This window comes from Saimiri boliviensis, chromosome 1 (genome assembly GCF_048565385.1).
Source record: "Saimiri boliviensis isolate mSaiBol1 chromosome 1, mSaiBol1.pri, whole genome shotgun sequence".
Taxonomy (NCBI): Eukaryota; Metazoa; Chordata; class Mammalia; order Primates; family Cebidae; genus Saimiri; species Saimiri boliviensis.
This window is the reverse complement of record NC_133449.1, coordinates 122,241,661-122,302,407: the sequence shown is the minus strand read 5'-3', so window position 1 is coordinate 122,302,407 and position 60,747 is coordinate 122,241,661. Positions and strand designations below refer to the sequence as shown.

General features: G+C 42.7%; 1 protein-coding gene and 1 pseudogene across 5 annotated transcripts; one reads left to right on the top strand and one right to left on the bottom strand.

Annotated features, from left to right (window-relative positions):
• The first annotated feature begins 2,654 nt into the window (after window positions 1–2,654).
• HEATR3 (HEAT repeat containing 3) lies at window positions 2,655–55,582 on the top strand. Of its 5 annotated transcripts, none has more exons than XM_074403276.1 (15): window positions 2,655–2,977; window positions 3,082–3,254; window positions 5,768–5,855; window positions 7,189–7,301; window positions 9,915–10,024; window positions 12,422–12,562; window positions 14,616–14,893; window positions 20,339–20,429; window positions 20,537–20,694; window positions 20,973–21,055; window positions 22,924–23,060; window positions 29,470–29,558; window positions 34,708–34,851; window positions 38,024–38,200; window positions 38,531–41,023. In XM_074403276.1, the coding sequence occupies exons 1-15, from the start codon at window positions 2,840–2,842 to the stop codon at window positions 38,855–38,857; spliced, it is 2,247 nt and encodes a 748-aa protein (XP_074259377.1). In that variant the 5' UTR covers window positions 2,655–2,839; the 3' UTR covers window positions 38,858–41,023. The 5 variants fall into 5 exon arrangements, with proteins under 5 accessions (XP_074259377.1, XP_039316527.1, XP_074259389.1 ...); XM_039460593.2 differs by lacking the exon at window positions 38,531–41,023 and adding an exon at window positions 52,492–55,582 and having other exon boundaries at window positions 2,658–2,977; XM_074403288.1 differs by lacking the exon at window positions 38,531–41,023 and adding an exon at window positions 41,030–43,569 and having other exon boundaries at window positions 2,658–2,977.
• Window positions 42,446–42,947, bottom strand: LOC141579939 (ubiquitin-ribosomal protein eS31 fusion protein-like; annotated as a pseudogene).
• Window positions 55,583–60,747: the final 5,165 nt, after the last annotated feature.

Genomic DNA, 60,747 nt, shown 5'->3' with positions numbered 1-60,747 from the left:
TAGATGTTGGCTAAAAGAGCAGAATGAAAAGGTGAGGCTGGAGGCTGGGGTGAAACCCTGCAGCCATGCTAAGATTTTGATCTTTATCCTAAGAGAAAGGGAAGCCACTGAAAAGTTTTTGTTTTTGTTTTGTTGAGACACAGTCTTACTCTGTCACCCAGGCTGGAGTGCAGTGGCATCTCAGCTCATTGCAACCTCAGCCTCCTGGGTTCAAGTGATTCTCCTGCCTCAGCCACCCAAGTAGATGGGATTACCACCCAGCTAATTTTTGTATTTTTAGTAGAGATGGGATTTTGCCATGTTGGCCAGGCTGGTCTCAACTCATGACCTCAGTGATCCATCTGCCTTGGCCTCCACGCCTGGCAGTCACTGAAAAGTTTTAAGCAAGGAAGTGAATACAATATAAAGAGAAAGGTGGAGGAATATTTTGAGATCACTGTAGCTGCTTTATGGATGGGGTATGAGCAGGGTGGAAATGAAGAGACCAGAAAGCCACATGCTCAAGATAAAAGACAGTAGCCTGGGGTGGGTGTGGTAAAACACACCTGTAATCCCAACACTTTGGGAGGCCAAGACAGTGGATTACCTGAGGTCAAGAGTTCGAGACCAGCCAGCCAACATGGTGGAACCCTGTCTCTACTAAAAATACAAAAATTACCTGGGCATGGTGGCAGGCGCCTGTAATCCCAGCTACTCGGGAGTCTGAAGCAGGAAAATAGCTTGAACCCAACAGGCAGAGGTTTCAGTGAGCTGAGATGGTGCCATTGCATACCAGCCTGGGCGGTAAGAGTGAGACTCCATCTCAAAAAACAAGACAAAACAAAGCAAAACAAATAAAACGGTAGCCTGGACTAGGTAGGTGGCAAGCAGATCAATGGCCTGATAAGACATACAGTAAGTAAAACTCGCCAACATATATTTAGTGACTCCAAGGCAGAAGTTGCAGTAAGCCAAGATTGCACCATTGCACTCCAGCCTGGACAACAGAGCAAGACTCTGTTTCAAAAAAAAAAAAAGAAAAACAAGGCCGGGTGTGGTGGCTCACGCCTGTAATCCAAGCACTTTGGAGGCCAAGGCGGGTGGATCACCTGAGGTCGCAACAGTTCAAGAGTTCAAGCCGGGCGGTGGCTCAAGCCTGTAATCCCAGCACTTTGGGAGGCCGAGGCGGGTGGATCACGAGGTCAAGAGATCGAGACCAACCCGGTCAACATAGTGAAACCCCGTCTCTATTAAAAATACAAAAAATTAGCTGGGCATGGTGGCACGTGCCTGTAATCCCAGCTACTCAGGAGGCTGAGGCAGGAGAATTGCCTGAACCCAGGAGGTGGAGGTTGCGGTGAGCCGAGATCGCGCCATTGCACTCCAGCCTGGGTAACAAGAGCGAAACTCCGTCTAAAAAAAAAAAAAAAAAAAAAAAAAAAGAGTTCAAGACCAGGCGATGGCTGAGTTCAAGACCAGGCTGACCAACATGGTGAAACTCCATCTTTAAAAAAAAAAAAAAAGAAAAAAGAAAAACAGAAAGTTGACCCAAAGCTATGGATATACTGAGTATTCACTCATTACATGTCTAATTATAAAGACTATCTAAGATTCTTCTGCACTTTTTCCTCTGCTTAGTATTTACAATTATAACCAAAGTTATTAATATAATTATATATTCAACACATCTCTCCCTGGACAGTAAACTCCATAAGGACAGGAGGAGAGGACAGAAACCAAACTGCCTTGATTATTGTTTTATTCCAATGCCCAACACTGTACCTAGTACTCAACAAATATTTGCAAAAGAATCTCTTTGTTAAACAAAAGTTTTCAAACATTTAGATAGTGTTTATTATCTGCCGGTCTTTGTTCTTAGCACCTTAAACATATTAACATATTTAGTCTTCATAACAACTCCATGAGGTATATACTATTGATGTCTCCAGTTCACTGATAAGGAACCTAAGGCAGGGAGATTAACTTCTTAAGCGATTTTCTGTTTTATCAAATATAGACATACATTCGTTTCAAAACATTAACTGGTCTCTGTCTATGACAGGAGCTATAGGAGGTGCTGGGTAGACAAAATCATGGTTAATACTTTTTGTGTACCTACTCTATGTCAGGGTTGGTGTCTGGCACTTCATAGAACTTTATGTGTAACCTTACAATAACCTTGCAAGTTAGGTATCCTTTTATTAAAAAAAAAAAATTTTACTTTTCAAACATACATCCTCACTGAAAGGTTATCCTTAATCACATTTATTTATAGTGTTACTTATTGATTGATTGATTGAGACAGGGTCTCACTCTGTCACCCTGGATGGTGTGCAGTGGCAGGATCAAGGCTCACTGCAGGCTCAAACTCCTGGGCTCAAGTGATCCCCCCCGCTTCAACCTCCCAAGTAGCTGGGACTACACACATAAGTCACTATGCCCAGCTAATTTTTAATTTTTGGGGGAGGGTGGGGCGGGGGGGCTGGAGTGTTTTCCTATGTTGCCAAGAATGGTCTCGAACTTCTGGCCTCAAGTGATCCTCTCGCCTGGGTTAGCGCTGCTATTCCAGTCCAGCCTCCTACTTCCCTGGTACATCCACAGGACTCCGCCCCTTTGCCAAAGCTGGCCCCGCCTGCGTCCTCTTCCACGCTTGCGCGCTGCGCGCGCCAGCTGCCCCCTCCTCCGCTGCCGACGCGCCGCGCGCCTGCGCACTGCTTCCCCATGTGTGCTCCAGCCGTCAGCCGGCCCAGCTGAGCAGCGGCTGGCAAGTCCTTCGGCAACGGACCTTGTCACCAGCGCAGCAGCCTCAGTCGTCTGCTATTGCCCTCCTCTCTCGGTGGTCCGCACAGCGCACGTCGCCATGGGCAAGAGCCGAACGAAGCGCTTCAAGCGACCTCAGTTCTCCCCTACGGGCGACTGTAAGGCCGATGCTGCTGCGGCGGCGAATGGGACCGGAGGTGAGGATGACGACGGGCCGGCGGCCGAACTGCTGGAAAAGGTGAGGCGAGGGCTTCGCGGCGCCGGGGGTCGAGGTGAGGCTGTCCCGCGCGCGTGCGCACTGCGCTCTGCTTGCCTTCTGATGGTTCTTGCTCTTGTCCGCAGCTCCAACACCCGAGCGCCGAGGTCCGGGAGTGCGCCTGCGCGGGACTGGCCCGGCTGGTGCAGCAGCGGCCCGCCCTCCCGGGCCTTGCGCGCCGAGACGCCGTGCGCCGCCTCGGGCCGCTGCTGCTGGACCCCAGCCTGGCCGTCAGAGAAACGGCAGCCGGCGCGCTGAGGTGAGCCGGGAAAGGGTCTGGGGCGGTGCCTGGGCTCCAGGCAGTCGCAGCGGTCACCCAGCGTTTTCTCTGTGCCAGGCTCTGGCGGGATCTCCTGTTTGCAGAGATTTGAACCCACTCTCCAGGCTCCGGAGAACCCCAGTATCCCCGGACCACACGCGTCTCATCTGTCTACCTGGCTGCTTCACCTGCAGCGTCCACCTGCTCAGGCGTTCTGCCCTCACGCTCGGCGCACGTTTTACTGGTTCCAAAGCCCTCCGTAGTGTCCCTTGCTTGGATGAACTTTTCAGTTCGTGTGTCAGAAATCGTTCTAGATGCAGGGGATTTTATGCAGCCAAGACTGTTGAGCGAGACAGCCAAGATCCCCGTCTTGGCACTAGTCATGTTGTTGGGGGAGATAGACAGGAAGCTAGTAAAAAAGTAAAACATAAACAGTGAGAATTGCTGTGGGAAAACGAGACGATGATGAGTTGGGGGTAGGAAGGTTGAATTGAGTGCTCTTGGGCCTGACGTGGTAGCTCACACCTGTAATCCCATTGCTTTGGGAGGTCACGGAAGGAGGATCACTGGAGGCCAGGAGTCCAAGGCCAGCCTGGGCAACATAGCAACACTCCGTCTCTAGAAAAATTTTAAACAATTAGGCGTGGTGGTGGATGTCTGTAACTCCAGCTACTCAGGAGGCTAAGGTGGGAGAACCGCTTGAGCCCAGGAGTTTGAGGCTGCAGTAAAAGCCGTAATCACACCACTGCTCTCTAGCCTGGGTGACAGAGCAAGACCCTGTCTCTTAAAAAAAGAAAGAAGGAAAGAAAAAAAAAGATGCTTTTTAGATGACTTGCGAACCGAGATCTGCAGGGTGAGAGAGCCAGGAGACGTGGGAAAGTAGGGGGAAGAGCATTACCCAGAAAGGGAACAGCCGCAGCAAAGAAGTGAAGCAGCAGGCGGCTTGGCATGGCTAAAGAGCAGAGAGGGTAGGTTGCTGAGAATTACAGGAGGTGAGGCTGGAGAGAGGGATAAGCTGTAGGATGGTGTAGGGCTGAGGACTTACTCTAAGCCGGAAAGTGACATGTTACAACTCATCTTTTGGTGGCTCTGCAGAGAATGGACTGCAGAGGGGGCAAGAGTAGAAGTTAATACTTGTTGTTCTTACAGCTCTGTCTCTACTTGTGATTTATGTTTCATTCACTGATTTAGCAAATTTGTGTTAAGTGCCTACTGTGTGCCAGACACTGAGCTAGGCTGTGGGCATGGGATAATGAGCAAGGTAGTGTCTCTGTTTAAGAAATCTGAAAGTCTATTGAGGGAGACAGGCATTAAGCAAACAATTACGTAAGTGTATAATTACAACGAATGGTAATGACAAAGGGTGCTGCAAGAGGGTACAAACGGGTTCAGGGAAGAAGACTCTTGAGTGAGTGATGCTTGAGGTCAGCTCTGAGGGATGAATGGGGAGACAGATGCCCTACTTCCCCTAGGAAGGAAACAGCATGTGGAAAGCCCTTCCCTTTCTCTCACAGCATACACAGGCTAGGGGATCCTGGAGGATTGTGACTATCCATATCCTCTGACTATCCATATCCTTAGGACCTAGCACAGTGCTGTGCACTTGGAAGGCTCATGTCTTTCCAATTAAAATTCAGCTGGGGCTGCTTCAGGAGGTGTCATTCTCCGTAGCCCCACCTTGCTGCCCTTGCAGTTTGCTTGCTTGCTTGCTTTTTTTTTTTTTTTTTTTTTTTTTTTGTAGAAAAAGGGTCTTTCTGTGTTGCCCAGGCGGGTCTTGAACTCCAGAGCTGGAGTGATCCACCACCTCAGCCTCCCAAAGTGCTGGGATTACAGGTGTGAGCCACAGCATCTAGCCCTGCCCTTGTAGTCTTAATTTCAATAAAAGATCCCTTCGTACACGATTTATTCATGTGGGAAAAGTCTCCCCTCTCGCCTTCTTGTAGCTATGCACCTGTATACGTATAGTCTCAGACCTCAGAACTAAGTTGTTATATGACAGAGTCATCAGTTTTTTTTTGTTTTTTTTTTGAGACGGAGTTTCGCTCTTGTTGCCCAGGCTGGAGTGCAATGGCGCGATCTCGGCTCACCGCAACCTCCGCCTCCTGGGTTCAGGCAATTCTCCTGCCTCAGCCTCCTCAGTAGCTGGGATTACAGGCACACGCCACCATGCCCAGCTAATTTTTTGTATTTTTAGTAGAGACGGGGTTTCACCATGTTGACCAGGATGGTCTCGATCTCTTGACCTCGTGATCCACCCGCCTTGGCCTCCCAAAGTGCTGGGATTACAGGCTTGAGCCACCGCGCCCGGCCAGAGTCATCAGTTTACATCTTGTAGAACAAGGATCAGAACAGGTGGAAATCTCTGGATTGGTTCTGCAGCATATGACAGAAACAATAAGCTATTTCCTCTGGGAAAACTTAAATATGGCTAAAAATAGATATAATTTGAGAGGGTAGAAGTGTTTTGTGACATGTGATGTGAAAGTAAAACATGTTTTAAACTTCTTTTGTAGAAATCTCAGTGCTTGTGGAGGTTTTGAAGTTTGTGATGACATGGTGACTAAGGATATCATGACCCCCCTGGTCGCGCTGCTAAAAGAGGTATGCAGTTTTTAGAGTATCTTGATGGTAGCTTTTGGGATGCAGACTTAGACTTTTTTTAGTACTTTGATGTTAGTGACTGTGTCTTCTACCTAAACATTGTATGGAAATTTCATTCCTTTTCCTGGAAACACCGGATCTACTCTCATTATTGATACTAATCTCTATTTTGTACCTTTATTTTTATGATAGTTAGAAAAGACCTTCCTAAAACTGTACAGACTCACTCCTTTAGTTGTTAAACTTGTTACAATAAAAATAAATAGTATTTAGTTATTAGTTATTTATGTGCTGGGTATTGTTTTCACATTTTGGATATTATATAATTTAATCCTCACAGTATCCTATGAGGCAGGTATTATTCCCATTTTACAGATGACGAAGCCGAGGCACAGACATTAGGAACTTGTTGCGAAGATTACAGTAAGTGCTCATGTTTGATCTCATTCCAGTCTTATTGCATGACATAGTTAAGAGGTTAAGGAGCTCTCTGTCTGGAGTGCCTCTAAGCCACTATTCCGTGTTAATGGGTAATTTTCCCTTAAGGCTACATAAAGGATATCCAGTTTTGGTGAGAGTCATCGATCGTTTTAGAGCAGTCATTCTCAAACTGGGTATGATCTTGCTTCCCAGGGCACAACTGGCAATGTCTGGAGACATTGTTGGTTGTTACAGAGCTTGTGGGGTAAAGGTGGCTATTGGCATTCAGTGGGTAGAGGCCAGGGATGCTGCTAAACATCCCCAAATGCACTTGACAGCCCTTCCTTCCCCAGCAAAGAATTTTCTGGTGGAGAATTGCAGTAGTACCTGGATTGAGAAGCCCTGCTTTAGAGGTCTCCTGGGCTGTAGTGGAGGGGCTTAAGTGCACTAGCTTTGGAGCCAAATGCTGGGGTCAAATCCCAGCTTCACCACATGCTAAGCTATACCTTCAGCAGCCTCCCTGTACCTCACTTTCCCATTTGCAGCTGGAGATTGGGGTTAATAATAGTTCACCTACCTCATAGATACATTGTGAGGATTAAATGACTCGATACATGTAAAATGCTTAGAATAGTACTTTAGAAGGCACGATGTAATAAAAAAACAAAAACGAAACAGAAGGTGCTGTGTAGAAGCTCTTATTTCATCTTTCATTGCCCTCTTTACTGTCTGTTACCACATTTATTAGGTAAAACACTTTGCATTGATGTTGTACCATTGCTTGTGAGGATTCAATTGGCTTGTTAACCACAGTAATTTCTGATGTCTAGCCTTTGTATTTAATCACCATCATTACCTTTTTTGTTTAATTCTTCTTTGGAACCAGTATGCTAATCATGATATTTGGTTACAGTGTAGTGCTGGACTGGATTCAAATGAGATGTCTCCACAGGAGAAAAAAGATCAGAACAGAAATTCTATTGAGAATATAGCCAATGAGGCTGTGAATGTGCTATGGAATATATGGTAAGATGCCTTCCAAACACAGCCTCCTGCTGTAGCGGTACCCAGGCTTCTGTTCTATTACACTGCATAGGAATCTCTGTTCCCTTTGGTAGGCCTATTAATCCAGATGTTAAGACTTGGTAGGGGCTGGATGTGGTGGTTTACGCCTGTAATCCCAGCACTTTGGGAGGCCGAGGCAGGTGGATCACTTGAGGTCAGGAGTTCAAGACCAGCCTTGCAAACGTGATGAAACCCCATCTCTACCAAAATATAAGATAATTAGCCAGGTGTAGTGGTGCGTGCCTGTAATCCCAGCTACTTGGGAGGCTGAGGCAAGAGCATCGCTTGAACCTGGGAGGTGGAGGTTGCAGTGAGACAAGATCGTGCCACTGCATTCCAGCCTGAGCAGCAGAGCAAGACTCCATCTCAAAAATAAAGATTTGGTAAAAGGTAGGATCAGGTGACCTAAAATCAACCCTCCTTCCCAATCCCTTTCCTCATTGCATCACTATGTCTTTTGTTTCACGGATTTCCTCTCCAGTCATTGCACCTGACAAAAAGAGGCGGCATCATGACCATTAGCACCTGTGGCTCCTCCTTTCCCCTGACTTCCTGCACACCCTGAGTAGCATTTGTCTTTAAGCTGGTCAGGCCCAGGTGCAGATGCATCTTCGGTTTGGCCTCTGGACTGAGATAGGGATGACAGACCTCTGCTGGTGCTTTTCTTCCTCTTCCCTGGCAGTTACTGTCTGAGTGGGACATAGATGCCTAAGAAGAGCTTTTTGGCCCCAGGAGGAAGAAGGCTGCTCTCCATTCTGTGACTGCTCTAGCAGTGGTGAAGGTGGAGTGGACTCGCTGCTAGGAATGGAAATGGCTAAAAGCACAACCTGGATCTACTTTTTTCTGCCCCATTTTATGTCCCACATTTCTAGCAAGATTCTGTCCCAGTTCCTTATCTTCAGTCAGCAGTACTTACAGTGGCTGACCTAAAAGCACAGATGTTTCTTAGAATACAAGATTAAGTTGGATCCTGAAATGCTTACGTAGCAATCTGACCTTGCCTTTGATTTAATCTTTTTTCTTTTTTTTTTTCTTTTTTTTGTGAGACAGAGTCTAGCTCTGTTGCCAGGCGCCAGGCTGGAGTGTAGTGGCACGATCTCGGCTAACTACAACCTCCCACCTCCCGGGTTCAAGCAATTCCGCCTCAGCCTCCCAAGTAGCTGGGACTACAGGCGCACGCTACCATGCCTAGCTAATTTTTGTATTTTTTTAGTAGAGACGGGGTTTCACCATGTTTGGCCAGGATGGTCTTGATCTCTTGACCTCGTAATCCACCCGCCTCGGCCTCTCAGAGTGCTGGGATTACAGGCGTGAGCCACTGCGCCCGGCCCTGTGATTTCATTTTAATGAATGCATTCCACCAGAAGAATTGGAGAGATCAGATCTGAGGAAATAGCATTCAAGCAGAAACTGATGGGTGCTGTTTTTCTGTATACCACATAACTTTAAGTTATAGAAATTGTTGCATTTGGAAATTTTTAAAAAAATTGTTTGAAAAGAGTCTAAATCTATCTCCAAGGTGATTTCTCTTTTCTGAATGTCCATGAGCCCTGTCGGTATCGTTTAGTTACTATAGCTTTTAACATTTTTGTTTCATAATTTACATTTCAAATTATCTTGACATATGTATGCTTTGTCTTCCTGACTATACTGTGGGCTCCTTCATGCTGCCATAACTAGGTAGGTAGGTAGAAGATATGAAATATTTTTCATTACATAACAGATTTACTTTATTAATTTAGCTCTGTTAGCTGTTAACATGTCATGGGTGTATGTTGTATGTATGGAGGGAACATACAACATGGATATTACCTCTAGAAACATGGATACAATTATTATAATTAGCCTTATTATTTAGTATGTATGCTTATTCATAACACTGATAGCTGTCTGAGTCTTTTATTAAAAGGTACAATTTAGAAAATAGTTACTTATAACTTCGCTGTTGCAGACTGTAAGTCCTGCTTAATGCAATTATAATTGCACTCTAAAAGGCTTGAGTAAAATGAAATTTTATTTTCCTTTAAATTTGTGTTTTTGTTGATGTTTTAAAATATAGTAGGTTAAAAAATAAATTTGTGTTTTTGTGTGATGAATATAGAGGCCTTTTATCCTTCTTTGACTTGTTATCATTGTGGTATAGAAGAAAGAAAAAACAATAGGCGGGACCCAGGGAAACTAGGAACTGAGCCTGGCTCTACCACTAACAAAGTGTGTGCTCTTTTATGGGCCACTTCACCGCTTAGGGCCTGGGTCTTCGCATTTATAAAATGGGGAGTTGAATTAAATGATTTACAAGATCTCTTCCAGCTCTAACCTTCTATAAGGAAACTCATCATGGCAAAGAGATTGATTAAAAGGTTCCACTGTGATAGAAATGAAATATAGATAGCCAGTTCTCATGTACAGTGACTATGAATGGGTATTAGTTCCTTTATTGATAAAAATGGTGGGTGTTTGATACCAACTCCTTGGTTTATAAGGTCTAATTTGTTTTTTTTTATGGATTGCTATGGCTGATTTCCTACTGTTAAAATGTGAATAGTAAAACTTTTTTTCCCCCCTTCAATTTAGTGAATGCAGTAGTAGAGCAGTGTCTATATTCAACAAAGAAGGGTGTTTGGAGATTGTATTAAAGTATTTAAGTAAGTTTCCCACCAATGTTGACCTGGCTATTTCAGTAGGTAAGTGAAGAAAAGATGATGACTTATTAAGTATGTGTAGCCTTATTCAAAAATTTTCGTGTACCTTTAGCATGTTTGTTCTATAGGAGCAATTTTTTTTCTCATTGTATGTGAATGTGTAGCTGAACACCTGTTTTTTCTGGGTCTTCTTAAATCTGTAATTAATATTATTTATCTACTCATTCAATTTTTCTGCTTTTGGCTCTGAAAGGGAGAAAGGTTATTATGCGAGGTTATGTGGTTTCTAGCCTGTTCCCATTCTTAGCAGCCTTTATTAATTCTTGAAATTTTCTACTCCATTTGCTAAGAAACAGTAACCCACAACTACCAGGGCTTTAAGCCAGTTAACTGGAATCTAAACTTACTCAAATGTATTAATGCGACTGTCTCATACTTCCAGCAGAAAACTGACGGCCTGAGTTTGTTGAGAGAGAGGAAAAGAAGTGATAGAAATTCCACTTAGGCCTGCATACCTTCCATGAGACAGGGAAGGCAAAGTCCAGCAACTTCAGTGGCCTTGGCTGCCTCGCCTTCTCTTTATTGGGCTGGAGAGCCACTGGCAACCCTCAGCTCAGTGGCAGGAGGCAGAAACCTAAGCATGGGCAGCTCAGCAGAATTCTGGGTGGGAGTGGAGAAACAATTGAGGAAGAGCATTGCTCTTCTACCCATCATTACAGCAGGCATCTAGCTGTCCCTTTATGGAATTGCGTTTCTCCTGGCAAAGAAGTAGTGTATTTTCCTGACTGCTGTTTCTCTTGGGTCTAATGGATATTTTTAAGAGAAGAGAAATGGGGGGACAATAGTGGAATAAAATATTACTGAGAAAATTTTAAAAATCATTTCTTCAAATGGAGTCTTGGCAGGGCTGGGAGTTGTGAGTCAATGGGGATTTTAAAAACAATTAAGCTGTTTTTAGGAAATTGATAGATGACATAATCTCAGAGGACAGTTTTTGTTTGATAAGAGAATTTCAAGAAAGTTAGTTCATATCTTTAAAAAGAAAAGCCATTTCCATTTTTGTGCCTTTAGTCTGGACTTATTTCTGTTTTTAGTTTTTCTTCCCCCAATGAGCTTTTTTGAAATGGATCAGAATAAAGTAGTTTTGCATTGTATAATAGTGTTTTCCTTCTGCATGTAGCTAGATTAGTGATTTTTAAAACATTACTTCTGCTTCTAAAGTCAAGCAAGGCTTACATACAGAAAAATGAACTCAAGATTCCATCCCAGGTATCCATATAACTTTTTTTTGAACCTGTATAGTAGCAGTCATGGCTGTTTGCTAAAGTAAATTTAATTAGTCTCTTAATGACAAAGATCCTGCATTTGGATATATGTACAGAAATGCATATATGTGGATTTCCATATAAATGTATTGTCTATCACAGCAGTAGCATACATTTTGAGTAATTTGGATGGGCATGATTTGGTATTTTACACATCTCTTAATTTGCTCATACTTTTATATAAAACTACTTTTTTTCTTAAAGAACTATTGCTCTGCCAGAAATAACCCTAACTTTGAAGGTCATGATAAATTTAAAGGAAGCCAGAGCATCCCAAAACCTAGGACCTGTTGTCGACAACAGAACTACTATAAGAGCATGGTCCATGGCCGTTTGCTACTAAGTACATAAATTGAGGGTAAACTTTTTTTTGAGACAGAGTCTCAGCTCTGTTGCCCAGGCTGGAGTGCAGTGGCACAATCTCAACTCACTGCAACCTCTTCCTCCTGGGTTCAAGCTATCCTCTCGCCTCCAAAATAGCTAGAATTACAGGCATGCATCACCATGCCTAGCTAATTTTTGTATTTTTAGTAGAAATGAGGTTTTGCCAGTTGGCCAGGCTCATCTGGAACTCTTGACCTCAAGTAATCCTCCCACCTCGGCCTCCCAAAGTGCTGGATTACAGGCATGAGCCACCATGCCTCATCTGAGGACAAACTTTCGTAGAAATATTTATAGTAACGACATTGTCGTGACATTTAAGAGCCTTTTAAATTGTATTTTATCAGAAGTGTAGATCTGGCTGGGCGTGGTTGCTCACGCCTGTAATCCCAGCACTTTGAGAAGCCGAAGCAGACAGTTCACTTGAGACCACTTAGACGCACCACTGCACTCCAGCCTGGGTGACAGAGCAAGAGTGTCTCAAATAAAAAAAAGTATAGATCTGTACAGGATTAGAAATTTAAAAAGAAAAGAAACATGATCTTTTCCAGCACTGATAGTTTGGGAAGCCTCATTTGCATATGTCATCCTGAGTTAAAGCATACATATTCTGCAAAAGCTGCATGTGTCTAATGAAGTGGTAACAATGCAGATTTTATTGATGAATTATGCTGGTGTAAATTACCCTAAGCAGAATTCATTTGTTTCTCAATATTTGTTTTTTGCCTTATAGCATACTGTTTGCAGACAGTGACTGAGGATAACCCAGAGCTGCTGAAGTCTTTCAGTGCTACAGCATTGCATGTGCTGGAATCAGTACTGCTTTCTCCTGTCAGTTCCATGGAATCCCTTCTATTGAAAACATTGGTGGCAGGTAATATTTAGCCTTATGACATAGTATATTGTTTTAGTAGCTTTCAGTATGGGTAGAGGGGGGACACAAGTGTAGTCATTCATTTCAGTAGCTCAGGCCTTCTGTGCTTGTATCTGTTCTGACAGTTTTAATGTTTAAGAAGAGACCCTTACTTCAAGCAATTGTCTATAGTTGTAAAGCCTTGTAGAATATATATATATATATATATATATATATATATATATATATATTTTTTTTTTTTTTTTTTTTTTTTTGAGACGAAGTTTCTCTCTTGTCACCCAGGCTGGAGTGCAATGGTGCCATCTCGGCTCACCACAACCTCCTGGGTTCAAGCAATTCTCCCTCAGCCTCCTGAATAGCTGGGATTAGAGGCATGTGCCACTATGCCTGGCCAATTTTTGTGTTTTTAGTAGAGATGGGGTTTCTCTATGCTGGTCAGGCTGGTCTCAAATTGCCAACCTCAGGTGATCCACCCGCCTCAGCATCCCAAAGTGCTGGGATTACAGGGGTGAGCCACCACGCCCGGCCTAGATTTGTTTTGAATTTAACAAACTACTGTTAACCTGTTAAAGACATGCTGTTGTCAGGATCCCTACCTATTTATGAACCAGTGATTTCAGAAATTGCCCACTTGGTTTTCTGTAAGTTTTTTTTTTTTGTTTTGTTTTGTTTTGTTTTGTTTTTTACCAGCAACTTTTTTCTCTCCAGAATCCCTGAATACAGAAGTAAGAAGTAATCTGAAGGTCTGTTTAGTATGAACTTTATTTAGTTTCTGTATCTATTTTCCTCTTACCCTTTGGCCTAGCAAAGATAATTTATGTTGAGAGATTGTTGAGTTTTTTCTTTGTTCTTTTTTTTATTGTTTTGAGATGGAGTCTGGCTCTCTCACCCAGGCTGGAGTACAGTGACATGATCTCAGCTCACTGCAGTCTCCAGTCTCCACTTCCCAGTGCCTAGCCTCTGGAGTAGCTGGGATTACAGGTGCGTGCCACCATGCCCAGCTAATTTCTGTATTTTTGGTAGAAACAGAGTTTTACCGTGTTGGCCAGGCTGGTCTTAAGCTCCTGACCTCAGGTGATTTGATTTGCCCGCCTTGACTTCCTAAAATGCTGGGATTACCGGTATGAGCCACCATGCCTGGCCTGTATTTTTTTTATTTTAGTCGTGGTAAAATACACATAAAATTTACTGACTTGATCGTTTTGGTTTTTTTGAGACAGAGTCCTCCTCTGTCACCCAAGCTGGAGTGCTGTGGAGTGATCTGGGCTTACTGCAGCCTCCACCTCCTGGGCTCAAGTGATCCTCCCACCTCAGCCTCCCAAGTAGCTGGGACTAGAGATATGTACCACCAGGCCCAGTTAATTTTTTTTTTTTTTTTTTTTTTAGATAGACTCACTGTTTCCCAGGTTGGAACGCAGTGGTGCGAGCTCAGCTTACTGCAGTCTCTGACTCCTGGGTTCAAGCAATTCTCCTGCCTCAGTCTCCTGAATAGCTGGCATCCCACCACCACACCCAGCTAATTTTTGTAATTTTTAGTATAGATGGGGTTTCACAATGTTCACCAGGCTACTTTCGAACTCCTGACCTCAAGTGATCAGCCTGTCTCAGCCTACCAAAGTGCTGGGATTATAGGCATGAGCCACTGTGCCCAGCCACACGTAATTTTTTTTTATATATGTAATTTTTTTCTCTGCTCAGCAATTTGTTGTTTTTTTTGGTTTTGTTTTTGTTTTGTTTTTTTTTTGTAGAGATGGCATCTCACCATGTTTCCCAGGCTGGTGTCAAACTCCCAAGCTCTTATAATCTGAGTCTGCTGATACGGAGTGTATCAGAGGAAGGCATTGTTTGCCAAGGAAGGGAGAGATGATTGTGCCAGGGGTATAACTAAGGACACTGGCTCAGTGCGGTATTCATTGATATTTAATAAAAAATGAACAAAGGCAGTGGGACTGAGATTTCTTTGAAATTACACTGGCCTAAAAGCTTCAGTCTTGTGAAAACTTAATAAAATATTTCACAGGCAATTCTTATTTTTATGCTCACTTTTTCCCAGGCACAATTTGGAATCTAAAGGACATTATTCCATGCAAGAGTCAAGCAGAAATCATAAATGCCTTACTAAAGATCTTATCTGAAGTTTTGGAAATGGATGCTGGTGAAACGGTTATTCAAATGAAAGAGGCTGAAATGCAAAGGCTAAAAACTGCGGCAGAGGCTGAGGAAATATTAGAGAACACTAATGGTTATGATTTGATTGAAGATGATGAAATGGAAGGCATTTCTCGTAAAAGAAAAGTCAGAAGGAAAACTTTCGTTTCAGATTTACTTCCGGTAAGTCAGATTGATGTTCTCAAATACGGATTAATACAGCCGGTTTTTTTCCACCAGTTAGCCTTGGCTTCGCAGAAAAAAATTTACTATAAAGTGAATTTCAGTAAAAATGAGTCGTATTTTCCTGTTGACTCTCTTTATGTCATTAAAAGTGTACTCCTAAAGGAGGCAATATCTCTTGTCTATAATGATGGTTTTCTATATAGATTTCAGAGATGGGGTAGACCTGTCCTTTTGGAACACTTTGGATGATCATCTTTGTAACTCTCGCATCTCCCCGCTTCTGTTACATACTGTCTGCCAGACTGTCTGCGCACTAAAGGAATTTGTTCTTTGCCTGAATTGTCCTTTGCATTCTTGCCTCTTATTTTAGTATTTAGCCTTATCAAGGTGGCAGACCAAACCTTCATTTCTGCACTACTGATCAGAAGAGGTTGTGTGACGACGGTGAGATGAATGATGGTTTGTAGTTTTCTTGGAATGGGTGATGGTGGTGTGATACTGCAGTAAAGGAGAGCAGTCTTGGGTGCAGGAAGCGTTGCAGCTGACACAGTCTGCAGAGAGAGAGTCATACTTTGGGAGAGCATTTTATTAAGGGGGAGAGCAAATAGGAAGACAGGGAACACAGTGAGTGAGGCTTTCTTCATTCAGGTGCACATTTACTGCGTTCCTAATGTATGCCAGGCACTGTGCTAGACACTGGTGATAGAAAGATAATTAAGACATAATTTTCAGCCTTCAGGAACTTCCTCTGTGTTGGGAAGACAGACACACAAAACCAAGGCTTTAAGGCCTATGCTAAGAACAGTGCTATGGCTGTGCACAGATTTCTAAGAAAGTGGTATCTGTAGAGTAGGCCCTTGTAACTCAGCCCCGATGGGACAGGCAAGGAAGAGACTGCCAAAGAGAGCTTTTGGACAGAACTCCTGAGCTGTCATAAAGGCGGTAAGAAAAAGCAAGTTAGTGTTTGGAGAGATCACTCAGGCAGCTGGAGGGAGGGAGAGCACAGGGGCCTGGCAGCAGGAGGACCAGTCAGGAGGCTGCTGAAGGATGACGAAGGCTGAGTTCAGAGGAGGCAATTATGTCCTCTCATGCTTACCTGTGTTCATGATGTTGGGAAGCATAAACTGATGGTGTTTCAAAGAAATGAAAATGTGGATAGAACCACTTTCCCCCCGCCCCCACATAAGCAACCTGTGGGTGCCACCCTGTCCTTGAGTTGCTCACAGTTTTTTTTAAAGACAGTTTTACTCTTGTTGTCCATGCTGGAGTGCAGTGGTGCAATGGCATGATTTCAGCTCACCTCAACCTCTGCCTCCCGGGTTCAAGTGATTCTCCTTCCTAAGCCTCCCAAGTATCTGCAATTATAGGCGCTTGCCACCATGCCCAGCTAATTTTTTATTCTTAGTAGAGATGGGATTTTTCCATGTTGGTCAGGCTGGGATTATAGGCATGAGCCACCACGCCCGGCCTAGATCTTTTTATTTTATTATTATTGGTTTATTTTGAGACAGGATCTCACTATGCTGCCTGGTCTCAAGTGATCCTCCCACCTCAGCCTCCCAAAGGGCTGGGATTATAGGCGTACACCATAGTACCCAACCTGTTGCATACCTGTATGTGGGAAGAGGGGATATGATAAATCAGGGCTTGTGGGGTCATTTTCAGCTGTGGGCACCATCCTACTCAGGTTTCTGTTGATCCTAACTGATAAAGGTATACTGTGTTTGAAGGATCTGAAATCTCTGGCTGGGAATGGGAGAAGGGCATTCTTGTGTGATTGTCCCTACCTCCATTCTTGCTTCCAAGGGGTTTCTATAGGGAGTAAGGTTAGGGGTGAGACCCAAGTCTAACAAGGTTTAGATAGAAGTGCCACTGTTGATAAAAAACTATTGATACTTAACTGTTATATAGAGATTTATTTTTGTTTTACTTTTATTTTGGTGCTTATGAAACTGCAGTGTTTTCTTATAGTAAAAACTTGCTTTTTTAAGTCTTTTGGCCAGGTGTGGTGGCTTATGCCTGTAATCCCAGCACTTTGGGAGGCTGAGGTGGGCAAATTCCTTGAGTCCAGGAGTTCAAGACCAGCCTGACCAACATGACAAAACCCCATCTCTACCAAAAATACAAAAATGAGCTAGATGTGGTGGCACAAGCCTGTAGTCCCAGCTACTCAATTTGGAAGGCTGAGACACAAGAATTGCTTAAGCGCAGGAGTTGGAGGTTGTAGTGAGTCAAGATCACACCACTGCACTCTAGCCTGGCCAACTAAGTGAGAATCTGTCTCAAAAAAAATAAAACTAAAAGTAGAAATAAAGTCTTCCTTAAGATCGTAGTGGTGGATGGTTGGGGGTAAGCAAGGGTGGAGGAGGAAAAGTGGCAAATAAAGTGGTCTTAACATAACTGACTAGACTGAATGATCAACAGGCTAGCCAGTGAGCCAGCCGGTGTTTAAGTGCCAGTAGGGTGACCTGAACACCAATTATTTTCAGCTGTGGTCTTCCATACTACTCAGTGTCTTCTGTAGCACTCTTTTAGAATCAAAACTACATCATTTAAATTAAAAAGGTATAATCACAAATGAAGGAAGAGCAGTTCAACCCAAGTTGGATTTTTTTGGGGGGGCACATGAAAAAGTAGAGTATCCCCTGTCCAGCGTCCACAGTTACCAATTTTCAAATCCTGGTCTGTTTGACTTCATCTAGTTCCCCTCACACTGTCTTTTCTCTACTGATTATTTTGAAGCAAATCTCAGATGTCATAACATTTCATTTAAATTGGTTCTTTAAGTCAGCTTGATAGCAGTAAGAAGCAGAGAAAAGCTCTGAGGAAGAGAGTTACATAAAGAGGTGGAGCTTAGTTTCAGAGCTCCTTTTAAGCCAGATCTTCATCCCCATGCTGTGGCTTACGTCTGTAATCTCAGCACTTGGGGAGGCCAGGCTGGGTGGATCATTGAGGCTAGGAGTTAAAGACCTGCCTGGCTGATACGGTGAAGCCCTGTCTCTACTAAAAATACAAAAAGTTAGCCAGGTATGGTAGCGCATGCCTATAGTCCCAGCTACTTGGGAGACTGAGGCACGAGAATTGCTTGAACCCAGGAGATGGAGATCACAGTGAACTGAGATCACGCCACTGCACTCCAGCCTGGGTGATAGAGCAAGACTCTGTCTCCAAAAAAATAATAAATAAATTGAAAAGAATAAGCCAGATCTTCATATATTTTAAGTGGATGAGAGCCCAGCCGCAAGATATCTTGTTTAGCTTTGAGTCTCCTCTGATAAATATATGTTTAGTTGAATTAGCACACACCCAAAGCAAATGGAAATGATTTTTATATATATTCTTGCTACCAATAAGTGGAATTCAAATTTAGGGATTCCTGAACTACATCTATTAAATTAGCAATTTGCTTTTTATTTTTTTATTTTTTTTTTTCAAGAATATGTTTCAAAGTTAATTTGTTGCACGGAAAACTCACGAGGGATGAGCATGGTGGTCATGCCTAAAATCTCAACACTTCGGAAGACTGAGATGGGAGAATTACTTGAGGTCAGGATTTCAAGGTCAGCCTGGGCAACATACTAAGACCTCCATCTCTACAAAAAATTAAATTAACCCACAAAAATTAGCAGATAATTTTTTTTTTTTTTTTTTTTTTTTTCCTAGACAGTCTCACTGTTGCCCAGGCTGGAGTGCAGTGGTACAGTCTCGGCTTACTGAAACCTCTGCCTCCCAGGTTCAAGTGGTTATCCTGCCTTAGCCTCCCAAGTAGCTGGAATTACAGGCATGTGCCACCACACCTGGCTAATTTTTTTTTTTTTTTTTCTGTATTTTTAGTAGATACAGGGTTTTGCTGTGTTGGCCAGGCTACTCTCGAACTCTTGGCCTCAGGTGATCTGCCTGCCTTGGCTTCCCAAAGTGCCAGGATTACAGGCGTGAACCACCATGCCTGGCCATTAAATTTAACTTTTTAAAGCCAGTAAATTAGACTGGCTTTAAAAAGTTAGCTGGGCATGGTGGTGTGCAGCTGTAGTCCCATTTATTCAGGAGGCTGAGTTGTGAGGATCCCTTGAGCCTAGGAGGTTGAGGCTGCAGTTGAGCTATGATGGCGCCCCTGCACTCCAGTCTGGGAGACAGAGTGAGACCCTGTCTCAAAATGAAAATTCTGTTGGTAGGATTGTAAATGGGTATGAACATGCTAGAAAGGAAAATAGGAGTATGTCCTAGGATCTATAAATGTGTTTTAAACCTTTGACCTAGTAAATCTGAGGAAATAACATGTGCAGGAAATGTGAAAGATTCCACACTCGTGGAATACTTAGTAAATTATAGTGAATTCATTTAATAGAATATTGTGCAGCCATTAAAAAGACAGTTGAGGCCAGAATCACACCTGTAATTCCAGCACTTATGGGAGGTGAACATGGAAGGATTAGTTGAAGCCAGGAGTTTGAGACCAGCCTGGGCAACACAGTAAGACCTTGTCTCTACAAAAAAAAAAAATTAGCTGAGCATGGTGTCATGCCTATAGCCCTAGTTTCTCAGAGGCTTCGGCAAGAGGATTGCTTGAGCCCAGGAAATAGAGGCTGCACTGAGCTGTGAATGTGCAACTGCATTCCAGCCTGGGCAACAGAATGAGACTCTGTCTCTAAGGGGGAAAAAATGACAGTTGAAAACTGAAATTTGGAAATCTTCGAACAGTAAAATATACATTATTTTTAGCTCATGTACTGTTTTGAAATACCAGTATGGTTATTTCACTTTTCATAGACAATTTGAGAATTGAGGTCATATAAATTTATATTACCCATTTTAAGAAATGTTAGTTGATGATTTTAAGTTTAAGTTGACATTATGGATTTTCAGAGGAAAAACAAGCTTCCTTTTTTCTTCAGTCTTAGAGAAATGCTTTATTGTAGTCTTTAAAGAAAGCCAGAAAGCAAGCCTGTCTGCTCCATAGCAAGTTCTGCAGGTCACGTAAGGGCTTTGCTAGTAGTGTTTGTTAATGCAGCCATTCCAAGCAGACATCTAAGCTAAGCATCTAAAAGCAGGTTCATTGTAAGTGCCTGGTGTCTGGAATGAACTCTTGTTTAAATCTTAGTGGGCCCAGCTACTTCTTCACACAGTAGATTAAGTTTCAGGGTGAATTCCATTCAGAATTCCTGAATATTTTTCTGTTCTCTTTAGCTAACCAAGGGATGCTTGGAGAATAGCCATGCAGATAGATGGGAACCCAGTAAACAGGAACATGCTCCACTATACCAAGAGGAATTATAATGCTTGTTTGTACTTCTGGCACTTCATGACTTTTCTTTCACCTACCCCATTCCCTGTGTGCTCTATTCCAAGTGCAAAAATCTAGTAGGCTTTCACTAAGGAAATTCCCCTAAAACGTTTTCCCAACCGAGAGTTGGTCAGTTGCTTTTTTTTTTTTTTTTTTTTCAGGCCACTGACAAGGAACTGAGAGAGACTATAGCATTGCTGACAGCCCAACAGACTGCTCTGGAAATTATCGTCAACATGTGCTGCAATGAAGGTTTGTTAACAATTTACATTTAGACATTTTCTCCTTGGGCCAAGAGGGAAACTCCCACGGAGATTTTCTTAACTATTCTGGTTCTGCGTGGTTTGCCCTCTTCCCAGATCCCTCCGATGACGAATGGGAAGAGCTTTCTAGCAGTGATGAAAGCGATGCATTTATGGAGAATTCCTTCAATGAATGCGGGGGACAGCTGTTCTCTCCCCTCTGCCTCTCCCATGAGGTTCACACGGCTCTCACCCACTACCACATCCCAAAGAAGGTAATCTGTTTTCATTCTAGGTTTGCCATGGAGCATGGAAAAGGCTTAAGCAAGCTATTCATTCTGTGTACAAAAGAAGTAAGCTCACACTTCCAGGTTGTAGGTGGTGGCAAGATCTGAGACAAAGCTGACCTAACAGTACGGGAAATAGGCGAAAAGGTCGTTCTATATGGGGCCTCAGTATTTCTCTTAGGAGTAGTATATTGGAGATATATAAGAGAATCATGCGTTAAATCACTACTCTTTAACCTTTGCTTTATTGCCTTTTTTAAATCTAGATTTTTGAGAAAACAGCCTTTCCAAACAGCACTGCAGTTGACCTATGTTCTAGGAACTCTACTTGGAAACCTTTGATTAGAAAGTAAGAACTTTACTCTTTTCAAAATCATTTGTCATTATTTTATCTTACGAAATGATAGGTCATTAAATGGAAGGTGCTGACTCCCCCAAGGACCCAGAAGTTTTGTTCCTAGGTAAGTACATTAGAAAAATAGGTGCCCACGTGCCCTAGGATACAGGCAGTGGTCGACTTACGACCATGGTCGGGCTCGCAGAATGGTCGTAACACGATTTGGTCATAAGTTGAGTAGGCTATATGTACAGTTGAAATGGTGCATGCGGAGATGGTAGTGCTGCCAGAAGCTGGTCTGCACTGTCGTACGCCCAGCTGGGCAACGTTTGCGCTGCCAGACGCGGAGCAGTTGTGGCTAGCGATTGTGGTGGTAAAGTCGAATGGTCGTAAGTTGCATAGATCGTAAGTCCATCAATACCTGTACATGTATATGAGAGTGTTTATAGCAATGTGAGTCACAGTTGCCCCAACCTGCAAGCAAAGTTCTCCATCAGAATTAGAATGGTAAATAAATCTTGACAAAATCATGCACTTCAATACATGCAGCAGTAAAAGGGATCTGAATTAGAACTACTCATAACTTGGATGAAACTTAACATTGTTGAACTAACAAAGCAAGACATAAAAGAATATGTACACTGTGATTCAGCTGAGAAACAGGCAACATTGAACTATTTGGTTCGGGGATGCATACCTAGGTGATAAACCTATTTTTTAAAAAAATAGGCAAGGAGACGTTTACCATAAAAGTCTGTATAATGGTTACCTCTAGGTGTCAGGGAGGTGGGATGTTATGAGGAAGAGATACAGGGCTTTCAGGGTCCGGCAGTGTTTATTTCTTTTCCAGGTTCATGGGTGTTGGCTTTATAGACTATTTGTTAAACTCTCTATGTTGTATACTTAACTGTGTATATGCCACTTTTCACAATGAAAAATAATTTTAGGCTGGGTGTGGTGGCTCATACCTATAATCCCTGGACTCTGGTAGGCCAAGATGGGAGGATCACTTGAAGCCAGGAGTTTGAAGCCAGCCTGGGCAACGTAGCAAGACCCCATCTCTACAAAGAAAAAAAAAATACAAAAACTAGCCTGACATTGTGGCACTCAGCTGTAGTTCTAGCTAATTAGGAGGCTGAAGTGAGAATCGCTTGAGCTCAGCAGTGTAAGGCTGTAGTGAGCTATGGTAGTGACACTGTACTCCAGCCTGGAAAACAGAATGAGGCCCCATCTGAAAAAAATAATAATTTTAAGGATGCTACCTTACATAGAAATTTTCTAAAAGACATTCCTCATGACTCATTAATTAGTTGTGTACCGGAGGCCGTGAATACTCGAACAGTTTGATTTGGCAGATTAACAGTTCACCTTACAATTCTAGCACTTTGGAAGGCCCAGGCAGGAGGATTGTTTGAGGCCAAGAGTTCAAGACCAGCCTAGGCAGCATAGCAAGACCCCATCTCTACAAAAAATAAAAAACTTAGCCAGATGTGGTTGCATGCACATGTAATCCTGCTCATTAGGAGGCTGAGGAAGGAGGATCACTTGTGCTCAGGAGGTTGAGACAGTGAGCTGTGATCACACCCACTGCATTCCAGCCTGGGCAAAAATAATAACATTATAATACTATTAGAAAAATATAATAAAGTTTGTATTTATTTTATTTTTCTAATAATATTATATAATTGTCTAAATATAATAATAAACTTTAGAAAACCCAAAAAACAGTTCACTTTGTGATCCTTTGCTAACTGCCATAGATCCCCTTGTATTTACAGATAATTCCAGTCAGAACTTGAAGCTTAGGCTAAAAGTTAATACTGGATTCTGATGGGCACCTTTCTGGAGAAACAGATGGGATTGTTTTACTGCCTTTCCAGAATGAACACTATCCAGTGCAGAGCCCTCCTGTGTCTCCAGAGTCTTGTGTCCCTCCTGGATGTGGAGCATCTGGGAGGAGCTGCAGCCCTTCAGACACTTGCACAGCATCTGTCACAGCTGCTTTTTTCTCAACCAGGTAAATATTTAGGCCTTATTAGCTGCTTTTTCCTCAACCAGGTAAATATTTAGGCCTTATTGTGAAAGACTACTCAGATGGAACAGAATTTTGAAGGGTCAGGAACTTGGATTTTGTAAATGTATATTGTTTGTCATCCAACCTGCAGAAACCTTTCCCAGACACGAAGAATCATGTATTTATAGTTGCCAGGGGGTACAGAGTCAAAACAAAGTATGTAAGCAGTTCTTGAGCTTATCATTTTCTTTTTTATTAAAATTGTTAGCATCCAGTTATGTCAGGCCAGTCAAGGCTGAATTATAAATGTCATAAAGGCCTCATTAAGATAGTTGGGTAATTCTCAGCCTGGCACAGTGGCTCACACCTGTAGTCGCAGCACTTTGGGAGGCCGAGGTAGGTGGATGACCTGAGATCAGGAGTTTGAGACCATCCTGGCCAACATGGTGAAACCCTGTCTCTACTAAAAATACAGAAATTAGCTGGATGTGGTGGCAGATACCAGTAATCCCAGCTACTCAGGAGGCTGAGGCAGGAGAATCACTTGAACCCAGGAGGCGGAGATTGCAGTGAGCTGAGATCACGCCACCGCACTCCAGCCTGGGCAACAAGAACAAAACTCTGAGCCGGGCGCAGTGGCTCACGCCTGTAATCGCAGCACTTTGGGAGGCTGAGCTGGGCAGATCACGAGGTCAGGAATTCAAGACCAGCCTGACCAACATGGTGAAACCCCGTCTCTACTAAACAACAAAAGAACAAAATTCTGTCTCAATAATAGCAATAATTTTTCAGTAATTCTCTATGCTTTTCCTCCTAGTTGTAAGCATTTAAATTTGAATAATATATATATGTAGTACAGAATTTAAAAGTTATTAGAGAACAGAAACTGGAAAGCTTCCCTCCTTTCTCCCACACCCAGTTCCTCTCTCAGAGTCAAGTCACTGTTACACCAGTTACTTGTGTATCCTTCCAGAGAGATTCTCCAAATATAAGAGAGCCTGTACATGTATGCATGTGTGTGTGTGTATGTAAGGCAAATGGTAGAATACCATCCACACATTTGTACACCTTGCCATCATCTAACATGTATCTTTCTTCAAACACCTTTGCATGGTAGGAGCTGATTCTCTAAGTTACAGGTCTCTGATACGGATCAATTTCATATGTACACAAAGAGCTATAGAAATACCAGAGTTAAATATTTTTTTAAATGACCCAGCTGCAGGTTTCACTTGGAGGAAAAACAACAAAAACAAAAAACAACCTAGCTGTACAAAGTCTAATACATGTTATTCTAACAGATATTCATAGTTTACTATGGCTCCCATCAGCCCAGCAAGATGTCCTGTGGGGTGGGAGTGGGCCTCCCACTGTCCCAAGCTGAGTTCTGGAAAGTTTCTGAATTGTGGGAAAATATAAGTAAGCACTTTGATTTTTTTTTTTTTTTGAAACCGAGTCTTGCTCAGTCACCAGGCTGGAGTGTGGTGGTGCAGTCTTGGCTCACTGCAACCTCTGCCTCTTGGGTTCAAGCAGTTCTCTTGCCTCAGCCTCCCGAGTAGCTGGGACTACAGGTGTGAGTCACCATGCCTAGCTAATTTTTTTGTATTTTTGGTAGAGATGGGGTTTCACCATGTTGGCCAGGAAGATCTCGATCTCTTGACCCCGTGATCTGCCCACCTCGGCCTCCCGAAGTGCTGGAATTACAGGCATGAGCCACTGTGCCCAGCCCCAGCACTTTGATTTTAAATAAATTGCCATTTCATGTCTGTTCTTGACATCATCTTTTTTGTTGTTTTTGTTGTTGTTGAGAAGGAGTTTCGCTCTTCTTGCCCAGGCTGGAGTGCAATGGCATGATCTCGGCTCAGCACAACCTCTGCCTCCCGGGTTCAAACAATTCTTCTGCCTCAGCCTCCTGAGTAGCTGGGATTACAGGCATGCACCACAACGCATGCTAATTTTGTATTTTTAGTAGAGATGGGGTTTGTCCATGGTCAGGCTGCTCTCGAACTCTCAACCTCAGGTGATCTGCCCGCTTTGGCCTCCCAAAGTGCTGGGATTACAGGCTTGAGCTACCACGCCTGACGTTTTTTTTTAAAGGTTCAGAAATCTGACATGCTGTTAGGTTAAGAATGCTTTTGTGTATCCTGAGGGCCATGATGTTATTTTTGTGGAAAGTACCAGCTGCATATTACTGTCATAACAGTAATTTTGCAAATGTGTCCACTTAACAATGTGGGCTCATTGACTTCCAGGGATTGATAGTCTGAATTGACCTTGCCTGTGATGGATTTGGATGGTTACAATGCCTCTGGACTGTCCAGCTTTCTTGGGGCCCATCCTCATATCCCATCTATGGCCTTTATATCACCTGCCATGGCATTCGGAGAAATGGAGAGTCAAAATGACTCAAAAGTAGTGTCATTGTTATTTATTTTGGATTAACAATATATTTTTTTACCAGAATGAAGTTGATAAAGGATAATTGCTTATATTTGGAGATGATATTCTACAGTCCTTGTAAGCATTTGGGATTTATTAAATGTAATCCTGTGGGTTCTATATGGATGGTGGGAACTACTACAAGAGAATTTAGTGCGGGCTGGCTTATACCTGAAGTCCCAGCACTTTGGGAGCTGAATAGGGAGGATCATGTGAGCCGAGGAGTCTAAGACCAGCCTGGGCAACATAGCAATATCCTGTCTCCACCAAAAAAAGTTTTTAATTACTCAGGAGCGGTAGCTTGCTTGTGCCCGTGGTCCCAGGGAAGCTAAAATGGAAGGATTGCTTGAGCCCAGGAGGTCAAAGCTGCAATGAGCTATGATCACACTACTGTACTCCAGCCTGGGTAACAGAGTGAGACTCTGTGTGAATTTAAAAAAAAAAAAAAAAAAAGAATTTAATGGGGAGGATGGAACTAAATATTTCTACTGTTTTGTGTTATGATTGAAAAAGGTATGAAGATTCTACAGCTCTGTCTAACTTGTTTTAATTTTAATGCTAACTGTGGTTCTGAATACAGTATTTATAACATTTGTGATACTCTGTACATACCAACATTTATGTTTGTGGCTGATACCAGAGATAAAGGGAGGGTGGTTTAGTACAATCTGTTCCTTGTTTTCAAAACACTAACATCTTTGTCTCCTTCATTAAAAGCTATTGGTTTTCAAAAGTCAATGCATTTTTTAGCAATGTTGTGTTTCATATTGGGTCAGTTTGTCATTCGGCTCCATTACATGAGTTCTAAAATCATTTAGGATTCTGTTTTCCCAGATTTTAAGAATCAGAATGTTCTTCTTTAGTTGTAATTAAAATGGTAGTATCCCATTCTGGGATATTTTTCCATTCCGTATCAGAATGTTGAAAATTCAGGCCCAGATACTAGGAAGGCTGAGACAGGAGAACTGCCCGAACTTGGGTGATGGAGGTTGCAGTGATCCAAGATCGCACCACTGCATTTCAGCCTGGGCAGCAGAGCAAGACTCCATCTCAAAATCAATTTAAAAAGAAAGATAATTCAGGCTGGGGCATGGTGGTGCACACCTGTAATCCCAGCACTTTGGGAGGCCAAGGTGGTCAGATCATTTGAGGTCAGGAGTTCAAGACTAGCCTGGCCAATATAGTGAAACCCTATCTCTACTAAAAATATGAAAATTAGCCAGGCGTGGAGGTTCATGCCTGTAATCCCAGCTACGTGGGAGGCTGAGGCAGGAAAATCGTTTGAACCCAGGAGGCAGAGGTTACAGTGAGCCAACATCATGCCACTATACTTCAGCCTGGGAGACCGAGCAAGACTGTCTCAAAAAAAAAAAAAAAAAAAAAAAAAAGTCTGAAAAATTCACCTAAGTATAAAAATTACTTGTGGGTTATATTTGCCTACATTTAGACATTCTATAAATTCTTTGTTGCTTTTGTTTTTTGTTTTTTTGAGACGAAGTCTTTCTCTGTCTCCAAGCTGGAGTGCAGTGGCATGATGTCAGCTGACTGCAACCTCTGCCTCCCAGGTTCAGGTAATTCTCGTGCCTCATCCTCCGGGGTGGCTGGGACTACAGGTGCATGCCACCACGCCCAGCTAATTTTTGTATTTTTAGTAGAGACAGGGTTTCACCATGTTGGCCAGGATAGTCTCGATCTCCCGACCTCGTGATCTGCCCTCTTCAGCCTCCCAGTGTGCTGGGATTGCAGGCATGAGCCACTTCACCTGGCTGACATCCTACAAATTCTTAAATACTGTTCACAGTTGTTGAGAGTGAAGACATTTTGAATCACCTCTTTTGTGTGCAATTCATAAATTTATAGGGCTCTACTTAGAGCTTTAATCAAATAAACATTTTAGAGTCAATATGGTAACTTTTTTAAAGTCAATATGGTAACTTTTTTAAGTTTAATAGCAACAAATTGCCTGGACAGGTGGTGCACACCTGTAATCCTAGCACTTTGGGAGGCTGAAGCAGGCGGATTGCTTGAGCTCAAGAGTTTGAGACCAGCCTGGACATATGATGAGACCCTCTCTCTACAAATACAAGAAAAATTAGCCGGACATCGTGACATGTGCCTATGGTCCCAGCTACTCAGGTGGCTGATGCAGGAGGATTGCTTGAGCCTGGGAGGTACGGGCTGCAGTGAGCCAAGATCATGCCACTGCACTGCAGCCTGGGTAACAGAGCAAGACCCTATGAAAAAAAAACCCCGCAGCTTCATACTAACTTTTGAGTGCCTGTTAGATACCACGTTTTATGAGACAGGCTTTACTACTTCATTGCCCACATGAGGAAGCTGAGACACGGAACCTTAGCTGAGAGGTTAAGGAACCTCTTCCAGGTCATTCGTTCTTTTATTTGTATTCTTGATTTTATTGAACACTTACTTTATGTCTTACATTGTTCTAGACCCTAGGGATGCAGGTGTGAACAAGATAGGCCAGGTCACTCTGTTCATGAAGCTTGCATTCTAGTATAAATAAATGTTTTATGTGATATCAGCTTATTATCTCTCAAAGTTTCCTTAGGTCAAGAATTTCAACAGGGCACAGTGGAAATGGTTTTTTCCCACTCCACGATGTCTAGCCCAGCAGTTCTTAACCGTGGGCACTTAACTGCCCCCACCTCCTACCTGGGGACATGAAGAATTATCTGGTCTAAAATGTCAGTAGTGCAGAGGCTGAGAAACACTAGTCTAGGGCCTCAGCTGGAAAACTCGCAGTGTGGGCCGGAATCATCCAAAGTCTTGTTCACTCACATGTCTGGCAGTTGGTGCAGGGGTCATCAGAAAGAACACCCACGGTAACCTCTTCATGTGACGCAGGCTTCCACATAATAGGATGGCTGGGTGCCCAGGGCAAAAGTCTAGAGAGAAAAAAGAGCATGCACCAGTGAGTCAGGGCTGGAAGTCATACTGCCTTTTGTGACTTAGACCGTCACTTCATGTTCTGTTGGTTGAGGAAATCACAAAGTCCCACCCTGATTGAAGGAGAGAAATAGATTTCACATTGTTATGGGAAGTGGCAACGTTCTGGAAGATCACGCAGGACTTAAAATACTGCTGTGGCCATTTTTAGAAAATACCACACCAAGCAAATCTGTCTTCTTTCCCATCAAAGGGGTTAAGGAGGTAACTCTCCTGGGTGACCTTCACTGTCCTTTGAGCATGCCTGTGCCAGTATAATGGCTTACTGCTGCTGTTCTGTTTGTCCTGGGTGGGAGGAAGGGACAATAAGAAAAGAGTGAGAATAGGAGTAGGTGTGGGAGGGGGAAGTTGGGTCGGTGAAAACCGTGGTGCCTTCATGTCCTGACTCTGCACAAGCAACAGTTCATGGCTAGGCAGTGGGCTTGGGTTGGCAAGGAAGCATTCTGACTCCACCAGGGGTCTCCCCAGCACTGTTATGGAGATCTGTGAATGGCAGCATTCAGTCTGCAAAAGCTAGCTTAGGTTTATTATGTGCTAAAGTGTGAGTCAAATTAAAACCCAGTGTCTGGATGTCAAAGACTGTCTGTAGAACACTCCTTGCTGTGATTATTTCAACCTTGATTATCTTTCAGACTTAGGTATAGAGCAGGCGTCCCCAAACTTTTTACACAGGGGGCCAGTTCACTGTCCCTCAGACCGTTGGAGGGCCGCCACATACTGTGCTCCTCTCACTGACCACCAATGAAAGAGGTGCCCCTTCCTGAAGTGTGGCGGGGGGCGGATAAATGGCCTCAGGGGGCCGCATGCAGGCCCACGGGCCCGTAGTTTGCAGACGCCTGTTATAGAGTATACAGGGGGCTGTTAACTAAACATTTTATCTTAAATATCGAGGATTTTTTTTAACTGATAGCATTTGTTAACATTTAGCATGCTTTGTTTCATTTTCTTCTACAAAATAGCCTATCTTGGAGAAATGCAAATTTTATGTTTCATTTTTGTGGTTTAGATTTTGCTAAACGTGCTGACTTTCTAGAAGCCATAAGTGGTGCTTTGAGGGCCCTTTTGCAAACAATGGCCTCCAAGAACATTTCCCAGGTAAGATTTTTAAAAAATTTTGTATGAAACTTGTAAAGATGCTGTATTATAGAGCCAAAATTCATTACTTAGCTATTAAAATACATATTTCTGTATAACACAAATACCCTTTGTAAAAAAGAAAACAAAAATGATTAAAATAAAAAGTAATATCTTTCTGCTTCCCACCATCAGCAACACACACAGGTGTTTTAATTTTTTTTAATTTTTTAATATATAGGCTTACTAGCTAGCAAAACAAGTGCTTTTTAATCAATACAACTTAATTGATAGATATGTTGTAAATAATATGTTGTAAATAAATATCATTGGTCTTTTTGTTTAACTTTTTTTTTTTTTTTGGAGACAGTCTTACTATGTCACCCAGGCTGGAGTGCACTGGCACAATCTCACCTCACTGCAGCCTCCGCCTCCTGGGTTCAAGTGATTCTCCTGCCAAAGCCACCCAAGTAGGTGAGATTACAGGCATGCACCACCACACCTAGCTAATTTTTGTATTTTCAGTAGAGATGGGGTTTTGACATGTTGGCCAGGATGGTCTTGAATGCTTGACCTCAAATGATCCACCCATCTTGGCCTCCCAAGGTGCTGGGATTACAGGCGTGAGCCACCATGCCCAGCTTTTTTTTTTTTTTTTTTAACATTTCATTACAGACTTTGCAAACATGCCTTCCTGACCCTCCACAGTGATCCATGTGCACTTCGTCTCCCATAGGTGCCTCACCACTTTTGTTACTTTTTACTAAGGACATTTTCAAACATTCCTAAAACCAGAGATAATTCTATTGTTTTATTTTCTGAGTTGGGGTCTTACTGCACTCCCCAAGCTAGTCTCCTGGGTTCAAGAGATCCTCCCACATCAGTCTTCAAAGTAGCTGGGATTACAGGCATGTGCTACCATACCCAAAGCAGAGACAATTTTATGAGGCTGCATGCACGATTGCCCATCCTCAGCAGGTTATTAGCATCTTGTCATTCCTGTGACATGGTTTAATTCATCTCACTGAGTTCTTATTTTTGTTTCCTGGAGTATTGTAAAGCAAATCATATTTGACCCATCAGTATTTTATTACATAGTTCACTATGCATGTCTGACAGAAAATTTAGAGATCTTAACCCCAATATCATCACCTCAAGCCTCCAAATTAACAAGTATTTCTTATCCTTTTGCACTCTGAGTTCAGTTTTCCCAGTTGCAGTCTGAGTTCAGTTTCCCCAGATTGCCTTAGTATCTTTTAACATGGCTTGGCTCAGTGGCTCACACCTGTAATCCCAGCACTTTGGGAGGCAGAGGTGGGTGGATCACCTGAGGTCAGGACTTTGAGACCACCCTGGACAACATGGTGAAACCCTATCTCTACTAAAAATACAAAAGTTAGCTGGGCGTGGTGGCGGGCACCTGTGATTCCAGCTAGTTGGGAGGCTGAGTTAGGGAGAATTGTTTGAACCTGGAGGTGGAGCTTACAGTGAGCTGAGATAACACCACTGCACTCCAGCCTGGACAACAGAGCAAGACTCTGTCTCAAAAATAAATAAATAGATAAAGTGTACAGTTTAGTGGTTTTAGTGTATTCACACATTCTTAAATCTCTTGATCTATAACATTTCCCTCACTACCCCTCTTTTCTTCCTGTTGAAGAAAGTCATTTTGTTCCATAGTGTTTTCCTCACTGGCAGATTTGGCTGACTCTTCATGATGGCATCGTTGAGCATGCCGCTGTCTCCCGTGTTTTCTGTGAGCCGGGAGCTAGGTCTAGAGCCTTAATTAGATCCAGGTCCAGATTATTATTGTTTTTTTAATTTATCATAAGTAATCTAGACAGATCCAGATTCTTTCGCCAGAATAATTCATAGTGCTGTATGTCTTTCCTACATTTATATCACAAATCACGTAATATCATAAAATAGTGATGCTGAGATTAATTAGTGGGTTCACTTAATGGTTTTTACAACAGTGATTGTGGTTGCCTGGCTCCATTATGTCATTAGTGGCTTGCAGAATAGAGATATCCTAATTTTGTCTTTTTTTTTTTTTTTTTTTTGTATTTATTAGCTGTGATTTTTCTGTAAATAAGAAAGTCTCATCAGTGATTTTGGTAACTTTGAAGATCTTACAGAAAAGAGCTAAGTGTGTAATTCTCCCCCGTCCCCTCCGACTTTTTTTTTTTTTTTTTTTTTTTTTTTTTTTTTTTTTTTTTCAGAACAGATACCCTAGCAATCTCCAAAAGTGACCAGTGATTTTTTTTTCTTTTAGTATCATTATGAACTCAGGGTTTTTTATAATTTTTATTTCATTCCATGACAGTCATACTTTTTGCTGCCAAAATCATCCTATCTTTGTAGGAGTCCCTTTAAATCGGCTTCTGTGTCTCTTTGACAAGGGTTTTACGTTTTTGATCACTTTTGCTTCCAGGCATAAGATGTCCCAGGTTCAACTTGTAATTTTCTTGCTTAAAACATAGAATCTGGCTGGGCACAGAGGCTTACACCTATAAACCCAAAACTTTGGGAGGCCGAGGTGGGTGGATCACTTGAGGTCAGGAGTTCAAGACCAGCCTGACTAACATGGAGGAACCCTGTCTCTACTGCAGATAAAAAAAATTAGCCAGGCATGGTGGCATGCACCTGTAGTCCCAGCGGCTCAAGCAGGAAAATCGCTTGAAGCCAGAGGCAGAGGTTACAGTGAGCTGAGATCACACCATTGGACTCCAGCCTGGGCAACAAGAGTGAAACTCCATCCCCCTCCAAAAAAACAACCCTGGAATCAGTTACTTTTCCAAGAAGCTCTGATTTCTTTAGTGGGGAAAGTGAAGTTTGGAGTGCTTATTCCTACCAGGTTGTCATTGCTTCTAGGTCTTTTTAGTGGAAATAACTAGGAAATAAGCATTTTTTAGGAGATAAAAAATAGTAAGTTCTTCCTGATAATTTCCGGTTTAAATAAAAAATGGTACAATGTTTTTACTTAATTTTTTATTTTATATTTGTATCATTTTGTGCTCCCAATAAAAGACACATTTGTACCCAAAAAGATACGTTAGTGACATAAAAATTCTTATTTGCAGCTGGTCTGATGGTAGTGGGTTATCAGAACTTACTAACATTAGTGTCACTAAAGTTGGTATACACCTCCCCCACTGCTAAGTTGGACTGGCTTAAAAAATAATAATAGAAAATTTAAAAAATTAAAATTAAAGAAGAAAAAGATTTTTCAAAAATTTTATCATTTGCTTTCTCCTACAGAATGTACTTTGTAGCAGTGACATTAAAATTTGTAGTGACATTAAATGACATTAAAATTATTTGCTGTACAGTGACGTTAAAATTATTTGCTGTAGTAACATTAAAATTTGTAGTGACATTAAAATTATTTGCTTTATCCTACAGAATGTACTTAATAGTATCAAAATAACAATGCTCTTGTTACTGCTAACAACACCCCTATTACTTTTTTCTTTTTCTATTTTTTTTGGTAGCAGAGGAGGGTTTCAATCCATCGACCTCTGGGTTATAGGCCCAGCATGCTTCCGCTGCGCCACTCTGCTTCTTTTTTCTTTATATGATTTTTTTTGTAATGCCTTTAAACTTTTTTTATACTTTTATTTATTTTTTAATTTTTTAATAGAGATGAGGTCTCACTATGTTGCTCAATCTGGTCTTGAACTCCTGGCCTCAAGCAAGCCTCTCACCTTAGCTTTCCAAAACTAAGAATTTTTTTGAAAAGCATAATTTGACCCTCAGTTTCTAAGAAACGGAAATGGTAATGGGATGCATATCCTGCCATGTGGCTGTTGGATGGACCAGAAAACCTTATACTCTAGGGCCTATAGGAATGCAAAGTAATTTTGTTGCTTTCCCCTGGTATGTAAGCAGCAGCTTATGGGATCAGTGTGGTGGTTAAGGAAAATTACTCAAAGCTATGCTCAGGGCCAGGTACAGTGGCTCATGCTGATAATCTCAACACTTTGGGAGCCCGACGCCGGAGGATTGCTTGAGCCTAAGAGTTTAAGACCAGACTGGGCAACTTTGTGAGACTTCATGTCTACAGAAAAATAAAAATAAATTAGTCCAGTATAGGGGTGCATGTGAGTGGTAAGTAGTGAAACTAGGATTTGAGCCCAGGGTGTCTGGTTCCAGATTCCAAGCCTTTCATCACCACACTGTGCTGCTACTACTTATAGGAGATAGAGTCTTACTCTGTTGCCCAGGCTGGAATGCAGTGGCATAATCTCAGCTCGCTGCAACCTCTGCCTTCCGGCTTCAAGCATTTCTTGTGCCTCAGCCTCCTGAGTGGCTGAGATTATAGGCATGAGCCACCATGCCCAGCCTTAAACTGAAAATTATCCACTACATGGTAGAAGCACTGTATAATATAATGGTTTTTACAATCTTTAATAATTTATGATGATGCAAGCATCTCAAGGTAAGTTCTTACCGTGTATAGACTCAGCCAATTTTTTTAAAGCTACATAATCCTGGGCCGGGCGCGGTGGCTCAAGCCTGTAATCCCAGCACTTTGGGAGGCCGAGGCAGGTGGATCACGAGGTCAAGAGATCGAGACCATCCTGGTCAACATAGTGAAACCCCGTCTCTACTAAAAATACAAAAAATTAGCCGGGCATGGTGGCGCGTGCCTGTAATCCCAGCTACTCAGGAGGCTGAGGCAGGAGAATTGCCTGAGCCCGGGAGGCGGAGGTTGCGGTGAGCCAAGATCGCGCCATTGCACTCCAGCCTGGGTAACAAGAGCGAAACTCCGTCTCAAAAAAAAAAAAAAAAAAAAAAAAAAAAAAGCTACATAATCCTATTTATACTTTCAAAGCCTTTTTTTACTATTAATATTAAAAAAGAATTGGAAATGTCTTTAGTCTGTAAATCTAGAATGAAAGTCTTCTTCAAATGAAATGAATGGGACCTGGAGCCCCTTTATGTTAGGTAAGGATGGCAACATGAGCAGAGCTTACCTTAGTTCAGAATTACCAGCTCTGTCTGAGAGAACTGGAATACACATTAATGCTAACTTACCTGCAAGGAGTTTTTGTCACTCTTAAAATCCTGCAGCCTGTAGAAGAGATTCCTGTCAGTCCTGTTTTTCATGCTGATAGAACTGATTGAGATTAACGTTGTAAATACTCTCCCCTTCTCTTTTCAACAGTGCATGACTCCTGATCAGCTGATGACGTTATGCAAAGGAGGCATTCATAGTAGTAATGTCGCGGTTAGAGTGAATGTCGTTAGCATTTTAGGAATCACTGGTAGCGTCCTTGCCAAAGAAGATGGTACACTTGAAACTCTTAAGGTAAAACAATTTGCTTCTGACCTAACATGTTAAATAATTAGAAATGAGAGAAGAAGAACTGTTGGGGTAGGTTTTTTTAAAACTTCTGTGGACATAAAGAGAAGAAATCATATCAAGTTGCTTTGTTCTATTGTATTGTTAGGAAATACCCTTTGGCTTGATCTAACTATGTGTATTAATTAAGTAAGTACTTGAAAGTTTGAGCCACATTTTACAATTTAACCTTACTCCAGAGGTACTTTTCAAAAAAAATAAACCTGTCTTTTGTGAAAGGGCAAATTCAGAATTTTTAAAGATGCCCTCTGCCTTTGCTGTCGCATACAATGTATGCATGTCACATTCTCCTGCTGATGAAGAAACAATCCACACCATTTTCCTTGCACACCAGGAAACATGCATTCTGAAAAATACCACACAGTTAATGCTAATATCACTCCATAAATATTAAGCAGCAACCCTGGTAGTGTCAGTATACTAGGAATTCACTCAGCATATTTGCACAGTTACTCACAAACTGCACTGTTAGGAGTACAGTGTCACTAGTAATCACAAGGATAGTCATAGTAAAATTACCCTTTGGTGTGCTAATAATTGTTGAAGTGCTGATGACTGACTAATGGATAATAAATTCATTACTATAAAGTACCTCTTAACTTGCTAAGAACTTTGCAGTGATGACTGATGTTTTTTAAGAATCTATTTTGGGCCAGGCGCGGTGGCTCAAGCCTGTAATCCCAGCACTTTGGGAGGCCGAGACGGGTGGATCACAAGGTCAAGAGATCGAGACCATCCTGGTCAACATGGTGAAACCCCGTCTCTACTAAAAATACAAAAAATTAGCTGGGCATGGTGGTGCGTGCCTGTAATCCCAACCACTCAGGAGGCTGAGGCAGGAGAATTGCCTGAACCCAGGAGGCGGAGGTTGCGGTGAGCCAAGATCGCGCCATTGCACTCCAGCCTGGGTAACGAGAGCAAAACTCCATCTCAAAAAAAAAAAAAGAATCTATTTTGGAAAAATGATATTTGCAAAGCTTTTTCCTGTCCCCCCCTCCCCGAGACGGAGTCTCACTCTTTCACCCAGGCTGGACTGCAATAGTGCAGTCTCAGCTCACTGTAACCTCCATCTCTGTGTTCAAGCAATTCTTCTGCCTCAGCCTCCTGAGTGGCTGGGATTACAGGTACCTACTACCACATCTGGCTAATTTTTGTGTTTTTAATAGAGATGGGGTTTCGCCATGTTGGCCAGGCTGGTCTTGAACTCCTGACCTCAAGTGATCCACCTGCCTCAGGCTCCCAAAGTGCTGGGATTACAGATGTGAGCCACCAAGCCTGGGCACAAAACATTTTTAAAAGTATAAAAGTATATATAATGAAAAGATTCACCTCCACTCCTAAAATTCCAGTTCCCTGGTTTGCTTCTGAAGAGGCAGCCACTGTTAGCTGTTTCTTCTGTATCATTGCAGGAGTTTTGCTATATATACAGGTAAATGAGAGTGTGGCTGTGTGGCATGGATGTGTTCACATATATGAATGAGCAGGTGTACATGTAATCACAGCCTCCCTTGGGACTACAGTTTCCAAGCTCCGCTTTAGTGGAACAGGATGTTTTTCTCAGATAGAACATTTATTTATTTATTTATTTATTTAGATACAATATTTAAAAATGGTTTTTATTTAGTTTTATTTCCAAGCATGAAGAAAAGTAGAAAGTACAATGAGTTTTGTGTACCCAAGCTGATTTAACAGTCACTAATATTCTGTCATGTGTATTTCATATAGTTTCTTTACTGGGTATGTTAAAGTAAATTGAAGACATTGTGATATTTTGCCCTATTGGTTCAAAATTCATATTGGTTCAAAATAGAGGCATATTGGTTCAAAATAGAGACAGTTTCCTAATTAACTGCCATGGTCATGCCTTACACAATTAACAATCATTTTTTTCTTTCTTTCTTTTCTCTTTTTGAGACAGGGTCTCTCTCTGTTGCCCAGGTTGGAGTGCAGTGGTATGATCACAGCTTACTGCAGCCTCAACCTCCCTGGGCTCAGGTGATCCTCCCACCTCAGTCTCTGAGTAGCTGGGACTCCAGGTATGAACTACCACACCTGGCTAGTTTTTTTTCTTCTATTTTTAGTAGAAGAAACGTGTTTTTTTATGTTTTTTTTTTCCTTCTATTTTTAGAGACAGAGTTTTGCCATGTTGCCCAGGCTGGACTTGAACTCAGGGCTCAAGCCATCTGCCCACTTCAGCCTCCCAAAGTACTGGGATTACAGGCCTGAGCCACTGCGCCTGGCAACAGTTATTTCTTAATATGTGTAATTCCTGGTCCATATTCACAATTTTACAGTTGCCTCAAAAGTATCTGTTTACAGATAGCTTGTTTAAACTGCAGGAGCCCACATGTTGTGCTTGCTGTGGGGTCTTCTATCTCTCTTACTCTTGAACAGTTCTTGCCCAGCACCACCTGGTTATTCTCAGCTTCTAGATCAGTTGTCCTGTATAGTGTCCAACGTTCCAGATTTGTCTGATTGCTTCCTTGTGGTGTTAAACTTGTTCTTTTATCCTTGTATTTCCTGCAAAATGACAGTTAGGTCTACAGACTAGATTAGATTCAGATCAGTCCTATTTTATGTTTTTTTTTTTTAAGAGATGAGGTCTTATTACTACATTGCTGAGGCTGGTCTCAAACTCCTGGGCTCAAGCAATCCTCCCCACCTTGGCCTCCCAAAGTGCTGGACTTACAGGTGTAAGCCACTGCAACTGGCCCCTAAGTGTTTTATTCTTATGCTTTTAAAAGAAGATTGTTGTTTGTTGTTGTTGTTGTTGTTGTTGTTGTTGTTGTTGTTACAGTTAAGATTTCTATGCATTTTGACATCACGGAGCAAGATTTTTTGAGAGAGATAGTGGGGAGTTTAGTGATTTCCAAAATCATTCATCTTTTATGGAACTTAATTGACTTTATTTAGGAATATAAACTATAACATGTTTAATTTATCTTGCTTATATTATACTTTATATGTTTATAAGTATTTAAGTCTAATCTCTTAAAGTTTTAAATTTTCCTTGGCATTTGTATATAAAATAGTAAGCATGAGTTATTGCCACATTCAAAGTTGGTGCTCTTTTTGGAGACTGGTGTTAGTCATAGTAAATGTGTTTCCTTGTTTCCAGAACGTTGGGTGCTTCCTGCTTGAGGTTACCACCAAAGATCCTTCCCTTGTGGTAGCAGGAGAAGCTTTGGATGCCCTCTTTGATGTTTTTGCAGATGGTAAAGAAGCCGAAAGAGCCTCAATTCAAATTAAATTATTATCCGCTCTGAAAGAATTCCAGCCGGTCTTTAAAATGAAGGTTTGTAGCCATTTGACTTATGAATGCATAAGTCTGAACATTCTGTGGGGACAGGGTATGTGTAGTTACTGCCATGCAACTCAGAAGCATGTGCATGACAAATCCCCGCATGGAGCACTGCATCCCCAGCACTTTGTAAAATGCTTGTTGACTGAGTCATAGCTCAGCAATGTGACTATTGAATCACTTAAACTGAAGCCAAAATGATATCTGACAAGTTCTTTAACAGTTCAGTAATTTTAACAGTGCTTCATATGTATCAGTATTATACTCTGTATTTTGCAAAGCACTTTCATGCACATTTTACATTTATTTATTTATCTGAGACAGGATCTCGCTGTGTCGCCCAGGCTGGAGTGCGGTGGCAGGATCTCGGCTCACTGCAACCTCTACTTTCTGGGTTCAAGCGATTCTTGTGCCTCAGCCTCCCAAGTAGCTGATATTACAGGCATCCACCACATCACCGAACTAATTTTTGTATTTTTAGTAGAGATCGGGTTTTGCCATGTCATCCAGGCTAATTTCAAACTCCCAACCTCAGGTGATCCTCCTGCCTCGGCCTTCCAAAGTGCTGGGATTACAGGCATGAGCCACCATGCCCTGCCTACGTTTATTCTATATCATGTAATACATAATATGTTAATTTCATTGTTTTAGATAGTTCCCTTTGGTGGAAGAAAAGAGCAAACTCCAGGCTATTCCGTATTGGAGAATGTAGCTCCTACCTTCTTTAGTCATTTTGTTTATTGTTTATCAGAAGCCAACTCTGAGTCAAAAAATAATTTTAAAAGCTCTTTTGTTCCATATGAAAGTCTTAACTGCAGTGGTTTAAGAAAAAAAAAAAAAAAAAAAAAAAAAAAAAAAAGCTCTTTTGGTGTAGGGGTAGCAGCACAACCAGGAATTTTGAAAACAGACTTTGATTATGTGTCTGTGTACTAGTTTACCATTCTCCCCTTATCTCAGTCCCAATTAAACTTGGTAATTTTGTGAAATACCAATATTTATCTTTAGATTTTTGATCGAACATTTGCCTCTAAATATTTGTTGAAGGAATAGAGGTTTTGATGAGAAATTTGCTCACTTTTTTTATTTTCCAATGTTACTTTTATTGAACAAACTCCTAAAATAGGATTCAGTTTTCATGGAGAGAACTACATAATAAGTTTATTTTAGGTGAATGTGATTGTATATTTAGAAATTCAAAGTTTCTGAAAAATTTTTAATGCATAAAAAAGTTTTCTTGGCCAGGTGTGGTGGCTCACGCCTGTAATCCCATCACTTTGGGAGGCTGAGGCAGGCGGATCACGAGGTCTAGAGATCGAGACCATCCTGGCCAACATGGTGAAACCCTGTCTCTGTTTTATTTTAAAAATAAAGATAAATAAAAAATAAAAAAATTTTTTAAAAAGTTTTATTTTTCAGAAGAAAAGAAAAATAGTAACACAAGTCATGCACATGCTTTATGTAATTCTTCCATCTAAAGTCAGTATTGGTTTAAGACTGTTAATATTGGTTTGTTTTGAGTATTTTTATGTTTTGGCATGTTACATTTAAAAATTTAATCACAGCTGGGCATGGTGGCATATAACTCTTGTCCCAGCTACTCAGGAGGTGGACGCTGAGGCAGGAGGATCACTTGAACCGGGGAACTTGAGGCTCGCCTGGGCAGCACAGCAAGGCCCTATCACTACAAAAAATAAAAGTATTAGTTGAGTTTGATGGTGCACGCTTGTAGTCCTAGCTACTGGGGAGGCCGAAGCAGGTGGATCGCTTGATCCCAGGCTTCAGTGAGCTGTGATCACACTACACTATTTCCCTCAGCCTGGGCAACAGAGCAAGACTCTGTCTCAAGTGTGTGTGTGTGTGTGTGTGTGTGTGTGTGTGTGTGTGTGTAATCCAAAAAGTAGTATAATAAAGTCACAGTACTATACTTTATTTGTGGAGATGTTTTCATACCAGTACATACAAGATACCACATTGTTGGTTTTTTTTGTTTGGTTTTGGTTTGGTTTGGGTTTGTTGTGTTTTTTTTGAGACAGAGTCTTGCTCTATTGCCCAGGCTGAAGTGCAGTGGTGCGATCTTGGCTCACTGCAACCTCTGTCTCCCAGGTTCAAATGATTCTTCTGCCTCAGCCTCCTGAGTAGCAGAGATTACAGGTGTGTGCCACCACAGCTGCCTAATTTTGTATTTTTAGTAGAGACGGGATTTCACCATGTTGGCTAGGCTGGTCTCAAACACCTGACCTCAGGTGATCTGCCCACCTCAGCCTCCTGAAGTGCTGGGATTACAGGTGTAGGCCAGGCAGAAGTGCTGGGATTACAGGTTTGAGCCACATTTTAAAAGTTACAGTCCTTTAAATTTCTGGATAAAGAGCTTGCAAGATAGGGAGAAAATATTTCCTATTTCCCTGCAGCTGCAAGGAAAGCAGATATATTAATAATTAGAGTCCTCAACCTCTGCAGAAGCAAGTACTTAGAAAGGGGTTAGGTAAACTGTGAACTGGGAAAATGACCCCTGACCTCTGAAAGGTGTGTGATCTGATTGATTTTCCTACTCAGTATGTATTGCTGTTGTAATAACATTTGTTTTTTTTTTAATCAAAGGTATAAAGGTCTAATGAGATTTCTTACTAGGCAGAGGCTATCCTGTAGTTAATTATATGAAACTTTTTTTTTGCAAAAGGAAGCCACAATTTGTATTAAAGGCTGTTCAGTGTATACAAAATACATTTATGAACAATCAAGAACTTCTCTTGAGCAGTGTTTCTCAAAAGTGCCCTCCTTGTATCAGCATCATCAGCTCTGCCTGTTAACTTGTTCAAAATGCAGATCCTCGGCTCCAACTCCAGACCTACTGAGTCACAGACCCTGTATGGGCCCACCAGTCTGTTTTTTACCAAGCCTTCCAGATGATGCTTTTGCACACTAAAACCTGAGAGCCACTGCTCTAGATTAGAGGTGAGATCCAATTCACATTCCATAAAATTGATGTAAAAACCACAGGACAGGCGCAGTGACTCATGCCTGTAATCCCAGCACTTTGGGAGCCCCATGCAGGAGGATCACTTGAGTCCAGGATTTCAAGACCAGCCTGGGAAACACAGCCAGAACTTGTCTCTACAAAAAAGTTTTTAGGCCGGGCGCGGTGGCTCACGCCTGTAATCCCAACACTTTGGGAGGCTGAGGCAGGCGGATCACGAGGTCAAAAGATTGAGACCATCCTGGCCAACATTGTGAAACCCTGTTTCTACTAAAAGTACAAAAATTAGCTGGGTATGGTGGTGTGTGCCTGTAGTCCCAGCTACTCGGGAGGCTGAGGCAGGAGAATTGCTTGAACCCTGGAGGCAGAGGTTGTAATGAGTCGAGATTGCACCACTGCACTCCAGCCTGGTGCCTGGCGACAGAGCAAGACTCTGTCTCAAAAAAAAAAAATTTTTTTTGGAGTTAACCATTAAGTGGTGGCTCATGCCTGTCATCCTAGCTACTGAGGAAGCTTAGCAGGAGGATTGCTTGAGCCCAGGAGTTGGAGGCTGCAGTGAGCTTTAATTGAACCACTGCACTCCAGCCTAGGTGGCAAAGCACAACCCATCTCTATGAAAAACAAAAAAACAAACAAACAAACAAAAACAGTGCTGGGCGTGGTGACTCACCAGTATTCCCAGCACTATGGAAGGCCAGGGCTATAGGATCGCTTGAGTCCAGGAGATAAAGACCAGCCTGGGCTACATAGTGACATCCTGCCTCTACTAAAAATTTTTTAAAATTACCCCAGCATAGTAGTACACACTTGTAGTCCTAGCTACTATGGTAGCTGAGGTGGGAGGGTCACTTGAGTCTGGGAGGTGGGCTGCAGTGAGCCCTGACCACACCATGAGACTCTGGCCTGGGTGACAGAGTGATACCATGTTCCAAGAACAAACAAAAAAACCACAACACTACAGACTAAGGAATTTTTTTTTCTTTTGATATGGGGTCTCGCTGTGTTGCCCAGGCTGGTCTCGAACTCCTGAACTCAAGCAATCCACCCTCCTCAGCCTCCCAAACTGCTGGGATTACAGGCATCAGTCACTGCACCCAGCCTAACAAAGGAATTTCATTAGGGCTTTATACCTTTGAGAGAAGGAAAACAATTAAATATTATTACCATAGCAATACATACTAAATAGAAAAATCAATCTGAGCACCAGACCTTTAGAGGTTAGGGATTATTTTCCCAGTTCATAGTTTACATAACTCCGTTTTTTTTTTTTTTTTTTAGTTCATGTCTTTTATTAACTCTGTTACTTGTCTTCTGATTTGTTGAAGCAGTAAGTCAGACAACATTTGCCACAATAATTAATGTCTGTCAAAGTGGCTTGCTGTAAACACTCCAGCACCACATCCATCAGAAGGGCACTCTCGACGAAGGCGACTGATTTTGCCATTCTCATCCACCTCATAATATTTCAGGACAGCCAACTTAACCTTCTTTCTCTGGTGCTTATTCTTCTGGGGAGTGGTGTAAGACTTCTTCCTTTTCTTAGCACCACCAGGAAGTCTCAACATAAGATGAAGAGTAGACTCCTTCTGAATGTTGTAGTCAGACAAAGTACATCCGGCTTCCAGTTGCTTGCCAGCAAAGATCAGGAGGAATTCCTTCCTTATCCTGGATCTTGGCCTTTACATTTTCTGTCGTATCCGAGGGTTCAACCTTGAGGGTGATGGTCTTCCCTGAAAGGGTTTTCACGAAAATCTCCATTTTGGTGGCGGCCCCACCTGAGGCGGAGATGGCAGATCGAAAAGGCTTTTTTTTTTTTTTTAAAGACAGAATCTCACTCTATCATCCAGCCTGTAGTGTAACGGCGCAATCTTGGCTCACCACAACCTCCACCTTCCAGGTTCAAGCAATTCTGCTGCCTTAGCCTCCTGAGTAGCTGGGACTACAGGCATACATGCCACCATGACCAGCTAATTTTTGTATTTTTAGTAGAGGCAGGGTTTTACTCTGTTGGTCAGGCTGATCTTAAACTCCTGACCTGGTGATCTACCCACCTTGGCTTCCCAAAGTGCTGGAATTACAGGTGTGAGCCACCACGCCCAGCCTACATAACTCCTTTCTATAGTTTATTTAACTCTTAACGTCTACCATTCAGTCACCTTTGTAGCTGTCATTTTTAGTGTGCACGTTCTCAGTTCACTCTTTACTTACCAAGTTCCATTTACCTTGGAAGTAAAAACGTTTTTTCCAAATTCTTGAAGCTGTCTGGTTCAGCAAATGATAAAATACATCCTAAATTAAATACTTTATTTAAATGAATTAGTAATACTATCTACCAAGTCATACATAATGTTTTTTTGTCTGTGTTTTGTTGTTGTTGTTGTTGTTGTTGTTGCAGATACGTAAAGAAGGGAAAGGGAATTATAGCACAGATCAGCTGTGTGTTCTTGACAATGTGAAGATGAATTTGAGAAGGTTTATTGCTTATCAAGAAACTGTTGAGAAAAGACTGACTTCTTAATCCAAAAAAGAAACTACTTCTTCCTCAAAGTATTCAATGCTCAGATACTAAAAGGTTTTCTTTGAGTGTATACATTTCTGAAAGTCATTCTTGAATGCTCACATTCTGTAAAAACTTCCAAACCTGGCCAGGCGTGGTGGCTTATGCCTGTAATCCCAGCACTTTGAGAAGCCGAGGTGGGTGGATCACTTGAGGTCAGGAGTTCTAGAGCAGCCGGGCCAACATGGTGAAACCCTGTCTCTACTAAAAATACGAAAATTAGCCAGGCATGGTGGCACATCCCTGTAATACCAGCTATTTGGGAGGCTGAGAGAGGAGAATTGCTTTAACCTGGGAGGTGGAGGTTGCAGTGAGCCGAGATCGTGCTGCCCTAGCCCAGCTTGGGTGACATAGGGAGACCCTGTCTCCAAAAAAAAAAACAAGAACAAAAAACCTGTCAAAAACTTTTTTTTTTTTTTTTAACTTGAAATACAGTGTCACTCTGCCACCCAGGCTGGACCACAGTGGCACAATAATCTTGGCTCACTGCAACTTCTGCCATTCCGGGTTCAAGTGATTCCCCTGCTTCAGCCTCCTGAGTAGCTGGTTGTTATAGGCACCCACCACCACACCTGGCTTTAATAGAGACAGGGTTTCACTATGTTGGCCAGGCTGGTCTCGAATTCTTGACCTCAAGTGATCCGCCCACCTTCCCTTCCAAAGTGCTGGGATTATAGGTGTGAGCCACCACGCCTGGCCAGAAACTCTTTTTTAAGCGTTGAGATCTGTGTGGCATTTCTAGCGCTCTCTAAATTGTGTCTCCCACATAATTTTAATCATTGGAAACTCAAAGGGTAGAAGAGTGGAAGCACAAAGGAATCTCAGGTAGCTCTTAATTAATTTGCAAGCAGTAAAGAAACTTCAATCATGTTTTCCTTGAATTTTGGAGAAAAAGAAAATCCAAAGCTTTGTTTGGATGTTTTTTTTAAGGTATTTTATATTAGCTTAACCTTAAACTGAAATAGGAAGACAGACTTTATAAACTAGCTTTTTTATATGAAGTATACAAATTATGTTTGCTTTTTGTGAAGAAGTGAATGAGTTGAATTTGTATTTCACTACTTATTAGAATATACTAATGAGCTAATGGGGTCATTGCCATCCTCCCTACTCATGAATTTGATGAGTTACTGCTGTAACATCACCCATTGATGTAATTTGATATGGAATCAGAATTGGAAGAAGATATTTTTAAATAAACAATTTTTGAACAGAAAGTTTTGTATCTTAAAAAATCTTTTTTTTTCTTTTTGCCCACCTGCAACTGTTTTGACCTAGTTACAGTGTCTTACAAAATATTTTTTAAAGATACCAAATAACCCTATTCCTAGATGTTTGTTTGCTAATACATGTTGCTTGGAATATATATGAGACATTAAAACAGCACGACTTTCCAGCATTACCTCGCAATTTCTTCAGAGTACTAGAGTGACAGCTGGGGCCCAAGGAGGGAGTTTCCCTGTGCATAATTGTCTTTGCTGGGCCTCTGGACTGGCTCCATTGTCTATCCGATTGCCTGATGAGAAGGGAAATAGGAAAATTTCTGTATAGTTGATCTCGGTTGCCTTGATAAAAGGCCAGATACCCAATATAGGACTTAATTTTTATTCACTACTTCCATAGCAGCATAAAATGAGCTAGTAGTGTTAGAGTTCGTCTGCACCGTGGTGTGTTTTACAGTTTTTACCTACATGATATAGATTGTTGGGAAACCAAGATTGTTTCCCAGCCCTAGGAGTTCCTAGCCCATGGCACCAAGTAAAATGACCCAGATTCTGTATATGGTGGGAAAATAGAAATGCTGTACCATATACAACACCTCACTTTATTATGGTCCTTGCTCATGAATTTTAAGGTATAGGTGTATGTTTAGTGATTATTTAAGCTAAATGATTGGCCCAAGCATGTCTCCCTGGAGGTAAGTCTTCCAAAAAGGAATTATCTCTGCATCAATTATATAAAATATAATTATTTTCAAGGAGAAGAAAGCTGCTCATTCTGCTGCTTCTTACCCACAAATTTCTAACCTATAAACAATATGCAGGATATTTAGCACAGGACCTAGTATATAGTCGACTCTTGATAAATATTAGTTGAGTAAATAAATGCTAGTGGTTTTCTGGTTGTTTTGTGTGTGATTTGCTGTTTTACTATCAAGCTCTTAAAGCGGTTGTTGAATGCAGAATCATCCTGAAAAACAGAAGATGAGATTACACTGGAGATGTGCCATCCTAAAAATTTCTTAGATTCTGAGGCATGGATAACTGGGTCTGGATTTCTACCATTCAGCTTTACCGCTCTAACAACACAGAAGAAGGGAAAACAACTCGTAAATACACCAGACAGTTTCAACTACTCACAAAGAGCTCAATAGAGCATGCAAATATTATTCATGGCACAGGATAATGGAGACTAATTTTTCCCTATATGACTATAGGAAAAAAAGTCTGCTTTAAAACATACTTATTTGAAAATCACCCAAAAATACACACTGGGGGCCGAGCAGCGTGGCTCATGCCTGTAATCCTAGCGTTTTGTGACGTCGAGGTGGGCGGATCACTTAAAGGGAGGAATTTGAGACCAGCCTGGCCAACATAGTGAAACACCATCTCTACAAAAATACAAAAACTAGCTGGGTGTGGTAGTGTGCCCCTGTAACCCCAACTACTCAGAAGGCTGAGGCAGAGGAATTGCTTGAAACTGGGAGGCAGAGGTTGCAGTGAGCTGAGATTCTGCCACTGCACTCCAACATGAGCAACAGAGCAAGACTCCATCTCAAAAAAAAAAAAAAAAAAAAAAAGCCGGATGTGGTGACTCATGCCTGTTATCTCAGCTACTCAGGAGGCTGAGGCATGAGAATCGCTTGAACCCAGGAGATGTAGGTTGCAGTAAGCCAAGATTGTGCCACTGCACTTCAGCCTGGGCAACAGAGTGAGACTGTATCTCAAAAAAAAAAAAAAAAAAAGAGAAACACTGTTTAGTCACGGTGGTTCATACCTGTAATCCCAGCACTTTGGAAGGCCAAGACGGGTGGATCACTTGAGCTCAGTTGAGACCACCAGCCTGGGCAACATAGTGAAACTTCGTCTCTGCTAAAGAAAAAAAAATTAGCCAGGTGTGGTGGCGCACACCTGTAGTCTCAGCTACTTGGGAAGCTGAGGCAGGGGGATGGCTTGAGCCTAAGGAGTGGAGTTTGAGGCTATAATAATCATGATTCCATCCTGGGCAACAGAGTCAAATCTTTCTTTTTCTTTTTTCTTTTTAAAGTGGGGGGCCAGGCACAGTGACTCACACCTGTAATCCCAGCACTTTAGAAGGCCAAGATGGGCAGATCACTTGAGCCCAGGAGTTCAAGACCAGCCTGGCCAACATGGCGAAACCCTGTCTCTACTAAAACTACAAAAATTAGGCATAGTGGCACGTACCTATAGTCTCAGCTACTCAGGAGGCTGAGGCAGGACAATCGCTAGAACCTGGGAGGCAGAGGTTACAGTGAGCCCAGATCCCTGCACTCCAGCCTGGGCAGCAAGAGCAAGCTGTCTCAAAAAAATTTTTTAAAAAGGGAGCTGACCTGGGTGTTTGGCTGTGCATATGCGTCATGCGACCTGATTTTAAACTTACTGTGTATAAAGCTATAGCAGTCGAATCAGTATGGTTTTAGCATAAGTAAAGACAGATCAATGGAACAAAACTGAGTCCAGAAATAGACTCATAATTATATGGGCAATTGATTTTCCACTAAGATGCAAGTTAACTCAATGGAGAAACACAATAGTCTTTTCAATAAATGGTGCTAGAATAACTAATATCTATATGGAAAAAGACATACTCAAGTCAAAGTTTAATACAATTAATATTTGTTTTTACAGCTGGCTTTTTTTCCTGTAAGTGCATGAGTGGGGAGAATGCAGTGATAATACAGTTTGGTGCCCATGCCCTGATTCATACTGGACACCAGCAGTTCCACCCCATTGCTTTAGTGTCCACAGCCCCAATGTGCCACCACAGCAAAAAAGGCAAGTCACATTTGGTACTGTGAAAATAGTATTGACCTCATGAGTCCCCCGAAAAGGATCTGTGGCACACACTTTGAGAACTGCTGGTCTAGTAAGAGCTAGAAAGAGAAAATAAGGAAGATTGAGACAAAGTTGTGAAGAAATCTAGTATGTGCTAGCCTGGTTGGAGGATAGACCTGAAAAGAAACACAGAAGGAGACCCCTGAGATATAGAAGAAACCAGAAGGCTGAGCGCAGTAGCTCACACCAGTAGCCCTAGCACTTTGGGAGGCCGAGGTTGGAGGACCACTTGAAACCAGGAGTTCGAGACCAGCCTGGGCAACAAAGCAAGACTAATTTTTCCCCATATGACCATAGGAAAAAAAAATCTGCTTTAAAATATGCTTACTTGAAAATCACCCAAAACAGCCCATTAAAAATACACACTGGGGGCCGAGCAGGGTGGCTCATGCCTGTAATCCTAGCATTTTGGGAGGTTGAGGTGGGCGGATCACTTAAAGTGGCTCACACCAATAGCCTCTACATTTTATACTTTTCTTTTTCTTTTTTTTTTTTTTTTTTTTTTTTTGAGACGGAGTTTTTCTTGTCTCCTATCCTAGAGTGCAGTTGCATGATCTTGGCTCACTGCAACCTCCACCTCCCAGGTTCAAGTGAATCTCCTGCCTCAGCATCCTGAGTAGCTGGGATTACAGGCACGTACCACCATACCTGGCTAATTTTTATATTTTTAGTAGAGACCAGGTTTCACCACGTTGGCCAGGCATCTTGAACTCCTAACGTCAAGTGATCCACCTGCCTCAACCTCCCAAAGTGCTAGAATTACAGGCCTTAGCCACTGCGCCAGCCTTTATTATTATTATTATTTTTTTTTTTAATACAGGGTCTCACTCTGTTGCCCAGTCTGTAGTGCAGTGCTGCCATCACAGCCCACTGCAGCCTCCACCTTCTGGGCTAAGGTGATTGTTCCACCTCAGTCTCCCAAGTAGCTGGGACCAAGACCACAGATGTGCATCATAGTACCTAATTTTTTAAATTTTTGTAGAGATAGGGTCTTGCCATATTGCCCAGGCTGGTTTTTTGAACTCTTGGCTTTAAGTGCTCCTCCCAACTCAGCCTCCCAAAGTTCTGGGATTATAGGCATGAGTTACTGTGCCTGGCTTACATTTTATACATTTTTTATTTATTTTTTTTCTTTTTTCTTTTTTTTTTTTTTTTTTTTGAGATGGAGTTTTGCTCTTGTTACCCAGGCTGGAGTGCAATGGCGCGATCTCGGCTCACCGCAACCTCCACCTCCTGGGTTCAGGCAATTCTCCTGCCTCAGCCTCCTGAGTAGCTGGGATTATAGGCACACGCCACCATGCCCAGCTAATTTTTTGTATTTTTTTTTAGTAGAGACGGGGTTTCACCATGTTGACCAGGTTGGTCTCGATCTCTCGACCTTGTGATCCACCCGCCTCGGCCTCCCAAAGTGCTGGGATTGCAGGCTTGAGCCACCGCACCTGGCCTTTTTTTTTTCTATTTTTTAATTTTTTGATACAGTCTCACTCTGTCACCCAGGCTGGAGTGCCACTGGCACTATCTTGGCTTACTGCAACTTCCACCTCTCAGATTCAAGCTATTCTGCCTCCGCCTCTTGAGTAGCTGGGACTGCAGGCATGCACCACCATGCCTAGCTAAGTTATGTATTTTGAGTAGAGATGGGGTTTCCCCATGTTAGCCAGACTGGTCTCTAACTCCTGACCTCCAGTGATCCGCCTCCCTCTGCCTCCCGAGGTGCTGGGATTACAGGTGTGAGCCACCGTTCCCAGCCTCATTTTATACATTAAAAACAAAACAAAACAAAACAAAACACCAGAAGAGTTCAGTCAAGAAGTAAGGAAGCAAAGGAGTGGCCGGGCACGGTGGCTCACGCCTGTAATCCCAGCACTGTGGGAGACCGAGGCAGGTGGATCACCTGAGGCTAGGAGTTCAAGACCATCTGGCCAACATGACAAAATCCTGTATCTACCAAAAATACAAAAAATTAGCCTGGCATGGTGGTGCATATTTGCAGTTCCAGCTCTTTGGGAGGCTGAGGCATGAAAATTGCTTGAACACAGGAGGCAGAGTTTGCAGTGAGCTGAGATTGCACCACTGAACTCCAGTCTGGGTGACAGAGTGAGACCCTGTCTCAAGAAAAATAATAAAAAAAGAAGTAAGGGTGCACCTTCAGAAGAAAGAAGGGGCTAAGAGCTGGATGTGGTTGAGAGATGCGAGAAGGGATGAGGGACGTCGGTTGGTTTCGAGGCATGGACGTCACTAGGGATCTTAGCAGGAGCTATTTCCATGGTGACCAGGTCAGAAGTCAGATTGGAGGGAGTTGGGGGAGTGTGAAAGGGGAGGAAACAGAGCCGGTGAAGACAGAGCAGTCTTCAGATAAAGGTCTGAAGGAGAAAACACAGACAGCTGCAGCTGAAGGAAGGAGTCACAATTGCTAATGTCCTCCTCCTGCATAAATGGATGAACTGGTGATGCAGAGGATTTGAAGGATGGAAGAAAAGAAAATGCTAAGATGACGCTTGAGTTTCCCACTTAGGGAACTGACTGAATAGTGGTCTACTGAGATGGGAAACAAGGCCCAAGGTGGGTAGAACGCATCTGTAGTGTGAGGTCAGAAAGCATTTTCCTATGAAATCTCCTTAAGGAAGTTTTTGGGTTCTTTTCTCTGAAACCTCAAAAGCTGTTTACTGCTTCCGTTGGTTTACACACACACACAACACACACACACAATCAAGAGTTTCAAAATCTTAGCTTTTGTTTGTTTGTTTGTCTTTCAGACACGATCTTGTTCTGTGGCCCAGGCTGGAGTGCAGTGGTGTGAACGTGGATCACTGCTGCCTCAACCTCCTGGGCTCAGGCAGTCCGCCCACATCAACCTCCCAAGTAGCTGGGACCACAGGCACATGCCACCATGCCCTGTTTTTTTTGTTTGTTTGTTTGTTTGTTTGTTTTTGTAGAGACAGGGTCTTCCTATGTTGCCCAGGCTGGTCTCAAACTCTGGGGCTCAAGTGATTCACCCACCTCCACCTCCCAAAGTGCTGAGAGTACAGGCATGAGCCACTGTGTCTAACAAGGTCTTAGTTTCAGTCCTTTTTTATTTATTTTTATTTTATTTTATTTTATTGAGATGGAGTCTCACTCTGTTGCCGAGGCTACAGTGCTGTGCCATGATCTCGGCTTACTGCATCCGCCACCTCTGGGATTCAAGCAATTCTCCTGCCTCAGCCTCCAGAGCAGCTGAGATTACAGGCATGCACCACCGTGCCCAACTAATTTTCATACTTTTAGTAGAGATGGGGTTTTACCATGTTGCCAGGTGGGTCTCAAACTCTCGACCTCAAGTGATCCGCCTGCCTCAGCCTCCCAAAGTGCTAGGATTACAGGCATGAGCCACCGCACTTGGCCTAATGCTCTTTTTATCTTGTCCCTTCTGTGAGTTAAAAGTACATATTAGTTTATCTAAGAACAAAAATAAATTCTGTCTTCATATTGTGGAAGAGTCCCAATTTTTGCTCATCAGAGAAATGTATCTTTATTTTTTCTTTCTTTCTTTCTTTCTTTTTATAGGACAGGGTTTCACCATGTTGGCCTGGTTGGTCTTGAACTCCTGACCTCAGGTGATCTGCCCACCTTGGCCTCTCAAAGTGCTGAGATTACGAGCGTGAGCCACCATGCCCGGCCAGAAATATGTATCTTTAATTGGGACTATTTTGGTCCAGTTAATTGAGCATTTTCCTCTTTTAGTGAACAGAATTAACTTGAGTAATTTTTTTCTATGCAGAATGAGAAACTATAAACAAGTAGTTTGGAGAGTTTGCTTAAATGTATTTTTATCCCTCCTACTCTTATATAGGAGTCCTAATTATGAGAACGTAGTTATTCTAAATTTTTTACATTTCTAGCCATGTACGCTTGTCCATGAAAAGAACAAATTCTTTTTGAATAAACAATCTACTATCATCAATTACTTCCGTTTAGTAAGAGTAAAACCAAGGCCAGGCCAGTAGCTCACTCCTGTAATCCCAGCACTTTGGGAGGCTGAGGCAGATGAGTTCCTTGAGTTCAGGAGCTGGAAACCAGCCTGGGCAACATAGTGAGCTCCATCTCAAAAAAAAAAAAAAAAAAAAAAAAAAAGAGTGAAACCATGAAAAACAAGGTTCTACTCTCATTTGTGGGAGCCCATATCATGAGTTTATTTAATATAATTAGTTATTCAAGTAAAATAAGAAGAAATGTAGTTTTGTTTTGAGATTGAATTTCGCTTTTGTTGCCCAGCCTGGTGTGCAACGGTGCAATCTTGGCTCACTGCAACCTCTGCTTCCCGGGTTCAAGTGATTCTCATGCCTCAGCCTCCCAGGTAGCTGAGATTACAGGCGCCCACCACCACACCTGGCTAATTTTTGTATTTTTAATAGAGACAGGGTTTCACCATGTTGAACAGGCTGGTCTCTAACTCCTGATCTCAGGTGATCCGCCCAGCTCAGCCTCCCAAAGTGCTGGGATTACAGGCGTGAGCCACCACACCCAGCCCAGATTTCTTTTCTTTGTATCTGGAAAGAAAAATAAGAACCAGCAACTTGAGTATCCCTCTTGCACTCTGGATTTTCTCCTTGCTTTAAATAGAGCTTTAGAAAGAACAGGGCACTGGGTATCTGGAGACTGCACGTGACTCAGCGCTCACCATGCTGATTCCCTGCAGGTGCTGGAAGGTGAGGAAGTCCCTGTCCCTGCCTGTCTCCCAAGGCTTGCTGACAAGAATGAGAAGCCTGAGAAGTCTCTGTGGTATCTGGGATGACACAGCCCAATGAATTCCAGAGGACACAGGAGAAAAGAGGCACTAAAGCCTACATAGAAACATGAGGAAGAGAATGTGGCCCATGCAGTTGCAGTCCCGCCTACCTGACCTCATCTTGACACTCTGGTGACACCAGCCTGACTTCCAGCTGCCACCCGCTGCCTTTCCTTGCCTGAGGACTTCCTTGAACCCCCAGGTCCTCCTTTGCCGAAAGATAACAGTTCAGAAGTGCAGGGAATGGACTCACCTGCCCCCATCCCTCCACGGATGACTGACAGGAGGAGGTGCATAAAGGCCCCACACTCCTGCCCCTTGGGCAGGAGGGTCAGATGCACTTTCTGCATTGGCTCCCAGAGTTCCCCAGCAGATTAAGTTTTAGAGGCTCCCAGGGTCACCCTGCTGGAAAACACACCCACTGTTGCTGCCGTCCCTTCCCTACTGGACTTCCCCTCTGCCCACTGGTGTTTCCTGGGATCACCCACACAACTGGTTGCACTTGAAACCTTGGGAGAACTCAAGGCAACACAAGGCATATTTGAATTATGTATAGACATAGAGAGAGACAGTGTGTGTTTTGTTCTGCTTTACAGTTGAAGTCTCCCTCTCACCCAGGCTGGAGTGCAGTGGTGCAATCATAGCTCACTGCAGCCTCAAACTCCCAGGCTCAAGAGAACCTCCTGCATCAGCCTCTGAGTAGCTGGGACTACGGGTGCCCACAGCTATACCTGGCACATTTTTAAATACCTTGAATTTTTTATTTATTTATTATTGTTATTATTATTGGAGACAAGAGTCTTGCTCTGTCACCCAGGCTAGAGTGCAGTGGCACAGTCTTGGCTCACTGCAACCTCCCACTCCCGGGTTCAAGCGATTCTCCTGCCTCAGCCTCCTGAGTAGCTGGGACTACAGGCATGTGCAACCATTCCTGACTAAGTTTTGTATTTTTAGTCTAGACAGGGTTTCAACATGTTGGCCAAGCTGGGCTTGAACTCCTAGCGTCAAATGATCTGCCCACCTTGGCCTCCCAAAGCACTGAAATTACAGACATAAGCCACAAGGCTCAGCTCTTCAGTTATATTTAAGTTGTTCTTTGAGGTGGGGGAAATGTCTGTCTGTGTGTCTAAGACACTCAGGTTCAAAAATTTACATTCTGGGCGTGTAAGAGTTCTATTCCTTAGTCACACCTGTGGAGTAGTGCTTGTCAATGTGTAGGGCGATTATATTAGCTTTCTTGCGTTAGGATAGAAGACAATTCTTCTGGCCAGGCATGGTGGCTTACGCCTCTAATCCCAGCATTTTGGGAGACTGAGGCGGGTGGATCACCCAGGGTCAGGAGTTCAAGACCAGCCTGGCCAACATGTTGAAACCCCATCTCTACTAAAAATACAAAAATTAGCCAGGTGTGGGGTGCACACCTGTAATCCCAGCTTCTAGGGAGGCTGAGGCAGGAGAATTGCTTGAACCCGGGAGGTGGAGGTTGCGGTGAGCTGGGTAATGGAGCGTTACTCCAGCCTGGGTAACAGAGTGAGACTTCATCTCAAAAAAAAAAAAAAAAAAAAAAAAAAAAGCCAAGCATGATGGCACGGGCCTGCAGGCCCAGCTATTCAGGAGGCTGAGGCACAAGAATTCCTTGAACCCAGGAAGTGGAGGTTGCAATGAGCTGAAATCATGTCACTGCACTCCAGCCTCGAGACAGCAACAGAGCAAGACTCTGTCTTAAAAAAAAAAAAAATCTAGACTCTGTCTAAAGAAAGAAAAATTTAGACTCTGCCTAAAAAATATATATCTATATGTCTACATATATATATATACACATATATATATATATGTATATGTATATAACAAAACTGTAGTAAACAAAACAGCATGGTACTGACGTAAAAATAGACACATAGACCAATGGAACAGAATAGAGAACCCAGAAATTAATCCACGTATCTATAGCCAACTGATTTTTGGCAAAGGTGCCAAGAACACTCACTGGGTAAGAACAGCCTCTTCAATTAATGGTGCTGGGAAAACTGGAGATCCATACGCAAAAGAATGAAACTAGACCCTCACCTCTCACCCTATACAAAAATTAACTCAAAATGGATCAAAGACCTAAATGTAGGACCGGAACCTATAAATCTATTAGAAAAAAATATTTAAGCCACGTGCGGTGGCTCACGCCTGTAATCCTAGCACTTTGGGAGAGGCCACTTTGGGAGGCCAAGGCTGGCGGATCACAAGGTCAAGATATCAAGACCATCCTGGCCAACATGGTGAAACCCAGTCTCTACTCAAAAATACAAAAATTAGCTGGGCATGGTGGCACGTGCCTGTAGTGCCAGCAACTTGGGAGGCTGAGGCAGGAGAATTGCTTGAACCTGGGAGGCAGAGGTTGTGGGAGCCGAGATCACAACATTGCACTCCAGCCTAGGCAACAAGAGCAAGACTCCATCTAAAAAAAAAAAAAAAAAAAAAAAGCCTAGGCAGCAAAAATAAATAAATGGAATTATATCAAACTAAAAAGCCTCTAAACAGCAAAGGAAACAATCAATCATCAGAGTGAATATTGGGCGAAAATATTTGCAAACTACTCATCCAGTAGGAGATGAATATCTAGAATATACAAGAAACCCAAACATCTCTAAAGCAAAACAAAAAATCTGATTTAAAAGTAGACAAATGAGGGCCAGCATGGTGGCTCACACCTTTAATCCCAGGACTTTGAGAGGCTGAGGCAGGCAGATCACCTGAGGTCAGGATTCGAGACCAGCCTGTCCAACATGGTGAAACTCTGTCTCTACTAAAAAATACAAAAAGTAGCCAGTTGTGGTGGTGGAGACCTGTAATCCCAGCTACTTGGGAGGCTGAGGCAGAAGAATTGCTTGACCCTGGGAGGCGGAGGTTGCAGTGAGCTGAGATTGTGCCATTATACTCCAGCCCTGGTAACGAGTGAAACTCCATCTCAAAAAAAAAAAAAAAAAAAAGACAAATGATTTCAAAAGAAGACACAAAGACATACAAGTGGCCAACAAATATAGGGGGGAAATGTTAAAAATCATTAATCTTCAGGGAAATGCAAAATGAAATCATAATGAGGTATCATCTCAGCCAAGCTAGGATGGCTATTATCAGAAAGACAAAAAAATGATAAATGCTGGTGAGGACATGGAGAAAAGCGAACTCATGCAGTGTTAGTAGGAATGTAAACCAGTACTGCCACTACGGAGGTTCCTGAAACAACTAAAAATGCAACTACCATATGATCCAGCCACCCCACTGCTGGATATTTATTTAAAGGAAAAGAAGTCAGTATACCAAAAAGACATCTCAGCCAGGCGTGGTGGCTCACACCTGTAATCCTGCAATCCCAGCACTTTGGGAGAGAGGCTGGCAAATCACCTGAGGTCAGAAGTTCGAGACCATCCTGGCCAACATGGTGAAACCCCATCTGTACGAAAAATACAAAAATTAGCCAGGTGTAGTGGCATGCACCTGTAATCTCAGCTACTTGGGAGGCTGAGGCAGGAGAATCACTTGAACCTGGGAGGCAGAGGTTGCAGTGAGCTGAGATCACACGATTGCACTCCAGCCTGGACAAGAGTGAAACTCCATCTCAATAACAGCAACAAAAAAAGGTGGGTGCTGTGGCTCACGTCTGTAATCCCAGCACTTTGGGAGGCCGAGGTGGGTGGATCACGAGGTCAGGAGTTCAAGACCAATCTGGCCAAGATGGTGAAACCTGTCTTTACTAAAAATACAAAAAATAGCTGGGTTTGGTGGCGGGTACCTGTAATCCCAACTACTTGGGAGGCTGAGGCCGGAGAATCGCTTGAACCCAGGTGACAGAGATTGCAGTGAGTTGAGATCATGCCACTGCACTCCAGCCTGGGCAACAGAGTGAGACTCTGTCTCAAAAAAAAAAAAGACATCTCACCCCCTTGTTTATTGCAGCACTAGTCTCAATAGCCAGGATACAGAATCAATCAAAATATGGTATCAACTTGATCCAGTCATCTGTTTTCAGATGACTGGATAAAGAAAATGCAGTGTATTTAGACAATGGAATACTATTCAGCCATGTTGTCATTTGTGCCAGCAGGGATGGAACTGGAGGACATTATTTTAAGTGACATAAGCCAGAAACAGAAAGTTAAACACTGCATGTTCATATTCTTTTTTTTTGAAAGAGTTTCACTTTATCACCCAGACTGGGCTGCAGTGGCACAATCTTGGCTCACTGCAACCTTCACCTCTCAAATTAAAGCGATACTCGGGATTTCACCATGTTGGTCAGGCTGGTATCAAACCTCTGACCTCAAATGATCCACCTGCCTTGGCCTCCCAAAGTGCTGGGATTACAGGCGTGAGCCATTGCGCCTGGCCTGAATGTTCATATTCATAGGTGGAAGCTGAAAAAAAGTTGATCTCATAAAAGTAAGAAGTAAAACAAAGGATATTAGGGACTAGGGAGGGTAGGGAGAATGGAGGGATAGGGAGAGATTTGTCAAGGATACAAAATTTCAGCTAGATAAGAGGAATAAGTTCTAGTGTTCTATACCTGTATAGGATGACTACAGTTAACAATAATAGGCCGGGCGTGGTGGCTCATGCCTGTAATCCAAGCACTTTGGAGGCCAAGGCAGGTGGATCACCTGAGGTCGGGAGTTCAAGACCAGCCTGACCAACATGGTGAAACCCCGTCTAAAAAACAACAACAACAACAAAAACAACAAAAAAATATTATATCCTATAGCTTCAAATAGCTAGAAGGAAAGCCGGGCATGGTGGCTCACACCTGTAATCCCAGGCACTTTGAAAGGCCGAGGCAGGATACTTGCTTGAGCCCGGGAGCTGGAGGTTGCAGTGAGTTGAGATCGCACCATTGCACTCCAGCCTGGGTGATAGAGTGAGACTCCATCTCAGTCTCAAAAAAGAAATGAAGGAAGGAAGGAAGAAGGGAAGGAGGGAGGAAAGGAAGGAAGGGAGGGAGGGAGGGAGGGAGGGAGGGAAGGAGGAAGGAAGGAAGGAAGGAAATAGTGAAGCGGGTGGGTGCTGTAGCTCATGCCTGTAATCCCAGCACTTTGGAAAGGTGAGGTGGGAGGATTGCTTGAGATCAGGAGTTTGAGATCAGCCTGGAAAACATAGTAAGACCTCATCTCTACAACAAAATCAAGAAAATTAGCCAGGCATGGTGGTGTGTGCCTGTAATCTCAGCTACTTGGAGGCTGAGGTGAGATAATCACTTGAGCCTGGTAGGTCAAGGCTGCAATGAGCCAAGATCATGCCACTGCACTCCATCCTGGGTGACAGAGAAGATCGTGTCTCTCCCCCAGCACCTCCCCAACAAAAAAAGTAGTGATGGGAGGAATGTGTGATTGTTGTTCTTTGAAATGTGTTGAGATGGGGGCTGGGTGGGGTGACTCACATCTGTAACTCCACCACTTTGGGAGGCCAAGGTAAGTGGACTACCTGAGTCCAGGAGTTCAAGACCCGCCTGGGCAACATGGTAAAACAAACAAACAAACAAAAACAAAACAAAAAAATTAGCCAGGTATGGTGGCGTGCACCTGTAGTCCCAGCTACCCAGAAGCCTGAGGAGGGAGAATTGGTTGAGCCCAGGAGGCAGAGGCTGCAGTGAACCAAAATCGCACCACTGCACTTCAATCTGGGGGTGACACAGAGAAACCCTGTCAAAAAAAAAAAAGAGAGAGAAATAAATAAATAAATGTGTTGAGATAGATTCTTCCTGATCATTCTTCTTTCTTCATCACTTGGGAATTTGAGGATATGGCACCAGGACGCTCTGCTCCAGGAACACCAGTTTCCCCACTTGAGTTATGCATCTTTTGTGTCTGTTTTCCAGGAGTTCACACTCCAACCAATTGAGAAAAGATTTGGCTACAATGACACATTGGCTGGAAGACATACCCACAAACCCATGGACCACTGGACTGTGAGTAACGACCCTCACTTATGCCTCCTTGCACCCAAGTGTTGCATACTGGTAGAATGAATGAATGAAAGAATGGCAAAAGCAGCTATTTTTAGTCAAGTACCCAGATATTTCTTGAAAAGGGTGTTACTATGGCCAAGAGGCTGTGCACTGCCTTATTTATTTATGTGTGTCACCCAGACTAGAATGCAGTGGTGCAATCATAGTTTACTGCAGCCTGTAACTCCTGGCCTCAAGTGTGATCCTTCCAGCTTCGGCTCCCAAAACTCTGAGATTACCAGGTGTGAGCCACCATACCTGGCCCGAGCATGGCTTTTGATCTTCATAGAATCCAAAGTCATGAACTTGTAGCCACATTGACAACGTATCTGGCTTGAACAGATTGAATGTCATGTAGATGTAGCCACAGGGTCACCTGTGAGAAGTTGCAGTGTTTTATAGCTGCTTTGTTTGCTTGTTTTTTGAGATGGTGTTTCACTATGTTGCTCAGGCTGTTCTTGAACTCCTGGACTCAAGCAATCCTCTCGCCTCAGCCTCTTGAGTGGCAGGAACTATAGGGACTCATCGCTGTGCCTGGCAAAATTGTAATGTTTTATAGACACATATGCACACACACTCAAAACTATGATTTAAAAAGCTAGACAGAGATAATGTCTTATAACTCAAGGTTTTTTAGACATCAATTCATAGATGTTGATTAATCATTCAACATTAATTATGGTTGTGTTTTTCAGGTCCAATTTTAGAACTTTGAACAAGGTTTGTTTGTTTTTTTTTTTTTTTTTGAGACGGAGTTTCGCTCTTGTTGCCCAGGCTGCTGGAGTGCAATGGCGCGATCTCGGCTCACCGCAACCTCCGCCTCCTGGGTTCAGGCAATTCTCCTGCCTCAGCCTCCTGAGTAGCTGGGATTACAGGCACGCGCCACCACGCCCAGCTAATTTTTTGTATTTTTAGTAGAGACGGGGTTTCACCATGTTGACCAGGATGGTCTCGATCTCTTGACCTCGTGATTCACCCGCCTCGGCCTCCCAAAGTGCTGGGATTACAGGCTTGAGCCACCGCGCCCGGCCTTGAACAAGGTTAATCTTGTATTGCTGTGGTCACAGTCTTTTGCTAGTTACTGAAGGTAAATAAGATTTGATCACAAGAACAGTCCACTCACTGTGTCTCAAATATTCTCTATAAGCCTAAAATAAATGATTTTCATTATATTTTAAGTTGGTTATATTGGCTAGTGTTTATTTTTTGCCTTTTTTTTTTTTTTTTGAGATGGAGTCTTGCTCTGTCACCCAGGCTGGAGTGCAGTGGCCCAATCTCGGCTCACTGCAACCTCCGCCTCCTGGGCTCAAGCAATTCTCCTGCCTCATCCTCCCAAGTAGCTGGGATTATAGGTGCCCACCTCCACACCTGGCTAACTTTTGTATTTTTAGTATAGATAGGGTTTCACCATGTTAGGTAGGCTGCTCTCGACCTCCTGACCTCAAGTGATCCACCTGCCTCGGCCTACTAAAGTGCTGGGGTTACAGGTGTGAGCCATCATACCCAGCTGTACTGGCTAGTTTCGAGACAGATTAGGGCTATACATTCAAGATCGTTCCACTAACATGATATAACAAAGTTTGTAAGTGATAAGCTTGGCAGCTTCGATTTCTGGCGCAAGGTGTGTGGCCTCCAAGAGCTCTAGGCTGTCCTCTCTGATTCAGTTTTTCTTGCTCTGTAATGGATTCTGTCCATTTGTCAGCCTGCAGAGTTTCAGCTGGAGTTTTTTTTCATGTCAGCGAAATAAAGACAGAAATTGCTCCCCTTGCCCTGATTATAATCATTTTGGCCACACTTTTCAAAGCTTACTCTTAGACCATCCCAAAACTCCAGGGTAACTCTATATTATTATTCAAAGTTTTCCTCAGATTAAATGTCTGTTACGCTGGCATTTAAAAAACCAGAACAGACAGACATTACACAATAACAATAAGGGGGAAAGCCTTACCCGTTCGTTTTGCATTTTACCTTGGAGATGGTCCTGTGGTTTGACTTTGCACATGCCTGGAAACAAAATTTGCCTTTCTGCTCCTTTGTGAAATAATCAAAGAATCAAAGCACAATGTGCATGTGGTTCCAAACACATTTAATTCTGCAGCTATTCTTTTGTTGACTGCGCTCCCTGCAAAACATCCTGGAGGGGGATTACCCGGCAGGTGCAACAGACTAGGGTGTTT

Excerpts from the sequence above, each read along its gene's own strand:
- HEATR3 (XM_074403276.1), top strand. The coding sequence starts at position 2,840 with ATGGGCAAGAGCCGAACGAAGCGCTTCAAGCGACCTCAGTTCTCCCCT. Across the intron at positions 10,025-12,421 it reads TGACCTGGCTATTTCAGTAG|CATACTGTTTGCAGACAGTG; the intron begins GTAAGTGAAGAA and ends TTTGCCTTATAG. Across the intron at positions 14,894-20,338 it reads TCGTTTCAGATTTACTTCCG|GCCACTGACAAGGAACTGAG; the intron begins GTAAGTCAGATT and ends TTTTTTTTTCAG.